The 72,089-nt window shown below is 41.9% G+C and overlaps 1 long non-coding RNA gene across 2 annotated transcripts; it reads left to right on the top strand.

Annotated features, from left to right (window-relative positions):
• The first annotated feature begins 32,771 nt into the window (after window positions 1-32,771).
• LOC144282819 (uncharacterized) lies at window positions 32,772-43,663 on the top strand. 2 transcript variants are annotated; one of them, XR_013351234.1, is made up of 3 exons: window positions 32,784-33,354; window positions 40,971-41,141; window positions 41,290-43,663. It is a non-coding gene; the product is annotated as an uncharacterized LOC144282819 (long non-coding RNA). The 2 variants fall into 2 exon arrangements; XR_013351233.1 differs by having other exon boundaries at window positions 32,772-33,354; window positions 40,971-43,663.
• The last annotated feature ends 28,426 nt before the right edge of the window (window positions 43,664-72,089 follow it).

Raw genomic sequence — 72,089 nt, 5'->3', positions numbered from 1 at the left:
AAATGGAGGCAGAGAATAGAATGAAACATCTACAAGCCAAGGAATGCCATGAATTGTTAAAGGTCACCAGAAGCTGGGAGATTGGCAAGGAACAGGCCTTTCCTCAGAGCCTCCAGAAGGAATTGAGGCTGCTAGCACCTTGATTTTGGATTTTAGTCTCTGGAACTGTGAAAGAATAAATTTCTGTCATTTTAAGCCATACAGTTTATGGCATTTTGTTATAGCAGCCCTAAGAAGCTAGTATACCCCAACCGAAGAGACAGATATAAGCTATAGGAAGCAGATGAGCTATAATCTATCTTACATCTCATATTTTACATAAGATCATGCAGCTTTTATCAATATTTATTTTTAAAACTTCATTTAAAAAAACTTCATTCAGTGAAGTACCTCTCTCAAATCAATAGCTGACATTATACTTAATGAGAGAAGCCTACAAGCAATCCAATTAAAAATCAGAAAGAATACAAGGATGTCCATTATCATCATCATTATTTAACATTGTTCTGGATAGTGGATATTCTAGCTAATCCAATAAGATAAAAAGGGAAAGCAAAAAAAAAAAAAAAGAAAGAAAAAGAGAGAGAGAGAGAGAGAAATCGGGTATGAATATTGAGCAAGATGAGATAAATTGATCATTACGGCAGACATTGACTACTTGAAAAACCACAAGTAATGTATGATACTATATTAAGAAAGCTCAGGAATAAAAGATAACTTACTTATAGACTTCGATAAATTTTAAAACACCTGTATGGATAGATTTTATGCCGTACTTCTGCATTAAAAACTAAATATTAAAAATTTTGAATTATCACATTAATACATAAATTTACTAAAATTCCCATTAAAGTTTCAATGAGATTTTTTTTGGTGGTGGGGGGAATATAATTTAAAAATCCTAAGATTCACTCCAAAGAACAAAGACATGAGAAGAACCAAGACATTTTTGCAGAAAGGAAAAAAGAATTCTCACCAGATATTGAAAGGCAATATAAAATTAGAGCAATTGACTGTATCCAGTAAATGACATGGTTCTGGTGCAGAAATATACAAAAGGGTAGGACAGAATAGAAAGCCCAGAAATAGACCAAATATTTATATAATCATGATTTATATAATCATTTACAGTATGATCGTGATGATATTTCATGTCATTATAAAAATATTACTCAATGAATTATACTGGGAATGAAAAGATAACTCACCCAAAATTAAATACATCCCAACTGAATTAATGTTTTCAGAAGAACTTCAGTTTTCCAACAAGGGCAGACCAAGCAATTGAGATCAATCATACTGCTGAAAACAATTTAAAAAACTGAACAGATTTTCAAATACATTTGCTTAGAGGCATCTGAGAGCTGAAAAGCCCATGAAGAATGGCATGGTCAAGGTCTAAAAGAAGAAGGAAACTCAGGGACATGCGTTCAGCATCTGGGGATGCTTTACTCCCAGAGGTGTTAGCTAATTCCAAAGTAGGTGGCTGAGAGGCTGTAGACAACAGCGCTTTTGAGAGCCTGAGGAGTGAAGGGTACAAAATAGAGTATGAGGTTAATTGAAAAAGGAAGCCTCCAGTAAACTCCCATGCATTGGTTCAGCATCCTGAAAGGTACATCTCATCTGGATAAAGTGTGGAAATAGATGAGCCTTTATACTGAACACAGCTTTCAATCATCTCCAACTTGGGAATGAAATTAGCTTGATCCGGGATTGTTAGAACCCAAAGCTTTCTTCCAGAAGTAAGTGTTAGGTCCTCTCTGAAGGAAGATAGCATCCTCATTACCTGAAATTTTTCTACAGTTTTACATATACAATATCTGAAACTCAATAAAAATAATCAAGTGCAAAATGAGACCAAATGATACTATTAAAATCCATGAAAATTGTTCCAAGATTCTTGCATTATTTTAGAAAAGAGTAAAAATATCAAACAATACTAAAAGACAAATGACCACATAGGCAAATATTTGCAAATCACATCACAAGGAGTTAATATCATTCCTATGTAAGACATCAAAGAAAAACATTACAATAGAAAAAATAGTCATAAGATATGCACTGGTACTTGACAAAAGAAGATGCATAAATGGTCCCTGAATATATTAAAATATCTAATCTCACTAATAATCAGAGATATAATAAGAGAAATGCCCAATCTCACTAATAATCAGCTAATTTTCAAATATGAGCTATTATTTTCATTTATCATATTTAAAAAGAGAACAAAAACAATCATAATAATTAGTGGTGATGAATGTCCAGGAGCTAAGTAGGGAGGAATAGAAATAAAAACAATGTTTTTTTCTGGAAGGCAATATAACAATATGTATCAAAAGATTTGAATGCATGCTGCTTAATTCAGGAAATCCATTTTTTGGAGTTTGGCTATAAAAATCACATATATTTGCAAAGATTCGTTTTGAAGTATGTTTAAATAGGACTATTTATAATGATAAAAAATTTATAAACATCCAAAATGAGAAAATTGACTATAATAGTTTAGTACCCACACTAAACGGAGTAACACAATTCAACCCTTGAAAAGATAGCAAAGGCGAATATTTAACAAAAATGAAAAGTTATGCATGACACATTGCTAAGAAAATAAAGCATGTTGCAAAACATAACTTCACTTTTGTGTGTATAGGATAGACAACAATTTGTTTTTGTTGTTTGTAGAGGTAGTTTTTATTTTGTTCAATTGTACATATCTGTGTTTTTAAAAATAAAGCTCCAACTTTGAAGATTACATTAAAAATGTAGCTTAGGCCAATTCTACTTTCATATATAAGATGTTTTAAATGCTTGTTGAAGTTGAATATGAAAAAAAAAAGTTGAATATGAATAATTTGACCAGTAGACTTACAGAGTGAGAAGGGAAAAGCTTTACAGTGGTACAAGGTCCCACGTGATTCTTTGTCCTCATCTTCTGCTACCTACCCACCCCTACCTCCATCACTCAGGCCATATTGGCCAATTGTTCTATAAAGGACCTTATACCTGCCATCTAGCCTCTGTCTGGAAGTCCCTTCCTCCAGATATCTACACAGCTCCCTCTTCTTTTCTCCAAGACCTTTGCTGATATATTAACTTAATGATTATTTTCCTGACCATTGTCCTGACAATATTTAAAATTGCAACCTACCATTTCCTCATTCTGTACCTCTTTGCTACTATATTTTTCTCTAGATTTCTATCACCATGTAACATGCTATATATTTTGTTTTGTTATTGTTGTTTGTCTGATTTATTTTACATTTTCCCAAGATCCCAGATGATTCTAACGTGACCCAAGTTTGCAAGTAGCAGGTTGGGGCACAGGCTTCAGGGTTATCCAGTCATGGGTTCCAGTTCTGCCCTGCAGCTGAGAGGTACCATAACCTTGGGTAGCTCCTTGGTGTCTCTAAACCTTGCTTGCAAAATGCAAATCATAGAAGTCCCTCTTATTTCCTAGTTTCCTGTGAAGATGAAGTGAGACCTGCAAGCACTGGGCTTTGCTCATGGTGCCTGGCACACGCCAAGTCCAAAGTAACCAACAAGCTTTTCACTAGCTGAGATGTAGCTTTTTTCCTCTACAATGGTTGTGGAGCCTGGTCGCAGTTACTGCCTCACTTTTTTTTTTTTTTTTTTTTTTGGTGGAATTTGTTGAGGTTTTAGCAAAGCCCCTGCTTGTCCCTTGAGAGCCTAGGTTTTCTTTGGTGTCAATACTCTTAACTGTTACTTAGGCTGCACCAGTTCCTAAGAGCAGAGTGAAGACTATTGAAGTGGCAGTTGCCAAGGGTTCCTGGCTGAAGGTGCTATCAGCAGGAGAAAGGGAATGCTGGGAAGCTCCTTTTGAGGAATTGCATATATATGTGTTGATTGTACTTGAAATTTTCATTTGAAATATTTTCTTTCTTTTAAACTTTCTTTCTCAGAGGCACATGGGTAGCACAGTTGGTTGAGTATCTGACTTGGTTTTGGCTCAGGTTGTGATTTTAGAGTCCTGATCTCAGGGTGTTGAGATCAAGTCCTGTGTTAGGCTCTGTGCCCCTTGCTGAGTGTGGAGTCTGCTTGGATTCTCTCCCCCCTTCCCCCATCTGCCCCTCCGCACCCCATGCATGTGCACACTCTCTCTCTCAAATGAATGAATTAATTAATTAATTAATCTTAAAAAAATAAAACTTTCTGGGAGAGAAAGATCATTCCAGGAGATGGCCTAAGATTCTAGCACTGGAAGGCTCATTTCCTTGTGGAAACTTCAGATTTGCTTTATTTTAAAAGTAAACTCTTAGCCCAATATGGGGCTCAAACTCAGGACCCCAGCATCAAGAGTCACATGCTCCACAGACTGAGCCATTGGGCACACCAGTAACCTTCAGGTTTGTACCAGGAACATTTCTCAGATTTTTTTTTATGCTGCTTGCAATTTTGCTATTTAGGCAAAATTTTGCTATTACTCAGAGAGCCCTATATTAAAGTGACTTTTCAGTGGAAATGATTTCTCTCTAACTTACCTTCCTGAAAGATATGATAACAATGAAGGAGCAAGATACTTTTTAAAGAGCTTATTGGGGCAGCCCGGGTGGTTCAGCAGTTTAGCGCTGCCTTTGGCCCAGGGCATGATCCTGGAGTCCTGGGATCAAGTCCCACGTCAGGCTCCCTGCATGGGGCCTGCTTCTCCCTCTGCCTGTATCTCTAGTTCTCTGTGTGTGTGTGTGTGTGTGTGTGTGTGTGTGTCTCATGAATAAATAAATAAAATATTTTTAAAAATAAAAAAAATAAAGAGCTTATTGTTATTCATTTAAAGCAGAAAAGTATTTGGAGCTCTAGTGGCATGTGGAATCTGAAGCTATAAATCTGGCCTTCAAGCAGTTTCAGTTCTATTAGAGAAATCAGATTTGCATATAACTAACTGCAGTAAAGTTTGCTGACAGTAAAAACAAAACAGACAGAAAGAGCTAGGTGTGGTTATTAGCTAGAGCTAATAACTTCCAGCTAGGTGTGGAACAGGCAGGCTAAATGGCTTTACAGAGATTTTGCCAGCCCCAGACGAGGAGGAAGGGCATTCAAGAGTAAGGATCAGCAAGAGCAAAGTTGCAGGGATAGGGCAACAGGTTGCACATTTGCAGGATGGTGAGAATAGTAGTCTGGTGTGGCTCCCCCCGGGGCCACAGGGAGGAGTGGTGGAAGAAGGTGCTAAGAGAGGCTGGTGCGTGGCATGTATGAAAAGTCAGAAGAGTCACACTTAGAAATCTGAATGTTATCCTACAAACAATGGGGAGTCATTGTTTTGAGCAAACACAGGTCATGACGGGATCTGTGTTTAAGAAAGATCTTTGGGAGACAGAGCCTCAATCCTTGACCTGACACTGAAGTGCTATCATTCTGTGGGGTTCACCTACATCACCCCTAAAGTGATGTAGGTGATCATTTGGGAGAGGAGCTATGGAAATCCCAGGCAAGTAGGGGAGCCACAGAGAGACCATCCAGGCAGCAAAGATCCCAGAGCATGTCCAGTCAGCTTTGGCAGTGTGTAGGGGTTTGCTTTGACAGCAGTTTATCTGCCTGCTGTGGAAGAACATTTGTTCCCCTCACCCACATTCAACTGTTGAAATCCTAACTCCAAGGTGATAGGATTCGGAGATGGGGCTTTTGCGAGGTGAATGGGACTAGTGCTTTTATGAAAGAGACCCTGGAGAGATCCTTTGTCCCTTTGCCCACGTGAGGACATAGAGAGAAGATGGCCATTTAGGAACTAAAAGTCAGGCCCTCATCAGATACTGCATATGCCCGGGTGCCTTGATCTTGGACTTCTTAGCCTCCAGAACTATGACAAACAAATATTTGTTGTTATAAGCCACCCAGTCTGTGGTGTTTTGTTATAGCAGCCTGAATGTACTAAGACACCACCTGACTACTTTTCTCTCAGACTCATTGAAAACTGAGTTAGCATTCTGAGTACATACCCACTGGTACCAGTGCAGGTGACCATGGAAAGCTCAAAGCTGGGGGGAAGTTTGCAAGGGTGGGAAGAACATAAGAAAGAATCAAACTGAGACCAAAGGTTCTCTGATGCCTCCTGACGGTGTGACTCATCTTCATGTAATTGCTGAGAGCTCGCCACTCCTCATGGCCCCACCTTCTGGCCTGCTGTCTTAGGAAGCCCACCTGAAACAAGGATATGAATGAGAGTAGCTTGTTTGAGAAGTAATTCTAGGAAGCACCAGTAGGAGTGTGGGGAAGTGAGGCAGGGAAGAGAAGGAAGTCTATAGCGTGCATTAAAGAGCAGGTAGCTGCTGTGGGCAACTGAGGTCAATCACAGTGGGACCTCTGAGTGACACTGTAGAACAAGGGTGAGGAAACTGAGATATTCACCTACCAACTCTCATCTGCCATCAGCTGCAGGCTGCTTCCAGGGTGTAAACTCTCCAGCAGGCCTACCAATGGACTCAGCATGGTCCAGTGACAAGAGTCTCAAGTGCTTACAGTGGGAAAGGCATCAACACACACAGATATTTAAAACATCTGCAGAGCAGCAGGCATAATGCTTGGCACTGGGATAGAGGAAAGCAGGGTAGACTCTTAGCTGCCATCTTCGATTCTTCCCTAATACCTCCTGGGTAGTCAAGCCTCCTTTCTCACTCTGGCTCCTACCATGGAAGTCGGTTTGGTTTGGTTTGGTTTGGTTTGGTTTGGTTTGGTTGGTTTTCCCCAACTTCCTTTTGGATATAATTTGGTGGGATCATTCTCATCTCTCCAGGCTAGACCAGTCAGATACTCCCTCTCCCTTATGGAAATTGATCGTTAGGCTGAATGGCAGACATTTGAAAATGGTTGCTTTGTCCAGGAACTCCCCCTTCATGACCCCCTGCAGAGCAGCTGGGTATTGCCTGTTTCTAACTCTGTGACTTTGGGGGTTCTCCATAGCCTTCCTATAACCTTCTTTTTGCTTAATCATGCCAGTGTCAGTTTCCACTTGGTGTAAACAAAGGACTCCGATGCAGCCTTCTACTGCAATTTTAATCATTTTTAAAAGTGTTTATTGGGCAGCCCTGGTGGCACAGCGGTTTGGCGCCGCCTGCAGCCTGGAGTGTGATCCTGGAGACCTGGGATCAAGTCCCACATTCCCACATCGGGCTCCCTTGCTTCTCCCTCTGCCTGTGCCTCTGCCTATCTTCTCTCTCACTCTCTGTGTCTCTCATCAATAAATAAATAGAATCTTAAAGAAAAGAAAAGAAACCTTAAAAAAAAAGTGTTTATTGAGCATATGTACTAGGCACCCATTAATCATGGGAGATACCATGTTTTAAAAAATGTCTGCCGTCGTGAGGCTTTCGGCAAAATATGGGGGAAATTTTGAATAAATTATTCCCCAATGGGCCATAGAGTGATGCGTGTGACAAAAGCAGATTTTAGGATATTAAGCAAGTGGGTATCCAAGATGTTAATTTGGATTGGGCCCAAGGAGACAGCACAGAGGATGTCTCACGCAGGCAGAGACATGAAGATGAGTGAAGAATACTCCAGGCACAAGGGATAGAAAGACCTGAGCCAGGTTACCTTGGCCTGACCTTGGCCTTTTCTCATTTATCTGGTTGAACTTGATCCTTCCAGCTTCTTCCTGCTCTACTATCACCTAAGGCAATGGTCCTGGCTACAGGAACTTAGCTCTTTTTCTCCACAAGCTTCCCATCCTTTATCTAAAGCTCAAGGGAACAAGTCAAATCAGTCACCTGCAATGAATCTTAGCAATGTGGGAGGTGCGGTGGATGCTGAGATGTACCACCCAGATACCCCTCATGACGGAAGAACTCATTCCTCCCGCTGTGAGTCTTATTTGAGAGCAGACCATTCTGGAGAGCCATCCCATGTTCAGAACTCTAAGACGTCCTTTGAGGCTGCATTGCCACCCAACTTCTCCCTCTATTCAGTCCTACTTCTTCCCCTTCCCTTCTACAGACTCTGGTCCCAAGAGTATTCCTTACAACTCTCCTGCACACCAACCATCATCTCAGAGTCTGCTTCCCAAGGAACTACCTTGCAACATATGGAAGGAACCAGAATTAAGGATGAGAAGACTGAGCCTGTCACTTCCAGACTATGTTATCTTGAACCTGCCTCAGTACTTTCCATTGGGGTCAGTACCCACTCATTGAGAGTGCTTGGTGATTCAGACAATGGATGGAGGTTTCTCTTTAAATATTTTCAAAACACACAAAGTTGTCAGTTATGATTATTTTGAGGTGGAAAGGGGAAAAACAAAACATAACTCCAATGAATAAATGAAAGATGGTACAAAAGTTAGAGACCTTGGAGAAGAGATAGCAGGCAAGAGGATACCACGGTTTTCTAGAAGAGACGCAATGAAAATGAGAAGGAGACCAAGCACTCCTGAAAATGAGAACTTGGAAAGAACGGAGACACGGAAACCGAAGGGCAAACAAGAATCCAGTAAATAAGCCATCAGTCATGTGCAGAGCTTCAGAAACATCAAGTGGGTTAAGCAATGATGTCAAGTGTCATATTTAAGAGCATTGTCCACATTCACTCTTCCAGAAATGTTTAATTTGCCTTCAGTAGTCAACTTGGAAAGTGGGGAGTATGGGCAGGAACATATCTGTCTCCTTCATCATTGTAGACTCTAAGCTGAAGAAGCTGCTGGTGCTCACTGGGCATCTGCCAACTACTTATCATTGTTGAATAATTCTTAAGTGTTTGAAAATAAAGTGAATAGTTTCTTGTCACTATTGAAATAGAATGTTGGAAAAATCAGTGTGCCACCAACCTGTGCCACACACATAGAATTCAGATGTACCCACTCCTACTTTGTCTAGCTAGCCCCATTGCTGACCATAAACAGATCTATTTCTTGATATATGGGAAGCTGTTTGTCCTATGCACCAGAGGAAATCCCTTAGCTTCTCCCTTATTTAATGTCGATTTTGTGCAGCCCGGGTGGCTCAGAGGTTTAGTGCCACCTTCAGCCCAGGGTGTGATCCTGGAGACCCGGGATCCAGTCCCACCTCAGGCTACCTGCATGGAGCCTGCTTCTCCCTCTGCCTGTGTCTCTGCCTCTCTCTCTGTGTCTCTCATGAATAAATAAATAAAATCTTTTTAAAAAAATAACATCGATTTTGAACATTGACAATTCTCTAAGGAGTATGTAAATGAAGCACTAATAAGACAGCATGCTTCTAAATTTAGTCAGGAGAGGGTAAACACATGTTATAGAATATAGATGAGAAACCTAATGGCACATTTTGAAGGGTCTGCTAACAGTCAAAATAAAACAGTTCTTCTTTGAAGTGAGACCACATCAAAGCAAGCTCTTTTCACCTTTAATCATTTGCCTAAGTAGAAAGTATAAATACACATGCCCAATTGAATGGGCAATCAGGACATAATCTCGCTTCCCACTTTGGCCTAATTGTGGTAGTCTATTGTTTCTCTAGAAATGACTGTGACATTTGGTGGATCACCACACAAGGATCTGTCTCTCTCCCCACTGAAGGGGATTTTTAATCAGAGATTTAAAAATCTCTGATTCCCTAGCATGTTGCAGGGTACCTGGTGCATGGGAGACATTAAAAGCATATCATAGGAAAGGAGAAGAGAAAAGGGAGAGGGGAAGGAGAATGATGGGGAGTCCAGTAAGACTCACAAGGATCATTCAGACTTGTTGGAACACTTAGCTCCTGCTGGCTTCCAGGTAGCTTTCTGACTCTTTGAATACTGGGAGGTAGTGAGAAATACATAAAACTGGGGATCAGGAGACGTGGGTTTGTGTCCTGGCTCTACCGTGTAATGCTTGTACATCATTAGAAGAGTAACTTAACCTCCAAACCTCAGTATTGCCTTCTGTGAATTGAGGTTTATTATTTCTGCCTTAAAGAAGTCTTGAGTGATTAAGTGAAATAATATATGTGAAACCATGCAGCAAACTACTGAGTGCCGTGTAATTTTTGCTTATAATTATTATTACCTTGGAATCAGAGAAAACTTCAACTGAATATTTTGAGGAAGGGGAAAATATGTGGGTGATCTTTCATTCATTTTTCATTCATTTTTTTTCCTCCTTATTTTTAGGATTTTACTATTGTATTTGTATTGGATGATTATGTTTTATTTTGTTTTTTAACTATCTCGCAGCAAAAATGATTCTAAAGTTTTACTAGTGGTCTCTAGTCAAATCAGAATCACTTGAAAACTTTATAAAATATAGATTCCCAAGTCTCAACCCCAAGGGATGCCATTCACTTGTAGAGTGGAGATAGAGGTGCTGTATTTTGAAACGCTACCCATGTAAGTCTGATGAGCAGCCAGGCCAGGAAACCTACACAGGCCTTTCTTTTTCCTTTTAAAACTTTCTGAAGACCTTCAAGGTCAGGCCTGAGAGTTTATAAATATGTCCCTTTTTACTGGTTGATTGCCTGGAAAATGCTATAAGGGATCATGGCATTAGACTTTGTTATTTGAAACTAGTAATGTTACAGTAGAAATTCTAGCATGACCAGGACATTCCCGTAACAAATTAACAGACAGGCATTTGGACCTAAAATCAAAGCTCTGGAGTAGAGTGGGAGATACGGAGCTTAGTAAGGCTTTTAGGAAAAACACTTCAGTTGCTTGCATAGAATTTCCTCCAGCTTCAAGAGGGAGTGGCATTGAGACATACCTCCTTCTCTCAGAATGATGTTTGGATCTGAAAATTAATGTGAAAATGAATGGTGTTCAGCAGATATGCATTATCATCTGCTGGTCCAGACTAGTATTTCTTTCCAGGGTTATCATCCATCACAAATGTTGGGGAAAAAGACAGTCTGTTGAAATTCTCATACTTGTCTGTTAGAAATGTAAATTGGTACAACCTCTTTGGAAACCTATTTAATAGTCTTTAGTAAAGCTGAACATTTGCATATTCTATTTCACTCCTACACACGTGTTTAACAGAAATACAAACATATGTTTACCAAAAGACATGTACTGGAATATTTATAGTCTCACAGGTCATAATAGCTCAAAACTGTGAACTACCCAAATGACCATATACAGTAGAACGGATAAATTGTAATATGTTCACACAACAAAGATAATGAATTATCTGCAATTATTTACAAAGTTAGATGAATTTCACCCACATAAATTTGAATAAAAGAAGTGAGACTTCAACTGGAAGCTGAAATTAAGCCCAAGATGTCTATCTAAAGTGTAGCTGATGATGCTCACTAAGGGAAAACTGGCATTCATTTTCTTTTCTTTTCCAAGATGCCAGGAAGAGCCCACACACTGTGACCCCTGAACACTCTTCCCAACTGACTATATTGCTTGTCTTTAGGGAAACCTGACAAAACAATATCTGAAAAAAGATATGCCCATAAGGTATATTTTGTTTATTTTATTTTTAAGTTTTTTCAAAGATTTTTAAGTTTTCTACACCGAGTGTGGGGCTTGAACTTACAACCCTGTGATCAAGAGTCACACACTTTACCAACTGAGCCCCCATAGGTTTGTTTTACAAACGCTTTCTGAGTTGATAATTCAACAATGCCTTCCAAAATTAAGGAAAATGCTGGTTCCAAATCCAGAGTAATTTTCTTTTTACCTCAAAACCTATCTTGAACAGAGCTCAGAAAAAAGTACTCCTTAGTTGGCCAGCTGAATGAGATATTCAAAAACTACTGCAGAAAAAAAAAATGGTGCATTTTAAAGAATTTGAAAAAACTTTTACTGTATTGCTATGTATATGTTTTTAAATTTTTTCTTCATTTTAAGTCAATTGATATGGAATAGTGCAAAGCAGAAATCAATATATTAAATAAAATCACCCTAAGTCACCTCCCCAGTGATTATTAGCATTAAGTGAGTATAATTCCAATTAGTCTCTAGGCATAGACAGAAATTATTTGGTAAACATGGGCGCAAACTTAAAAAACAAATTACGAAGGAAAATTGCTTGGGAAATCTCCATTTATCTCTGTGCCAAACCTTTTTCAGGTCATTCCTTTGATGAGATGAGTGCTCTGATAACAAAATAGTTGGAATTCTAAGGCAAATAGTGCCTTTCTGATGAAGCATTGGCCTACTTGGGTGGCAGGCAGGTTGGAAGTTCCCTGTGGGGACAGAACCAGGATGTGGACTGTCACAGAGCAAAGAAGGAAAGAGAAAGCATGATCCAGAGTGGCTGCTGCCAGAGTAATAAACTGCTGAGGGGGAGAGAGGAAAGAGGGGGAAGGAGGAGGGATACCCATGAGGAGATGAACAAACAGGAAGAGAAAAGGTGATCAGGATAATGAAGACTTGGAAGTTTTGTAAAATGATCCTGAATCTGACCAAAGGAAAGAAATAAAACAACATAGTTTGTCACTGGTCTAACTACTCTTAATTAAAATAATTCTACGTTCTTCTGTAACTTTTAAGAGGAGATGTCTTGGACTGCTGATTGTGCAAATTCTTAAACTCTAGCTGCTTTCAAGTGAGCTGAGCACAAAAATAAAATTCTTTGTTGCGCATCTCCTTCTCCAAGGGTTTAACAAAATTTTCACAAGATCAGGATTAATTTAATTGAGGTTGGAAGTGGAGATGCGGTAGAGGGAGGACATGGTGGTGGAGGGGGATGAGGATAGTAAGGTGCAAAGTTGGGCTTTTCAGCAATCTGAGATGCCGCCTTTCTGGCCTCGGGTGATTGAGTTATCACTAGCTGGTCTAAGGGACTCAAGGACACTTCAGAATGAGAAGGAGGAAAGATAGCTTTTCCCTGCCCTGAAGCTTTCTCAAGTGTAAGAGCTTATAGATCACAGCCACCAGGGCAGAAAGCGCTTAGAACTTGGCAAATCTCTCCTTGGACCTTGCTTCCATATCAAAATCTCAGTTGAAGCCTGCTTTTGATACCCATCCTCCCTGGTTACTGAAACAGTAAACCTGGGCCACTCATAGCCCACTGTTACTGAACAATATGTGCCCTTCCTTCACCCATGAACTTCACATGTACTAGCCTGTGTAGTGCTCTTCACTCCATGAAGTAGGTACCGTTATTATCTCCATTCTACAGATGACAATGGAGGCAGAGAGAAGCAAAGCAACTCGCCCAAGGTAGCAAGGCTAGTGTGTGATTCCAAAGTGGGTACTCTGAGCAAAGGGCCTGGTGCCAAAAACCTGACTCATGAAAGCTGGAAGCAAATAAAGTTAGGATAGAGACCACATTTCCTTAAAACAAAGCCAGTGCCCTTGCTGTAAGCTCTCCAATGATTTCAAATGGCTTTAGAGTCACAAAATCCCACAGTGTGCCACCCTCTTCCAATTCATTATGCTGGTTGTCGGCCTCCTGCCTTGCACCACACCAGGTGCTCAGCTTTCATGCAGGAAGGAAGAGGTAGACGTGTGTGAGTGAGTGTGTGAGTGTGTACATACCTGTGTGTCTATGTGAATTTTGGCTGTGTGTGTGTATGAATGTGTATGTGAATGGATGTTTGTGAGTGGGAAGGTATGACTTTATGTAAGTGGAGGGGTTTGACTGCATCTGTGAGTGTGTGTGTGTGATGTGTGTGTATATGTGAGTATATGCAAGTGGAAGTGTGAATGAGTATGAAAGTGAACTTTTGAGGGTAGATGTGTGTGGATGGGTGTAAATGTGTCTGGATGAATTTGTACGTGTGTGCACATCAGTGTGTGCATACGTACATATGCATATATATGTGTGTTCATGCAAATGTGTGTGAATGTCCAAGTGTGTGCATGTGTGAGTCTGTGAATAAATACATGTGCGTGTGCACATATTTGAGCAACACACAAGTGTACTTGTGTGTGTGCACGGTGTGTGTGTGTGTGTGTGTGAATGAGTGAATATGTATGTTTTTCCCAGCTTCCTTTACTGGTGGCAAGATCAAGTGACACATGAGCTCTGCTCTCTGACAAGAAAGCTTGAGGAAGTTGTCCAAGGACAGCTCTGGCCACAGAAAAGAGAGGATGTCAGCCCTGTGCCACTGCAAGAAGTTGCCAGGTGGACTCTGGCCGGACCATAGCAAGCCCACTGGTGCCACTGCAGGCCTAGCTCCCTGGACCACTCCATGTGCATGCTGCCTGTGACCTGGGGTCTTATGGGTTTATTTTTCTCCTAGATGAGCAGTCGAGTGCTAGAGAGGGAATAGCTTAGGCTTTGGTGTCATACAGACTTAGGATCAAATTCCTGCTGTGCGTCTATGGACAAGCTACTTAACCATTCTGTCTTCAGCTTCACCACCTGATAAAAGAGAGCAATAATACCCAGCACAAGGTTTATGGTGAGGATCAAAGGGGCCAATGTATCTAAAAACAACAAGAAAACTAGGCTTAGTACTTTGCACAAAATATATGCTTAATAAATGATATTACTGTTCCAACAGACAATGAGAACAACGATTCTGTTTCTTTCTCTCAAGTTGCCACTTTGGGAGGCTGGCAGAAGCTTTCTGGCCCATCTTAGTTATATATTAGGGCATGTTGGAGGCCATTAACAAGCAGGGTCAGAGAGAGTTAATATACCAGAACAGGGACAACGCTGCTCACGGTCACAGGGGAAATGGGCCCTTCACTTTCCAAGAGGAAAGTATGAGTCTCTATTTTGCCACAAACCCAATTTGACAGCTGAAAATTCACACTAGAGTGAATTATGCCTCTTTAAAAATGCAACACTCCACTTGTAAGTGCGAGTTGATTGCCCAGTGTTTCAAGGACCAGAAGATGAAATAAAGAAAAGAACCCTCAACGGGGAGCCACTGTGTCACGGAGGAGAACAGATCAGAACAATGTGGCTGGCCGAGGCCACCTGCCTCAGAGGCGGGAAGTGAGTCAATAAAGGCACTAAACAAACAGTTAGGCTTTAGTGTTCTAAATCAGTTTGTACAGTGGTTAAAGCTTGTGGGCCGAGGAGCACTGAAGGCCTGCACACATCCTCTATTAAGTCTGAGCCAACCTCCTCTGCCAGTGCTTTGTTTACTCAGCGTCTCTCATTGCAAAATGGCAGCCCCTTTAGGGTCAGGAGCACAGCTGGGTGGAGCAGGGGACAGAGGATCTCGGTGATGGTGATGGTGATGGGCGGGGTTGGTGTCTGCATCCACAGGTGTGCTGGCTCCTCTGCCCGTGGGAGAAAGTGTTGGCTGCTGATTCCTCACAGAGAGGGGCTTGGGGTCCTGTCACCTGAATAAAACAGAAGCCTCAGGTGAAGAGAGTGGAATGGAAAGACACAGGCAGAAAACACTGTCAGAGAGAGTCTCGGAAAACAGCTTTTAAGCTTATTGCTCTGAGGTGGGAAGAGGACCCGTGGGGAAAGAAGGCGGCTTGCAGCAGTTCTGGTCACCCTGGAGAGCAGGGCCTCAGCCCCCTGCCAGCCTGCTCCTCTGCCTTCCCTCTAGGTGCTTAAAAATGCCTCTAAATGTTAAAAGGGAGTTCTTTAGAATTTGGACAGATTCGAATTAAGAAACTTTGGGAATATGTGTTATGGTCTCACAGGTGATAAATGACATGATGTTATACCAGTGAATACCAGGAGTCATGACATTCACAAGAGGCAGCTTTGCCATCATGAGAAACTGGAAATGTTTTTGAAGGGGAGAAGCGAGGGTAGGATGGTTCCCATAATTAGCCCTAACTTCACAACATCTCACATTTCGGAGGCAGTGAAGGAAAGGAGACCAGGCAGGTTCCAGAGGACACAGAGATTCCATGCAGGTGCAGGGCGCTGTTCCATGTGATGTACTTGTCTCTCACCTCAGAACACTGAGGAGGGTTTTCTGGGCTGAGACACAAGTGGATCATGAGAAGTAAAAGGGTATTGACACCCCTCTACCCAAAGTTTTCCAGGCTTGGCCTCCTCTAACTCTCCCTATGTTGCAAAATTTCTAACTTCTTCCATCAAAATTCTCATCCTTTCAGTATAGTATAGTGGTTCTCAACTGGAGGGGATTTTACCCCCAAAGGGACATTTGTCAATGTCTGGAGATATTTTTAGTGATTCCACCTGAGAGTTGGAGTGCCGCCGGCATCTCTGTGGGTAGAGGCTGGAGATGTTGCTCAACATCCTGACAGGAACAAGAGAGCTCCCCACATCAGAGAATTATTCAGCCCAAATGTCATCAATCCTGTGGCTGAAAGAAACCCTGCTTCTATGTCCTGACACCACAGCTTTTTATAATAATTTTATTATTGAAAAGCATCTATTAGTACTACTTGTACTAATTATTGTTTAAAAGCATCTATTTGTACTAATATGGTTTATTTTTTTAAGATTTTATTTATTTATTCATGAGAGACATAGAGAAAGAGGCAGAGACACTGGCAGAGGGAGAAGCAGGCTCCATGCAGGGAGCCCAAGGTGGGACTTGATCCCAGGACCCTGGGATCTTGACCTGAACCAAAGGCAGATGCTCAACCACTGAGCCACCCAGGCATCCCTGTACTAATATGGTTTAAATGGCCAATAGTCTACATATAACCTGCCAGGGTCAGTTGGCATTTAAAAGAGGTTCTCACTTGTTGGCAGGAATTTAAATCCTCACAAAAAGGAAGTGAAGACCTTTAGGAAACTACAGGGAGAAATACTTTGCATGTGTGTGTTGGGGAGGCCCTCCTGGTGATCCCTATGGTCTCATCGTGGAAGCACCCACCCACCGGCTCCATGGGCAGAAAGACCAGGCCATGCACTCATTCTGGCAGGGGCTGAAATGAAAACCCAGGAATGCCATCTCCCTTACCTGCCACTGATGAGAGGCACAAAGCATGGACTGACATACTATACTATACCTGGCCCAGGTCACCATGTGATGGGAATGATTCTATGTTAAAATATTGAAGGGATGGCATAGGTTGTGTGAAGAATGAATATACCAGTCCATGATGCCTACTTCTACACTGTTCTCTGCAAGCTGTGTGTGAGAATGCTCGAAACGAACCTTGTCGGTGGCTCTCGATCTTGGCTGAGTGTTAAAATTCACTGAGGAGGCATAACAAATTCTGATGCCCAGGTTGATGCCAAGGCATTGAATAAAAACCCCTGGAGGTAAAACGCAGGCATTAGTATTTTTTTAAGTTAAATTTTTATTGAAGTATAACATACATCTAGAAAGTGCATTTCTCTCTAGCAATTCAACTTGCATAACCAGCAACCAGGTAAAGAAATCCAATATTGCCAACACCCAGTAAGTCCCCTTTTTACCTCCTCTATAACCTCCCAGTCACTATCCTTACCCCAAGGATAATGATATCCTGACTTCTGATAGCACAGCGTAAGTGTCATTTAACAGATCTGCTATTGCTTTTAGGTACATCATATTTTATGTAACTGTTCTCCATTCATTTAATTAGACTTTGAAGATGCTTTTAAAAAAATGCATGAGATGCTTTGCCCATATGTCTTTGTTCACATGTCTCCTTAGAGTAGATTGATTCCTAAAAGTGTAATTTCCAAGTCCAATGGTATGAAATTTTTAAAGGCTCTTGATTCTTATGGGCATTGGTATTTTTAGAGATCTCCAGGGAACAAGATGTGCAGCCACAGTGGAGAATCATTGCGTTGGTTTATGGAGTGCTTCAGATTTGTTCTCTAAGGAATATACCTTGAGGCAACCTTGTTGGGTCCCCTCTCTCTTTGGGAACTTTGTATGCTATCATTCAATAAACTTTACTATTGCTCAAAAAAAGGGGGGGAGGAATATACCTTGAGCCACCACTGATACCTGGTTGGACTTGATTCCAATCAAAATTCTTCACAGATGAAAAAAAAATTCTTCACAGATGGAACAGATACCGATGTGGCAGTGGGGATATCTTAGTGCAAGGAACGTTAACCAATTGTACATCACTTTAACAACATTGCTTGTTCTCACCAAACAAGAAGCCCCAGGTACATAGATAAATAAAGAATTTGGTTAGGAAGAGAATGAAGTAAAGAGTATGTATAAAGCATCGCCTTTCAAATCCTTTTTAGAACAACATGTGTATCTAGCCAGGGAGATGGGGACATGGAGTGGGAGAAGGAGAGAATCTAAGTAAATAAATCATAATATCTTAGGCCGGGTACTTGATGAAGTATTTATAATTTATTATTTCATTTGATTTGACACACTACACACAGAGACACACATACAAAATATGGAATATGTATTGCTCTATTTTACATGAGGTCCAAGTCAGAGATTTAAATGATGTGTCCAGGATCATACAGTTAGCTAGCAAGGGCCAGGGCTCTAACATGGTCTCAATCCTGGTGCCTTGAGCACTTACCCTGCCCAGGGTCAATTTTGAGATACTTGCATCAAATGATCTCAGAGATTTATTTTAGATTTTTTCCTTGATTGGAGTGCCGTTTTCAACAGTTTTATATTCATGATCTACTGGAAAGCAGGACAAAAGAATAGATCTGAAACCAATGACATTGGCTGTAGCTTCAGGAACCATTCAGGGATTAAGGACACTTTAGCCAAAGCTTTGAGCTTTCGCTCACCCAAGCAGACTGTGGGCTTTGGGATCCAAAGCCCCATCATTGTGTGACTCTCCCTGGATTCCAAGCCCTCCCAAGTCCCAGGGCCACCTTCTTCTCCTTGGATGGGGCTGGCATAAAATTCAATTGCCATTAACTTGAGTCATGATAAAATAGTGTGCAGCTGGCCATGGCCCTTTTGAACTCAGAGCCTTTCCAAGAACATTTCTCTCCTCTTGATGCTTACCATCCATAGATGCTACCCATTTCTATTTCTTGTTCCACAGCACCAAGATAGTCTTTTTTGTGTCCAGCCAGGAAATGGAGGAATCTTGTAGGTTAATTAAGAGGAGCTTACTCAACATGATTCAGAAGGAGATGCATTTTCCTCATATGTTAATAATATTCTTACTAACATCAAAATGTCTTATGAGAAGAGCAAATTAACATTGCCATGAGAACTTCAGAATTTTCTGACATTTTAGAGTTGACATTTTTAGCTTCAAGCTTTCCTCGACAAGGTATTTAGCATTTAATAAGTTCTGGGGTTTGGAGCTTTCTTCTCCAGAGAACAATATTAGCTGTAGTCCACAAAGATGGCAGATGCCTAAATGTTGAGTAAACCTAGAATGTTTACCCCAAATATCCAGAATACATTTAATTAACTGCTACCTATTTCTCACACTTCCCATAGCTGTGCATACTCTTCTGCATACATATTCACACAGAAATAAAAAAGAATCTCCAGACATTTCTGAAGTGGGAATTTTATGTAACTGTTTTGTTTTTTGTTTTTTTTTTTTTAGTATTCACAATTTTCTTTCTTTTTTTTTTAAGATTTTATTTATTCATGAGAGACACAGAGAGAGAGGCAGAGACACAGGCAGATGGAGAAGCAGGCTCCCTGCGGGGAGCCCGATGCAGGACTCGATCCTGGGACCATGGGATCACACTCTGAGCCAAAGGCAAATGACCAACCACTGAGCCACCCAGGAGTCCCAGTATTCACAATTTTCAATGTGACTACGATTAATGTGACCAGAAATGTCAATTTAGGATTTTAAAAAATGACAGCTTAATGAGTCTAGAAACTGGATATTAGTCTTGAAAGAAGAAAAAAGAAATCATTTCATTTTTGCAGAGAGAAAAATACACTTCTGGGTATTACTTTGTCCATGTCATTTTGCTAAGTGATTCAATCCATCATCCTCTCTGTTTGGTTCAGATACTGTCAGCTGGAATGGAAGCAGCACACTGAAACTTCAAACCAGCAGAGGTTATAACGGTGAGGACAGACTATCCGATACACATTCGGCTCTGGATTTCTCAACATTTACCTTTAAAGAGCAGATATTCCATCCATTCAAATTCATCAAGGGTGGCGGCGCTTTATTATTCACAATGGTTTCCATTTATACATTCTGCTAGGATATATAAACACATGCGAAGTCCAGTGGAAAATTGAGGACACACCTTCCCAACATGATAAGGACATATAAAAAATACTATGCAAGCCTTTCTTTCTATATCACTTCTGATTAAGGTTTTCTTTTTCAAGTAAAATTAGTTCGTCTAATTTCCTTTTTTTTTTTTCATTCAAAACTAGTAATTAATATCAAAGGGGACCATATGGTTTTCATTTTAAAAAGTGGGGGCTGAGGGTGGTGTGCAACCTATTTCTACTCTGGAATACCTGCTGACATCTTTTTTAGTTCTCAACATAGGCCAGATCCGCATCTAAAAGAACAAGTGTTTTCCTTCTCCCAAACAGCTGGGTGGAGGAAGAAAGGCTACTTAACCAATCTATCTCACCCTGGGCCTAGAAGGTCTGCCACGCTGCTGGTTCGTGCTTTTCTGAACAGTTCACCAGACCAGTCCTTCTGTTGGATTTTCTCCTGCAACATGACCAACTAAACCGTGGCTGAAGGCCTGTCATCCCTCATCTCCTAACCCGCCCTGGTCTCAGCTCTCAGGGCTTCAGCCAAGGTGTGCTGGTAAACATTGTAACAACAAGCTCTCTAAACAGGAAAGCTTTGGATTTGTTAATTCTATTGGTGTAAATAAACCTACCATGGCTGATTTTAAGCTACCAACTCGAGATCACTGAACACTGAATTAGGAGGAGATGTGCATAATCTGCCTAGTAAGCTGCTCCAGCCTGCCTCTGGCTTGCTAGAGCCAGCTCCCTGATGATTGTGCCACAGTTCCTCACCTTCTTTTCCTGGTGAGCAGGAAGGGGGAGGGACCAGTCCCACTGTCAACTTGGCCAACCAGGATAGTCCTTTAGACAGAAGGGCAACTCTCCTGGGCTGGGGTGCCTTATTTAACGACTTTATTGATTCTTCTGTCCCACTCGTTCCCCAGAGAAAGCAAGCAGCCAGCATCATAGAAAATGCAACCCATGAGGTAGATATGATGTTTGTCTCCATTTTACAGAAGCAACTGAGGCACTGAGAAGGTGAGCAGATTGCCCAGTTAGCAAGGGAAAAGGACTGGATACAAATGCCCATCCTACTGGGCCTTTATCTGCTTTGACTCCAGAGACTTGAAGGTTTAACCTTCCATCTTTAGTTTTAACATTTCCTGAATTCTTTCCCCTAACCCTATGGCTATATTCACTCCTTCTATCCTGGCAGCCATCACATTGCCTTGCAGTTGTTGTTTGTTGATATAATTTCCTCTCCTCTCCTCTCCAGATAGGTTCTGAGCTCCTTGAAAACAGATACAGAATCATACTCCTCTTTGTTGCCTGAACACTGGGAACAAAACCAGGCACCCACTAAGGGAGAGTTGTCCTAATCAGGAGAGTTTTGATTATAAGTAACAGAAACTCAGTCCAACTAGTTTAAGCAAAAGGGGCAATTTAGAGTTTATATAACAAGGAAAGCTATAGCTAAAGAAGACTGTCTTTCCACTCTCATTTTTGCTTCTTGGTACTCTTAGAAGCTCTTCTTCTCTTCTAAAGGCAGATGGACTCATTCCACACAGAGGAACCATGGCTGCTATACACACTCTCTCATATCTTCCCAACCTGGTCAATGGAGAAAGCAGGGCCCCTCCATCACCACCACCAAAGACATTCAATCTTAAAAAGTCTCCTTGGCATAGTGAAGGTGTCTCCTTAGCATGGCCTGTATCCCATCTCTAGTCCTAATGTAAGTAGAGTGGGACATCATGATTGGCAGCCATGGATAGAACTGCACAATTGAAGTAGGGAAGGAGGATCAATTTCCCCAAAAGAGGTGAGGAGGGAAACATGAATTTACTAGAAGCTTACATGAGTGCTAGGCAAACAAAACAATATATTTCTACCATAGGGCTCCAGTTCGGTTTTGTTGGACTGAAATGGCATTGGAACCCTGCAAATCCTACCAGGAGAACTTAACCCTATATTCTTTTCTCTCTTAAGAGATAGCTTGGTCTTACCTGACACTTATTCTCAGGAGTCCAGTGGGAAATATCTAGATATAATTTCATGTGTTTTGTGAAACAATGTGCCATGAGGAATAAGAAGAAATATATCAGGAAATGGGAGACACACCAAAGAAGATTTTTGGGGGGCCATTTTGCAAGTTTCCCTCAGGAGCAGGCTAGGTCCTGGTTAATCCTGTTGCTGAGATTTTACTTGAATAAATGATTCTTTTAAATCTGCTACTTGGGGATCCCTGGGTGGCACAGCGGTTTGGCGCCTGCCTTTGGCCCAGGGCGCAATCCTGGAGACCCGGGATCGAATCCCACATCGGGCTCCCGGTGCATGGAGCCTGCTTCTCCCTCTGCCTGTGTCTCTGCCTCTCTCTCTCTCACTGTGTGCCTATCATGAATAAATAAAAATAAAAATAAAAAATAAATAAATAAATCTGCTACTTGAAGTGCTTGTAGTGCTTAATTAATCGATGTGCAATTTAATAAGCCATTGCAAACAAGGAAAACACTGGCTCAACATTTATGATTGAAAAGGTAAGTAAAGTTAGCTTAACCCCTGATCATTACATCCTGGGTCCAGGGTGCCAGGAACAGATGGGAAAAGCCAAGGTAGAAAAAAGCATCTGTGCTACAAAGAGTAAATCATTTTTCCAGGAGGAGGACATTCATATTCTGGTATCCCCAGCTAGTGGAGCTGCTCCGTTTGAAGATGTGAAAGCAGATTCCTTTACCTCTTTCCTTTTTTCTTACCACTGTCCCCTGAGTACCAGGGGAATACAATATAGAGACATAGTTCTTGCCTTGAAAAAAAAGCCCTGTAATTATTTGGAGGGACACAACCCCAAACATATATAGATGAAATGACATGACAGTATTTGTAAATCAAAGATGTCCTTGGGTGGGAAATGTTTTTCCTTCCAGTATGGGAGGACTGCTGTCTGGGTGTCAAGAGACTGGGGCTCTGGCCCTAGCTGGGGGCTTTGGAAAGTTCTGTATTTCCCTGCACTTCTGTTTTCTTTTCTATATAGTAGATAATGTAAACATATTGAAAAACAAATATTATGATTCAGTAAATGTGGCCAAAGATTTATTCTTGCGCTTGGCTTTGTATATATTTATGAGGTACCATTTAAACCTAGGACATCCATTAAAACCTGGTATTAAAATCAACTGACTTTAGGCTTAAGTATTGAAATACAATTTTTAAATAATAAGAAGAACTTGCTACTAAGAATGGACTTTTAGTCATACAGTTTTCGGTAATTTGGTATTCATAGATCATTTAAATCATTGTTAAAATATTATTTTTTTCCTTTTCTCTTGTCCTTTAAAAATATCCTTTTTTGGGGGGGCACCTTGGTGGGTTAGTTGGTTAAACGTCTCCCTTTGGCTCAGGTCATGATCCCAAGGTCCTGGGATCAAGCCCACATTGGTTCCCTGCTCCACGGGGAAGCTGCATCTCCCTCTTCCTCTGCCTGCCATTCCACCTGCTTGTGTTCTCTCTGTCTCTCTGTCTCTCTCTCTCTCTCTGTCTGTCAAATAAACAAATAAAATCTTTTTTTTTAAATCCTTTCTTCTGTGTATTTTATACCATACATAATATAATGGTATAATTGTATATGGTTAGTTTTAAAATAATATACAAATACAAAGGCATGGGCACAAATGTTTATTTAGTATTACTGATAAGAGACATGATTTAAAAAGTTCAGCACCTACTGTTCCCATCCAGGTCCATGCAATCCCCTGGTAGGCCTTTTCCAGTCAGGCTCCCGGGTGTTTGTAGAGTCACTTTGGTCCACTCTCCTAGGACCTCTCCAAGGTCCTTGAAATATGCTTTCATGATGAGGTCTCACATAGAATATGGTTTTCAAATAAGATCTTCACAAAGGCAGAGCAAAAGCAGCAACTTTCAAAACTCCCAAGCCATAGTTTGCACGTTGGAAAACTGTATGCCTTGGCACTTATAACACCCAGTTTTCAAAATGCTTCTAAGTCACCTGAGTAATTTAACAATTATTTAATATTGTCACATTATTCTTCATTTCGAGAAGTGCAACCCATCCTCAGTGCTCTCTATGGGGACCTTGCATGCATCCTGAAATACAGGCTGCCAGACTTTCTTGCCCTACTCGAGTAGAATAGAGTAAGGTAATTTCCAAGTATATCCTCATCTGCAAAGCATGTGTCGTGATACCTTCTCTATGTCAACTGCTCCGTACAGTGTTTGGCATATGGTAATCCCTCTATAAATAGCAATTATTGTTCTCACTGAGTGATCCAGGAATCCAAAGGGTAGGAAAAAAAAGATTTTGGATTTTAAAAGTATAAAAAGAATCTAGCTGAGGAAGTCAAAAGATCAGTCCAAAAATAGAAGGGAGGAAAAAAAGACTTTTTGATGAGCTTGGGTCAGGGCCAGGGACAATATTTTGTACCAGGAGTGCAGGAATCTTTAACAGATATAATAATATACTTTTCCCCAAGTTGAATGCCATCTAATTAGGAAATAACCTAAATGTATGAGATTAAAACCCAAATTATAAAATAATTTAATAGCATTTAACCGAAGAAGAAATAGCCCCAAGCACCATGTGATTAATTACCGGACAAACCATCAGAAACCAAAGGTGGGGAGCTCCAAGGCACTGGCAGATCTCCAGAGCTGGGTCCCATTTTTGGTGGTTGGTCTGTTGTGGCCATTTAGAATTAGAGCCGTGTCTCATGTGACCCTCAGACCAAGAGCACAACTGGCCCCATATCAGAATAAGACCTTTTGCTGTTCTATTCACTTCCACAAATGTGTACTTACTCTATGCCAAGACCTGGGGTGGGTACCAGGTATTCAAGGATGAATAAGACTTGGTCCTGTCCTAAGAAGTTTATGGTCTAGTCAAGAAGACAAACAAAGAGATGCCTGGGTAGCCTTTGGCTCAGGTCGTAATCCCGGGATCCTAGGATCGAGTCCCACATCAGGCTCCTTGAAGGGAGCCTGCTTCTCCCTCTGCCTGTGTGTCTGCCTCTCTCTCTCTCTCTCTCTCTGTGTGTGTGTGTGTGTGTCTCTCAGGAATAAATAAATACAATCTTAAAAAAAAAAAAAGGAAGAAGACAACAAGAATCATTATTTCATTACAACACAGTAGGTGGAGTGGAAAATCAGCCTTAGCAATGTTACAAATACTCAAGATACTCTCCTTTTCATTTATCTCATTTTATTCTGGAAACAACACTGAGAGGTAACTAAACTGACCATTCTCAATGTTATTAAGATCTTCAAGTTTTACATAAACTTTCCTAATTTCAAAGTGCCCTCACATAATTAACTTCAGTTAATTATTTATCTGGGGTCTACTGCATGCAGGACTTCATACTGGGGTCTGGGTCTATATGAGGAAATGCAACTTGGTCCCAGAACTTTAAAAACATGATACTGGGGAAGAAAATCAGGCTATTTGAATAAACATATATAAGTTACAAATGTCAAATGGTAAATGAGCTATAGTTAACAAGTGAAAAATATATTATTGGAAATGACATAACGGGGTGGGAAATTGCTTGGCAGGGAGACCAGAAAGCTGAAATGCGGTTTCAGGCACTACCCTTTTCACATTATTCACCTCTACAGAGACTGACAAAGAGAAACACACTTGGTAAACAAAGCAAGACAACAAATACTTTATTACTGAGTTGACCTCAAACTCCAGTGCACAGCTCCTGTGAGGTGACAGGGTTCATGGAGAAATTCCTTTACCGAAGTTTAGTTTTTCAGCATGGCCTAGAATAGAGTTAAGAGGGCCTGATCTTGACTCAACCACAGGTCTTCCCACAAACCAAAAGAAAGCACTACATGAAAATCAAGAATAAGATGGTGTGCTTACTCTCCCATTGTTGCTTAACAGAGTTCCAGAAGCACCCTCCAATGGAGTTAGAAAAAGAAACAAGAAATACAGATATTGGAAAGTAAAGTGACCACGACTTACTAATGAATGTGGTTATATTTTTAGAGGGGTAAAGATGCTTACTCCAAAATTTGGGAACTAAAGAGAGTTTTAAGAGGTAGTGATTTCATTAAAGTATACAAATTAATAGTTTGAATATGAATAAACAATCACCAGCTGGGAAATATAATAGAAAGAACATCTTGTTTTACCATCACAAGCAAAAAATGCATATATTAAGAAATTGTAGAAGAAATGTGGAAAACAATAAACAGAAAATTTTTAAATGAGCAATATAAGAGAAAATTTCAGAAAACAATAATATAAAATCAAACTTCTCTAAATTAGTCCAGAAATGTCAGTTCAATAAAATAGTATCTTGGAAGACAAGGAATATTATAAAATGATACTGTAATTCAAAGAAATGAATACAAATAAAGTCTTGGGGGGTGGGAGTGGAGAGAATAATTGGCCCTAACAGATATTAAAGCCTAAGACTGAATAAAGTCCTATTTCTGGCAGCCCGGGTGGCTCAGCAGTTTAGCGCAGCTTTCAGTCCAAGGCGTGATCCTGGAGACCATGTCGGGCTCCCTGCATGGAGCCTGCTCCTCCCTCTGCTTGTGTCTCTGCCTCTCTCTCTCTATCTGTGTTTCTCATGAATAAATAAATAATTTTTTTAAAGTCCTATTTTCTTCTGGGGAGGAAATGGACAAGTAATTCAATGAAATGGAAGAGAATTCACAAAGAAAGTCAAACACATATACTTATTTAGTATCTTTTGAAGGTAGCATTCCAAACCAGTTGGACAAGTTAGATTATTCAATAAATTATGAGAAAACTGATTGAAAAAAATATAAAGCTCAATCCCTGCCATGTTCACTTATCAAAATAAATCCCAAATAGAGTAGAGATTTCAATATTTTTAAAAACCCATAAAAGTAAATATATATATATAATCTCAGAATGGTGTAGCAAAACACAAGATCTAGAGCCATAAGGCAAGTATTGATAAATTGTACAACAAAATAGTTAAACTATGTACATTAAATATAATCAAATGACAGATGATAAGCTGGAAACTATATGTTCCATATTTCTTGAATGTATAAACTTCTTTAATTTATAAAGGGTCTTAAAATTTTCTTACAAAAGCTAAAACAATCTAGTAGAAAAATAAACTAAAAATAAGAGCAGATAGATGCAGATGGTTCCTACAATTTTTAAATGTAAAACAAAACAATAAGATAAAAATGTTATACTCATCTAATTTGCAAAAATCAACACATTTGGTAATGTTCATTGTTGATGAGAATCAAGTTGTCTGACAGGCAGTTGTTGAAGCCATAAATTGGCACCACTTCTTTGGAGAAAAATGTGATCAAAATTTCAAATGCAGGTGTCTTTTGATCTGGTAACACAATTGCCAGGAAATTTAACCCAAAATATATTTGCAAAAGTTTAGCAAAGTATATTCTTAGTAATTCTTGCACTGTTTAAGATAGCAAAATCTGTCAACAACATAAGATGTCTATTAACAGGTGACTGCTTACATAAATTATGATGCATTTATATGATGAAATTCTGTGTAGCCATTTCTTTTAAATGATACAGATCTGCGAGCATAATGTAATTCTTTTTATATTAAAAGCTACAATTATCATCATTTTACAGATGAAGAAACGGAGGCACCAGATATTTTTCAGTTTACCCCACATCACACAGGTACCATGTGGCGGAGACAAGTATTTAAAACCAGGCATGTTAAGGTTCAGGCTAGTTAGTGGTTGTGAAGATGGTGTGATCATACAATGAAATTCTACACAGCAATGAAAATGGACAGACCACGACTAATAGACCATAACATACTTGTCTTTCAAACATAACATTCAGCAAAAGAAGCCAGACACAAGGGAACCATGCCGCGTTACCCATTTACAAAAAGAGCAAAACCAGGCAAAACAAATCTATGATTAAATCAGAAAAGTGGTTACTTTTGGAGAGGAGGGAGAAAGCACAAAGAGGGCTTTTGGGTCCCAGCATAGTTTCATTTCTTGACAGGAGTGGTGGTGAACGAGTGCTCACCTTGTGAGAATATTGTGTGGTATACTTAAAATGTGTGCATTTTCCCGTATATGTGTGCACTTTACATTAGAGAGTTTAAACAATAAAAAGATATGTGGCTCACCCATTCACTGATTTCTTCATTAATTAATTCAGGAAGCCTTTGTTGAGGGTTGGCTACAGTATAATTTAACTGTTAGGGGTTTGCAGTGTACTTTCTTATGGAAAAAACAAAGGTTCTTGTTTCTCTTTTGACCCCATGATGCTGTCTGTGTAGAGTGTTAAACAAAAGGCAAGCATTCCGGAAACATTTATTCATGACACTTGGCTTAGTCTTTCCTCCATCATAACTTGATGGTGAGTAGAGTCAAACCACTTTGCCTCTCTGGACATGTGATAATCTCTGAAGTAAATTATTTTGTCTTTGGCTTTGAAATTCTAATTAATTCGATCAGCTTGAATGTGTTTTGCCTATGCTACTTCTTGTGCCCAGGATCGGAGGCCACAAAAACAAGCAATCACACAGAAACATGGCCTGGCCCTCCGGAAGCTCCCACCTTGCCTGATAGCAAGGGGCCATTATGTTACAGAGACAGGGCTTCGAGGAGATGTTTGTCTGGATGGTAAGAGAGCACATGTGAGGAACAGCTAACAGTGACTCCCAAAGGCAGGCGGCTCAAAGCTGGTGGGCCACCTGGTCCCAGGTAGGCAAGGTATGAAGTGCTGCTGTGTGGGGTAGAGCGTCAGGCTGAGCCAGCAAGGTTTCTCCAAGGCCTGGAAGTAGGAGGAAGCTTCCACCAGACAGAGAAGCAGAAGAAAGACAATCCAAGATATAAGGACCCGAATGAACAAAATAGAGCTTTTTTAATGCTTATTTTTCAGGTTATGGGAAATCTAATCATTTGTGCCATTGAATGGTGGGGACAGTGTATGGAAGGAGTAGGAGTCCAGAGTGTGGGAGGGCCAGGGCAAGCAAGGCCTTGATTGCCATGATACAAAACCACAAGTCAATATTTACCCATCAGGAAAGAGCTCCACCTCCTCCTCCTCCTCCTCTGGTTACAACTTCCGGGAGTTCCGTGCTGGCTGAGCAAGGCCAGGGGGAAGCAGGCTCCAAGTGGAGAGTGGAGAGTACCTGGCTGCTGGTGGCCCGGTAATCTTGCTCCAAAGGGTAAAAACCCCAAACCCCAGAGGAATACAGGCCCCCTGGGAATGCGGATAATTAACAATGCAGATGTGAAGTCTGCTGCACACAGGAAAGCCCAATAAGCAAAACTAGGGACCTCCGAGGTCCCCACTAGATATTTTTGTTTCATGGAGTTAGAAAGAGAGCAGCCAGCAGTTCCCCCTCTGGCAAGGATCTGTTGATTCTGTTTATCCAACTCTCCCAAAGGCTACCAATCCTTTGACAGGGCTGAAGGGTTGCTTTGCATTTGGTTGGGCTCTGTAGATATGGTTGTTTGCATATAGGTAAATTTCCACATAGAGACATGAATGAAGATCGACAGGTCTTCACATTTTTGAATGTTAGTAAGATTGAAACCTGGACTCTATCCAGCACCCATTGGTGAAACCAACTAAAGGTTTCAAGATTTATGTCAGAGAATCCAGATCTGCAGTTATTTTAAGGTAGGGAGTACTCTTAGAAATGGAACTGAGGGGCAGCCCCAGTGGCCCAGCGGTTTGGGGCCGCCTTCGGCCTGGGGTGTGATCCTGGAGACCCGGGATCGAGTCCCACGTCGGGCTCCCTGCATGGAGCCTGCTTCTCCCTCTGCCTGTGTCTCTGCAGAGTCTCTCTCTGTGTCATGAATAAATAAATAAAATCTTAAAAAGAAAAGAAATGGAACTAAGAAAAAATTTCAGAGGAACCTAGACAAGCCAAGGTGCTCCCAAGCACTCTGCGTGGCAGCCCCACTGGGAAGGCTCCCCTGCTTCCCTCTGAGAAAGGAGGTTCTGATTACCAGGCCCACTGTCCTGGCCCATTCTGCTCTTTGGAGGTGCTCTGGGTTATCACTGATGAGGAGGCACTGCTGGCCTTCAAGGGAAACAATGTTTCAATGTCTGTGACAGTCCTGCCCATTGAAGAGTGGTCCCATCTCACACGTGACTTTTAAATGTTCACTTTAACATTTACAAATTACAACTTGGAGTGGTACAGAAACGTTTAAATTATGAGACAAGTGATGAGAGAGGAAATGTAGATCATTGCTAGAATATTGAAAATCCACAGGAAAATAGATGCCAATTTCCAAAAGTCCCATTCAGATACAATCTTTTTGGAATACTTTTGGGGATTAATGGTGCTTGTCTTTAAATTGAGCCATTGCTTTGTGTGTGTGTGTGTGTGTGTGTGTGTGAGATGGACTTTCAGTAGGTGGAGGCAGTTTAGAACACAGAGCCTGGTGAGGCTGCAATTAGATGCTCTTGGTGTGATGTCAACATCCAAGGAAGAATACTGGGGCTATAGTCGGGTTTGTAGGTTGAAGGTAAGAACGCTAAGGGATGCTGGGGCTCTCCTAGTGGAACTCACTGGGGCCTGCTTTGGGGATCCTGTGTGGCATGAGCATGGGGACCACAGTGTCTCCTATGGGCAGATCTTGAGATGCTGAGATCTTTCCAATCAGGAGTTAGCATGCATGGACATGGCCCAGATTTGTGGAGAGCTTGGGAATAAGAAGAAAGAGGGAGGTTGGAGGGGCAAGATGAGTAGGCCCCTCAAATGGATTAATATAAGAACCTGGGTAAACCCAAGCTAGAGACTCCAGAGTCATCCTCCACTGCTCTCCCTGCACCTGCAGTGGTCATCAAGGCATGGAGTGCGTACTGGGTTGAATGGTGGCCCCCAAAAGATATGGTACCTGCAAATGTGACCTTCTTTGGAAAAAGGGTTTTGCAGATGTTGTTAAGTTAAAGATCTGGAGATGAAATCATCCTGGATTATCCTGATGGACCCTGTATCCAGTGACATGTGTCCTTAGAAGAGAAGACACAGAAAGGCAGAAGGCCATGTGACAGTGATGGCAGAAGTTGGAGCGATGCAGACACAAGCTAAGGAATGTCTGGAGCCACCAGAAGCTGGAAGATTCTCCTCTAGAATCTTCAGAGGGAGCATGGTCCTGCCGACACTTTGATTTCAGATTTCTCACCTCCAAACTGTAAAGGAATAAATTTCTATTGACTTAAGCCACCCAGTTTATGGTACTTTGTAAGAGCAGCCACAAGAAATGAATACAGAGTAGGTCTGGGAACCAGGCACACCCAGGCAGCTACTTTGCAATCCAGTGTGGGGACCCTGAGCTATCATCAAACCCACCAGGTGCTAAAATACTTTTCTGGGGGCTGCAAAGAGGGGTGATATGGGGGATGAGAATGTTACATAAAGAAGGGGATAGGGTCCAGCCTGTCAGGGATTACCTGGGTTGGGAGGACTCATCCATGGTCAGTGCTGTCCATGAGGCTGGGCTCAGTCCTGAAATACTGAGCTGAGGCTCTGCTGGAAGCCATAAGAGAGGGCCACTGCAGTGCTGGGCCCCAGTGATGACCTTGCTGGTGGAATGGCCGTGTCTGGGCACAAGGTAGAAGCAACACTGAGAGTGGCTAAGGATGCAGGGGGTGGAGTAGCCCTATGGCTGGGGATTCCGAATTACAGAGGTGGGGTATGCCTGCTGGCCACACTTCGCAGCAAGCACAGAGTATGGTGTCCTGTGGGCTATAGCCAGAACCCTGAGCCCAGGTGTTAGACCCAGTCCAACGCCTGTCCAGGAAAGGGGCAATCCTAGCTGTGTCTGTGGTCCTAGGGATCCCAACAGTGGTGGAGGTCATGACCATACATTTACGCTTTGGCTTACCTGGAATAAAAAATGATAGCTGGAGTTGATGTATGCCCAACCTGGGCTTAGCACTTTGCTTGCTCACCAAAACCCACTAATCCACATTTTATAGATGAGGAAACCAAGGCTTAAGAAGCTTGAGCAGCCTGCTAGTGCTCCTTTAACATGTCTGGGCTCGGGGCTGTGCCCAGGTCTGTCTGCCTCCAGAGCCCAGGCGCTCACACTGCCTCTCGCTGGGTGAGGAGCTCATCTGCCAGCCGCTGAAACTACTCTTTGCAGCAAACCATTTTTTTCTCCCACTTGGATAGAAATCTCTTCATCCCGATCTCATTGCCCACTTATGTGCCTTATGAAACGGAGCACTGCAGATACAAGTCTTGTTCAGATGGGTGGCTCGGGGCCCTTATACTGGGCTGAGCCCTGTGTCAGTGACACCCCTGGGGCTGTCCCAGCCCTGCAGTCCCAGGTCTTGAGTCTCATTTTTGCTCTTTGCCTCTGTTACCAGACCTACTGCTCTTGACCTCTGAACCCGAGGCGGTCTTGCACCTGCCCTCAATGATGCTTCCCTTTTCCAACTCTGCTACGTATGGGAAAACGAAATAGCCAGATGAGAATTCTGTCCGAACTAAGAGTAATCAGCTCCTAGTAAGGAGCTCAGTGTCCCTCTCGGGAATACATCACAGGAATTTGCAACCATTTTGTTGGCGTAAATGCCCCCCGTCCCTGACCTTGCTTCACTTTTAGAAAGGGATCTTAACAACTGAAATTATTATTGGATTGGGGGATCTCTAAACAAATGAGATGTTAGTATAATCTCCGTCATCACTCCCTTTCCATTAGGTGACTCTGAGCCCTGTGACTAGCACCTGCTTTCAGATGTCAAGAGTTCACCATCAAGTCCAGTGGCTCTCTGGAAAGGGTTTAAGAATGTTGGTTCCATTCCTCACCGAGGTCTGAGGGCAAGCAACGGGACATCCAAGCACCGCTGCAAAGAAGCTGCCTGAAATATTTGTACTGCCTTCTTCATGGGAAGAGATAGGATTCAAGAGATCAATTCAGAACCCACTATTTTAGTGGGTACAGCATACAGTTCATGACGCGAAAATAGAGCCACCGGTTACCTCATCTCTAAAGAACATTAAATGTTCCTTGTGACACAATATTGCCACCTGCTGACCAAAGCGAAACAGTGAAATCACGCACATAAGGAGGAGGCGCAGACATGTATCAGCTTCCACCCTGGACCTGGACCTGGACGGGAAGGCCCATCACAGCGATCTGTGGCCCAGCCCTAAATAACAACGGCATTTCCCAGGCTTACCCGGCAAGCGTCGACTTCAGATCACGTTTCCTTTCTTGAATTCTTCGGAAATACGCTTCCTTTTAAAATAAGAAGCCACAGTTTATTTATTTTTAAATTTGCTTTAGCCTTTACAGCTCATAAATAAGAACTGTAGGAAGAAAATGATAATGGATTCTATATCTGATGGTAAAGGGAACTAGAGGAAGCCCGGCCCTGCTGAAGAGAGACCTGGTTTCCCAGTCCTCCCCTCCCATGGATGAGCTGTGGAAACCTGAGCTTCAGTTTCCTCATCTGTAAAATGGAACTGAATACCCACCGCAGCGTACCGTCCTGCAGGATAAAGAGCGCATAACATGGTTCATGGCACAGGTACTTTAGTACACGTTGATTTCGCCTTCTTTTATTGAAGAACAATCATTCTGTTAACTATGCACCATCTACCATATTTCCTCTAGAACGATCTTAAGACAAATATGACTTCTGAAAATTTTTTTATTTAAATTCAATTTAATTAACATATATTGTGGGCAGCCCAGGTGGCTCAGTGGTTTAGCACCGCCTTCAGCCCAGAGCCTGATCCTGGACACCTGACATCGAGTCCCACATTGGGCTCCCTGCATGGAGCCTGCTTCTCCCTCTGCCTGTGTCTCTGCCTCTCTCTCTCTCTCTCTCTCTCTCTCTGTCTCTCACGAATAAATACATAAAATCTTAAAAAAAATATATATATATATATAGTATTATCAGCTTCAGAGGTAGAATTCAGCAATTAATCAATTGCATAGAACACCCAGTGGTTATCACATCAAGTGCCCTCCTTAATGCCCATCACCCACTTACCCCATCCCCCAATCACCTCCCTTTCAGCCACCCTCAATTTGTTCCTTATAGTTAAGAGTCTCTTACGGTTTGCCTCCCTCTCTGTTTTCTTCTTATTTTATTTTTCCTCTCTTCTCCTATGTTCATCTATTTTATTTCTTAAATTCCACATATGAGTGAGATCATACGGTATTTATCTTTCTCTGACTGACTTATTTCACTTAGCATAATACCCTTTGATTCCATCCATGTTGTTGCAAATGGTAGATTTCATTCTTTTTGATGGCTGAGTAATTTTCCATTGCACATATATATACCACATCTTTTTTATCCATTCATCTGTCAATGGACATCTGGGCTCTATCCATAGTTTGGTTATTGTGGACATTGCTGCTGTAAACATCGGGGTGCAAGTGCCCCTTCGAATTATTACGCTTGTATCTTTTGGATAAATACCTGGTAGTGCAATTGCTGGCTTATAGGGAAGAGAAATATGATTTTACTTTATTTTATTTTTGAAAGAGAGAGCAAGAGTGAGCAGGAGAGGAGGGGCAGAGGGAGAGACAGAGAATCTGGAACAGTCTCCACGCTTAGCATGGAGCCCAAGGCAGGGCTGGATCTCACAACCCTGAGAACATGACCTGAGCCAAAATCAAGAGTCGGATGCCTCCCAGGCACTGCAAGAAATATGATTTTAGAGCATAAATCCAATACAAGACTCTAAAAGTAAAAGGAGAACTCAGATGGTAGAATAGATTTTAGTCTTTTTTTTTTTTATCTTCATGGTTCTTGGACAATGATTTTTATTGAGTAACTTATCAAAAAAAAATTAGTGAAGTAGGGTTATGCTCTTAAAAACATACATTTTATTTTTAAAGTGAACCCAAGACTTTGATCTGCAGAAGAGACAGCTGAAGAGGTCTGAGTGCATGATCTCCATGAGTTGTGAAAGCAAGCAAGCCTCAAAGAGGAGACCAGCATGTGGGTCTTCAAAAGACAAATGTTCCATTCAGAGAGCAGAGATAGCTTCCTAGTTTCTTTATCTCATATTCTGAACATGAATTACCTCCTTCTAAAAGTATTACAATTAATTAATTAATTAATTAATTTTTATTTTAAAAAATTCTTTATTGAAATTCAATGTAGTCAACATATACTGTGTTATTAGTTTCAGGGGTAGAATTTAGTGATTCATCAGTTGCATATGACACCCAGTGCTCATTATATCACCTGCCCTCTTTAATGCCCATCACCCAGTTACCCCTTCCCCCCCACCCATCTCCTAAAATTATTTATTTTAACTTAATAGATCAATACAGTCCTTATTCATGGTGTACCAGTTAAGGTGGATTCTGGAGTTAGATTCAAATTCCAGTCTTGAGTAAGCTACTTGAACTCCCTGTACCTTCCTTGTCAGGTTATGACCAAGGTTAAATGAGCCAATGCATGCAATCGCATGTGGCTAGAACAGTGCTGGGCACCAAGTGAGTGCTCAGAAATGTTGTTTATATATTTTGTAACAGCGAGATGCCAGTCTGAGATTAGTTGGATGAAACAAGTTCCCAAATGAAAATTAGCCAATACATGTAAAGCATTTACCCTAGTGCCTAGCCTAAACAAAGTGCTCAACATGTGTTAGCTATTGTCGTATTAATAATAGTATTAAAATAAATAATAAATGGAAATAAAGGATCACTTCCCAGGCTTGTGCTAGATGCACAAAAGTCTAGAGGGGAGAAGTGAAAATACAGTATTAGAAGGTCCATGTACTATATGTGAAGTGGTATATTCTCACTGGAAGGGAGATTAATAAATTACAATATATACTGCAATGCCTAACACAACCACTAATAAAACAAAGGATTATGGTTAATAAGTCATTAAAGGACATAAATGGAATCATTAAAAATATTTAAGTAATCCATGGATGCCTGGGTGGCTCAGCAGTTGAGTGTCTGCCTTTGGCTCAGGGCACAATCTTGGGTCCCAGGATTGAGTCCCGGATTGGACTCCTTGCAAGGAGTCTGCTTCTCTCTATGTCTATGTCTTGGCCTCTCTCTATGTCTCTCATGAATAAATAAATAATAGCTTTAAAAAATATATTTAAGTAATCCAAAAGAAGGCAGTAAAGAAGAAAAAAGAGAAGACTCATAAAACTAGACAAGACGTAACATGGTAGATGTAAACAAATGATATCAATAATCGTGTTACATGTAAGTGTTCTAAATAAGTGCAGAGACTGTCAGCTTGCATTAGAAGGGAAGACCCAGCTATACAGTATTTTTCATAAGTACACTTGAAATATAAAGATACAAATGGGTTAAAAGTAAAAGGACGGGGAAAGCTAGACCATGCTAACTTTAACCAAAAGAAAGTTGGAATAGCTATTTTAATATTAGATGGAATATATTTCAGAGCAAAAAATAATACCAAGCATTTGAAAAAAGGTGATTTCTTTTTTTTTTTTTAAGATTTTATTTATTCATGAGAGGCAGAGAGAGAGAGAGAGAGAGAGAGAGGCAGAGACACAGGCAGAGGGAGAAGCAGGCTCCATGCAGGGAACCCGACATGGGATTCGATCCCGGGTCTCCAGGATCACGCCCTGGGCCAAAGGCAGGCGCCAAACCGCTGCGCCACCCAGGGATCCCAAAAAAGGTGATTTCTTAAAGACAAAGGGGTCTCCTCATCCAGAGGACATAAAACCCTAAATATTTATATATCTAATAACAGAGATTCAAAATACACAAAGCAAAAACTGATTGAACTTCCAGGCATAATAATCAACAATTATGGCCAGAGATTCCCCTCAATAACTGATAGGAGAAGTAGTCAGCAAATCAGTGATGATGTAGAACGTTTGCTATTAGATAGGCTCCATATCCAACATGGGGCTTGAACTCATGACCCTAAGATCAAGAGTTACGTGCTTTACCAACTGAGGCAGCCAGGCACTCCATGATATAGAACATTTGAACAACACTAGCAACCTGCTTGCCCTGACACAGAACACCCAACAACAGTAGGACATGCATTCTTCTCAAGTGCACATAGAGCATTTGCAAGACTAGACCATATTCTGGGCAACAATATAAGACTCAGTAAATACTAAAGGGATTCTAGTTATATAAATGACTTTTTCTGACAATGATGAAATCCCAGGGATGTGGAAATGAAATAATACACTTTGACGAACTCATGAGTCAAGGAAGAAATCAAAAGGCAAAGTACAACTTAATGAAAATGAAAACACATGGGAATGCCTGGGTGCCTCAGCAGTTTAGCGCCTGCCTTCAGCCCAGGGCGTGATCCTGGAGACCCGGGATCGAGTCCCACATCAGGCTCCCTGCATGGAGCCTGCTTCTTCCTCTGCCTATGTCTCTGCCTCTCTCTCTCCTCTGTGTCTTTCATGAATAAATAAATAAAATCTTTAAAAAAATGAAAACACAAAATTTGTGGGATTCTGCTAAAGAAATACTTAAAAGGAATTTCATACAACCAAATATTTATATTAAGAAAGAAGAAAGATCTTGAAGAAAGGACTTCAGTTTTCATTTTAAGAAACCAGAAGTACAAAAACAAGTGAAATCCAAAGTAAAGAGAAGGGGGAAATAATAATAAATATAAGAATAAAAATCAATGAAAGAAAAAAATGAGAGAAAAATTTATGAAACCAAAAACTTTGAGAAGATCAATAAAATTAATAAATCTCTAGCCAAACTAGTTAGAGAGAAAAGAGAAAAAACACAAATTACCAATATCAGGAATGAGAGAACCAACATTGCTACAGATCCTGCAGCTATTTACAAAATAATAGTGGGATAATATGAACAGCTTATTGTTAATAAACTTGACAACTTACATGAAATGGACAAATTCACTGAAAAATACAAACTAACAAGGCTCATTCAGGAAAACATAAGAGAACCTGGATGGCTCTAAATCTACTAAAGAAATTAAATTTGTAGTTAAAAACCTTCCCACAAAGAAACTTCCTGGCCCACATGCTTCACTAGTGAACTCTATCAAACACTTAAAGAAGAAATAAAACCAAATCAACACCAAATCTTCCAGGAAATCCAAGACTTCCAATTCATTTTATGATGCTGATATTACCCTGACTCCAAAATCAGACAAAGATTTTATAAGAAAATTACAGACCAAAGTCCATTATAAATATACATATAAAAATAAAACTTTATTAATTCAAATCCAACAATACATAAATCATGACCAAATGTGATTTATCCCAGATATGCAAGATGGGTTTAATATTCAAATATCAATTAATGTAATTCACTTTATTAAAAAATTAACAAAAAGAAGCCATAGAATCATCTCAATAGACCCCAAAAAATCATTTAACAAAAATCCAATATTCATTTCTGAAGTCTGGGCCACAGATTATACCTGCAAAGTTTCCTTCCTCTCTGCTCCTGAAGAACTACCCACACTCCCACCCCACCCACTACCATCGTCACTCCTTCTGGCCTCTCAGAGTCCCAGCCCCCTCTCACTATCTGCCCCACGTGCCCAATAGGGCTAAGAAAACTCTGTTACTGTGAAGAGGGAAAGAAGAAAGACTGAGGAACAGCTGGCCATCTGCCAGCCACACCATGTTCTCTTTAGTGTTTTGGTGTCTGTTAGTGGAGATGTACCATTTCTTAGTCAATTCTGCATCCCCAGAATCTAGTCCAGTGCCTGGCACATAGTATGTGTTCAGCAAATGCTTATCAAATGAAATGAGTCACAGAGCACAAACTTTTCAGTGTAAACTCAGTAAGGATAAATAAAATAAAATGTGTTTTATACAAGTAGTGCATTAAGGATACTCGTTACCTGTGTTCTAATCTCAAAGCCCAAATGACTTCTCATTTCTTCAAGTATGGAAATCTTTATATCAAAGCAATAGACAAGAGGTGGAAAATAAAAAGACCAATCAGTCTAAAGATGAGCTTAATCTCATCTTTCTGAGTTCTGTTTCACTCTCTTCATTTACTCAAGAAGATGCCCATAAACCTTGGAAGCCTTAGGAGGAAGCTTGTCTTTCCTTTGCCACAAGAGTAACAGACATAGTGTCTGCCTGTTGCAGGAAAGGGTGGCACCAAACAAGAAAAGAAGATGGATGGAGATGAGGTTTTGGACTTACAGTGTTCAGGAACATAGTATCAAAGAAAATCCTGTTGATAGAATAACAAAGCAAGGTTTAGAAAAGCTTCTTCCAGACTCTACCCAGCTCCTTCACTCTGGCTCTGGATTTGTTCTCTCCTTTGCTGCTCACAAAGCTCACAGTCTAGCGAGAAGAGAGAATGATTACAGTCCAGAGTTCTGGGCAACATCCTGGGGTGTGGCCAAGACATCCAGGGCACAGTAGAGTTAGCAGGTGGAGTGGCTGGGAGCTTCCACAGAGCTGGTCAAGCTTCAGAAGAGATTGGAGGGTGAATGAGAATTTATCCAGTCACAGGATGAAGTGAGGGGATGGTTCTAGACTTAAAAACAGTGGTAGAGCAGGGGGAAGGAGGGCCCAAGGCAAACATACCGGAGGAACTCCTGGTGGTTTGGTGAGGCCCATGAGGAAGATGGCACATGGGGCAGAAGCTAGGCTCACCATGTCAGGAAGTTTGGATTTCATCTATTGGTGATAGACATTGACAAGTTTTTTCTTTTTAAGTTTTTATTTATTTATTTGAGAGAGATTGAGCGAGAGAGAGAGCACACAAGTTGGTGGGGAGACGTAGAGGGAAAAGCAGACTCCCCGCTGAGCAGGGAGCCCAATTCAGAGCTTGATCTCAAGACCTTGGGATCATGACCCAAACAAAAGGCAGATGCTTAACCGACTGAGCCACCCAGGTGTCCCAACACTGAAAAGTTTTAAGAAAAAGAATAACATCATTGGGTTCTGTCATGGAAACATTCTGGCAGTCCTATGGAGGATAGAAGAAGAAAGACGGGACAAGTAGATTAGTGTACTCATACAAGAGAGATAAAGGAAGGACTAGCTGGGACAGTAAAAGGGAGGATTAGAATCAGGAGTACAGATTTGAGGGGTGAGGGGGAATCTAACATGCTTTGGACAATAATGAGCTCTAAGGGAATGAGAGAGGAAGAGTAGGCAGTGTTAGTCTTCAAATTTTTGACAAGGAGAGATTTGAAGCTTGATGTTATCATCACACTTTAGAGGAGCAGGGTTGGGTTGCACAGAGACATCAGAAGTGGTGAGTCTGATTTTGTCACATTGAGTTTAAAATATCTGAGGGATGTCCAGGTGCAGGTATCCAGTATGCAGTTGGCTCTGCTGTCCAGCTTGGGAGATATCCAAGCTGGTGAGAGACAGCTGGAGTCTGATATCTTCCCAATGTTCCCAGAAAGTAGGCCCTGAGATGAGAATTCAAGCGCAAGTGGTTTGATCATGGAAGCGCTCCCAGAAAAGACCAGTAAGGAGTGGGAAGTGGGACAGGGAAAGGTAGGAAATCAAGTGTATTGGTCTCCCCGGCTGCCATTACAAAGTACTGCCATCTGGGTGGCTTGTACAATGGAGATGCATTATCTCATATTTCTGGAGGCTAGAAGTCCAAGGTCTTGGCTGGGTTGGTTCCTTCTGGGGCTGTGAGGAAGAATCATGCCTTTCTCCCGGCTTCTGGTGGTTTGCTGCAATCTTTGGTCTTCCTTGGCTTGTAGATGCTTCCTCCCAATCTCTGCCTTTATATTCACCTGACATTCCGCACGTGTGTATGCCTTTGTGCCCAAATTTCCCCTCTATATAAGGATGCAAGTCATACTGGATTAGGGCCCACATTACTCCAGTAAAACCTCATCTTAAGTATATCTGTAACTATCATATTTCCAAATAAGGTCACATTCTATGGTACTGGAGGCCAAGACTTCAACATGTAGATTGGGCAGTAGGAGGGAGGCAAATTCAACCCATGACACCAAGCAAGGGTAAGATCTCAGGCAGAAGGTTCTGCAAGGCTCAGCCTCAACCTCATCCCCCAGGGAAACCATGGACGTAAAGAACATGTCAGAGTTGTCCCAACCTGAGGTGGGTGTTCTTGCTCCTACACAGTCAGTGGCTAATGGCCTTAAGACTATGGAGAAGGGGATGGGAACTCCTGAGCACTTGCAGTGCTCTGTCTTTGTGTAGTTAAACAGATCAAAATAATATTTTTTAGGGGACCCAAGAGGAACAAGAAGCATGACATTGTCTACTACAATAGTCATCTGAAGAAAATCTCATCAGTTCACCAAAGGAATGGCTGAAAGCCCAAGACTCACCTTCCAGAAGCAGAAAGAACAAGAGTGACACGGAGTAGGGGAAATGGGATGAAAGAGCTACACTTCAGGTGATGATATTCTTACAGTGATTCTGGATCCTAATCCAAAAATCAAGACAGCTGGCCAAATAGATATGGTTGGGGACAAAGGGACATTTTAGAAATCAGGACTGAAAAATCTGAAAATATCTATGGTTGTCACATCTGGCCTTTGCAGGTACTGGGAATCTGCTGATGGAGCCTGAGAACCAAAATGAAGAACACGAAGGCTCCTATTCCAATCTGCTGATGTCATTTCATGATGGTCAACAATGTAAGAACACACGTTTTTTGAGGTTTGGATCCCAACTGCTGGGAATTTGAATAATAAGCAGCATTAATTACTCTGGTGGCGACTAAAATTTGAGTCATATTTAAAATAACGATAAAATAAAATCCAAAAGATCTTATTTGAAAAACATCATCTAAGTAAGAAATCTATTTGATGTGTGAGCACACTCATCATATCCCCAGGCCTGACCAACACATTTCTAATCAAGTCACAATATCTAACAAAATGTTTTCTCTGCACTTTTCAAGAAAACTCTTCAAAGATAGAACCATCCAGAAGATCAAAATATTGAATGATTTGCTAAATAAGTGATTATCCAAAGGACACCATCCTCGCCCTAACCACTAAATCTGAGATTAGGGGAGGTTCCAGGGAGCACCAGGGAGCTGCTGCCTCAAGAAGGGGTATTGGATGCTGGGTTGGTAGAAACAATGGATTTCCATAAACAGGATTTGTGAGTGCTGGTTCATTGTAACCAAGTAGAAACCTCTCCTTAGAGACAGATTGAAAGGGCATATGGATCTATCAGAACAACTCAAAGGACATCTCTAATAGCAGAAGGACTTATGAGGGGCTACCTTCATGGCTCTTGTACCTAATAAGAAATACAAAAAACCCTGAAATATTGCTGGCTGTTACTATTTAAAGATTTACTTGTTAAGTTGCTAAGGAAGTTACAGAAACAGATGGACCATACTACTTAGGAGATGAAATCTTAAGAGTTCCTGGGGGTTATGGGGCTCCATTTCCATCCCTCCCTCATTCCATCTGGACTTTAATGTGGGCTGTGGCAAAAATATCACCACTTTTCTGCAGAACTGCAGAGTTTAAAATATGGCCATTTCATGAAACTACACTGATGATATACCTCAGTTAATGTCTTAGATGTCAAACAAGATGTGCTTGTTTAAGGATCTTGCCTTTTAAATCCATTCATGGTGGATGGCAAGTAAACCTTTAATAAATGAATAGAAGAAAGTATGAATTAGTAAACAAGCACTTGACATTTTTGAGCATCTGTATACACAAAACTCTGGGTTAGACATTTACATGTGTAATTTAACTTAATCTTCATAATAATCTTGAATTGATGATCAGAGAGATCTCTTCAAAGAAACTATGGCTCTTTAGTGTCTGGTGTACGAAAATGGTCCAGTTTCATTCTTCTACATGTGGCTGTCAAATTTTCCCTGCACCATTTATTGAAGAAACTGTCTTTTTTTTCCATTGGATAGTCTTTCCTGCTTTGCTGAAGATTAGTTGACTGTAGAGTTGAGGGTCTATTTCTGAGTTGTCTATTCTGTTTCATTGATCTATGTGTCTGTTTTTGTGCAAGGACCATACTGTCTTGATATAGTGATCTGAAAGGGCACCAGCACCCCAATGTTCATAGCAACATGTCCACAATAGCCAAACTGTGGAAAGAGCTGAGGTTTCCATAAACAGATTAATGGATAAAGAAGATGCAGTATACACACACACACACACACACACACACACACACACACAATGGAATGTTACCCAGCCATCAGAAAGGACAAATACTTACATTTACATTGATGTGGATGGAACTGGAGGGTATGCTTAGTGAAATAAGCCAATAAGAGAAAGTCACTTATTATATGGTTTCACTCATATGTGGAATATAAGAAATAGTGCAGAGTATCATATGGTAAGAGAGGAAAAACTGAATGGGAAGTCATCAGAGAAGAGAAAAAACATGAGAGATTTTTTAAAAGATTTTATTTATTTATTCATGAGAGACACAGAGAGAGAGAAAGAGAGAGAGAGAGAGAGAGGGGCAGAGACACAGGCAGGGGAGAAGCAGGGTCCATGCAGAGAGCTGATGTGGAACTCAATCCTGGGACTCCAGGATCACACCCTGGGCCAAAGGCAGGTGCCAAACCGCTGAGCTACCCAGGGATCCCTGAGAGACTCTTAACCATAGGAAACAAACTGAGGGTTGCTGGAGGGGAGGTGGATGGGGGGTGGGGTAACTGGATGATGGGCATTAAGGAGGACATGTGATGTGATGAGCACTGGATGTTATACCCAACTGATGAATTATTGAATCCTACATCAGGAACTAAGTAGATACTCTATGTCAGCTAATTGAATTTAAATTAAAAAAAAAAAAAAAAGATACTATGGTTCTACTTTGGGAGATAAGGCATAAAAGAGAAAAATTAAATGATAAAACAACAGTGTACAACAACACAAAATACTCATTTATTCACTCAATAAATGATATATTATGTTATGTGACTGCCATGTGCCATACACTGTCCTGGGTGCTGGAAAAATAATGGTGAGGAGCTTATGTTCTATTACAGGAGAGAACTGATAAAGAGGCAAACGGAAAGTACATGAGGACAAGTTAGATGGTAAAAAGTGCTCTGGAGAACCAAAAGCCACCTAGAGTATGATGCTAAATGAAATGCCATGAAGAGGAAAAGGAAGAAGTGGCCTGAGGCTGGGCCATCACTAGGGATTCCCAAAGGAAGAGGACTTGAGTTTGTTCCTGAAGGATGAGTAAGACTTAAATGAAAAGAGATGATTTGTTCACCGCTGAGACAAAAGTCTCAGCACTTACTGTCTGCCAGGAACTCTAGTAACAGGTGTACTATCTACATACCAAGCAAAGTTCTAAATGCTTTATACTTTACTTCATTTCACTCCCAATTTATAGATGATGAAATTGAATTATAACAAATGAAGTAACTCAAAGTCACAAGGTTAGTAGCAGAGCTGGGATTTGGGCCCAGGCAGTGTGACTGCAGAGTAATAAATAATCTTAACCAGGGGCTGGCAAGCTGTGGCCCATCGGTCAAATTTGTTTCACTGTCTGTTTTTGAAATACATAGAATATAGCCAAGCCTATTTGTATTGTCCATGGCTGCTTTTGTGCCTCAAGGGCAGAGAGACTGTGTGTCCCATAACATCTGAAATACTATCTGTCTTTTGTAGAAAAGTTTGTTGACCTCTGACCTTAGCCATCTCACCATAGTTCTCCCATGGGCTGGGTGGACACTAAGGAGACAATGATAAATTAAATGAACCTTTCTGTGAAGGGACTCACAGTCTAGATAAATAAGAATCATTGTAAGAAGGATAATATAAAAATAATAATTAACAAAACAATGCATCAATAATTAGAATATACAGAGAGTTAATAAATAAAATCTTAAAAAAAAAAAAAGGAAGAAGTACAGAGTTTAGCAGCATTACTCACCAAACATTGGGATCATAAAGACACAAGCAGGCATTCTGGATAAGGGGAAGAATTCAGGGAGGCATAAAAGACAAGCACCAAATTATGGCAGTGTAAGCTTCAATCTCCACAAAAGTTGATTAGGCCAATATTTCCCTGGTCAATTATAATTAGATATATAGAAGATACATTTTACTGAAGGGCCTGATCATTAGAAGAAATCTACTCTGACAAAGTTTTGAGCAGTAAATCTCACCAGGAAGTACTCTACTTCATCCTCAAACAAAGGGAACGGAGTCTAAGCAGAGTCTCATGAGGAAAAATGCCAATAGCTCTGAAATCATTGTTGTTGACAAAAATTTTGCATTAGAATGGCAACTCATATCAATACGTGCTCAATAAATGCATTTGGAATTGAAGTATATTTCTAACGCATAAATACTGAATGTTCTAATCACTCGTTTCCTGTACCATCTCAAGTGGCTCAGATTGTTCCTGTACTTCAAAATGAGAAGAAGCTAATTACTACACAAGTGCCAAGTACTGTGCTAGTTGATTCAGATCCCCAGCATATTACCAGATTTAATACAAATTTTAAAAATACTAGGATTTTCGCTTCCATCCAGGGGCTAGATCCACCCTCCCACCCCAACCAACTGGATAAATGGACAAAATATATGAAACGATGTCTTACAGACATTAAATGATAGGGATTTCAGGGCAGTGATCATTGAAGAAGGGAAACAAAGGAGATGAGTCCTATGAGTATCCTAGTTTAGGACCTGGATGAAGTTTACAGCCTGCAGTGCAGTGAAGATGGCCCATACAGAGTCTAGCATCTCACTGAGCTGAGAAGACTGAATTCCGAATACAGGGAGGCAAGAATGGCTAAAATTTGAAGAGATAGTGCTGGAGGAGACACGGATACAGAGAGAGATACAGAGAGATGCAAAGAGAGAACACTTCAAAGTTCTTCAGAGGGATCCCTTTGTGTCTTTGTGTTGTACTGATCTCCACATGCATGTAAAGAACCACTGATCAGGGGGAAATACAGGAATAGGATAGATAGAACAATTTCAAGAATTCCAACAAATCCAAGGTGTCTAGAGTAGTTCATGTATACTAGCCCAATTAGGAAAACCTCCAACTACATGGAGCACTGGGTAGTCATTACAGGGTATTCCTTCATAGTAGGGTCAAATAAGTTTTAGATTAAAAACTATTCTAAACCCTCTTCCTAACTAAGCCAAAATCAAGGCTTGAAAGGATCAAACTGTTCCCAGGTGACTTAAATGTATCATAGAACTAAATCCAACAATATTTAAAGAATATTTAAAAATATCCAGTATCCAACAATGTAAAATTCTCAATATGCAGCATCTAATAAAAAATTACCAGACATGGAAAGAAGGAAAATACAACTCATAACCAGGAAAAAAAAAAAGAATAACTATTAAATCTTAAAAAAAAAAAGATTTTATTTAGTTATTCATGAGAGACACGCAGGGAGAGAGAGAGAGAGAGGCAGAGATATAGGCAGAAGGAGAAGCAGGCTCCAAGAGGCCAGGTAATTCAGTGGGGAAAGAATAATCTTTTCCACAAATGGGGCTGAAATAGTTGGTTATCTGCATGTTAAAAAAAAAATAATAATCTTGACCCATAAGACCTAAGGGTAAGAAAAGCTATAAAGTTTTTAGAAGAGAATAGGATAAATTTTAATGATTTGGGTTGGGGAAAAATTTCTTACATGGGACACTAGAAACATGAACTATAGAAGAGAACATTAATAAATTGGACTTCATCAAAATTAACAATTTTGATTCTTCAAAATGCATTGTTTAAAAATGAGAAGACAAGCTACAGAATGGGAGAAAGCATTTGCAAATCACATATATGATAAAAGACAGTATTCAGAATCTATAAAGCAGTTTTACCACTCAATATTCAGAAAACAAACTACTCAAAAAAAATGGGCAAAATATTTGAACAGACATTATGCCAAAGAAAATATATAAATGGCCACTAAGCAGATAAAAAGTGTTACCAGAAAAAATGACAATCAAAACTACAATAAATTACTACTACAAACACATTAGAATGGTTAAAATTCTAAGAGACACATAATACCAAATGTTGGTGAAGATGTGGAGCAATTTGCACTCTCATACATTGCTGGTGAAGATGTAAAATGATATCACCATTTTATGAAAGAGACTGACCATTTTTTATGAAGTTAAACATATACCTGCCCAGTTCTTTTACACCCAGGTGTTTACCCAAGAGAAATGAAAACGTATGTCTGCCCAAAGACTTACATACACATGTTCATAATAGCTTTATTCATAATAGCCAAAAACTCGAGTTAAATGTCCATCAACTGATGAATAGACAAATATATTACAGAGTATCCATAAAATAGAAAGCTACTTAGCAATAAAAAGGAACAAACTATTTTATTTTATTTTATGTTATGTTATGTTATGTTATGTTATGTTATGTTATTTTATTTTATTTATTTTATTTTAGGCTAGTCAAGTGAGGCAATGGAAGGGGAGAAGGAACAAAGAAACCTGTAACTTGTTGTGACAATTAGTTATAAACACCACTGTACTCCGACCAGCTAGAAATGAACTCTTGATAATAGCAACAACATGGATGAATTTCAAAAGAGTCATGCAAAGTGAGGGGGGAAAAAAAGAGTAGACATAAAGATTATAATACTGTATGGTTCCATGTGTAAGAAATTCTAGAAACAGCAAAATTGTGATAATAGAAAACATATCACTAGTTATGTGATACGGCTGGGAGAAAGGAAGGAATTGACTGCTAAGGGGCATGAGGAAACTTTTAAAAATTAATTAATTATTGTTTTTTTAAATAATCTCTACTAGCAACGTGGGGCTGAAACTCACGATCAAGAGTCACATGCTCTTCCGACTGAGCTAGCCAGGTCCCCCGGAGGACACTTTTTAAGGTGATTTGTTCAATATCTTTATTGCAGTGGTGGTTACACCATTATACATATAAAACAGAACTCATCAAATTGAGCACTTAAGGGGCACCTGGGTGGCTCAGCGGTTGAGCATCTGCCTTCGGCTCAGGTAGTGATCCCAGGGTCCTGGGATCGAGTCCCACATCAGGCTCCCTGCAGGGAGCCTGCTTATGTCTCTGCCTCTCTCTGTCTCTCATGAATAAATAAATAAAATCTTTTAAAAATTGAACACTTAAAATTGGAAGTTTTTATTGTGTGTAAGTTATACTTCAATAAAGCCGACCTTGCCCCAAATTAAGTGTGTGTCATCCCCAGTTGACAGATATAGAAACTGGGGCTTATAGAATGTAAGGAACATGCCCACAATATGTTTTTAAGTTATGAACGCAGGAAATAAGTGCCCACTTCGCCCCACCACATGCCTCTTCTCCATCCCCATGACCCATTAGCCTTGTAGACCTGATTTGTGTATTCCTATGGCTGGTCTACATTCCCACCATTGCCTTGGCCTGGTTGCACCTGCTTCACCTCCCTCTCAGTCATCGCATCAAACAAAACCCTACCCATTTTTCCAGCCTCAGGTCAAGGACAACCTGGTTATACCCATGAGAAGCAACTGTTCTCGGGGTGATTAGTGCTTATTTGCATCATCCCTCACTCCCAGGGTGGGGGCAGAACTGGGTCATGCACAGGCTTGCATGCCCCCCAAGGACAAGGATTGGTTCTGACATAGACTAGGGACTCCTGAAATATTTGCTGAATGATTGCAAAGTTTACTTATTTCTCCATTGCCTCCAATTCCTGAGAATCTCAGATTCCAGAAATCTCAGATGAATATCTGTTATACATTGAAAAGACTCACAGAAAAGGTATTTCACTGCTTCTCTCCCTGGCTTGCTCTAGGATATAAATCACTCACTGTTGGGAAATTCTTCCTGATGTTTAATTTAGCTTCTCCAGCCACACGGTAGGCTGATTTTTTTGGTTGTCATTGTTATCACCTCTGTACTGAACAGCTGGTGCCCATATTTGGCATAACAATTTTTGGTAGACCTCAGAATCTTGTTACTACAGGATTTGCTATCACATAGGGTAGCATGATGCCTGTGAACAGGACCTCATAAAGTGGGAGCCGCCACGGTGTGACTAGCTCACACACATTTTAGTCCTATTTTTATCTAATCAAGGCTTGCTTTTCATTTGAAGGTTCTATTAAATCAACTTTCTTCTTCTTGGTTAAATAATCTCAGTTCTCCCAGGAACTATTTCTGGCCTTATCCAATGTTTTCAAGTTGAAATAGAGAACAATATTCTTGCAAAGATCTAAGAGAAGCTTCAAAGTATATTAAATCCTGTGTGCATGGTGTCTGCATGGTGTGTATATGTCATGGTGTGTGCAGTGTGTGTGTGGGGGGGTGTGCATGCCTGAGAGAGATCCAGAGATTTTAGAGCTTTCATTCTGAAGATCAGGTTACAGTATAAAAATAATAAACTAGTCTGAAGTTTACTGAACATACGGTAAGCATTTGGAAACCCTCTTAAGAACTTGGAATGGCTCTTCTAACAGCTGGGCCCTCTGTCATTTCAGCTACAGGAAATTGATCAAAGACTATCAATTAGCCCTTTATGTGGTCACCTCCGTCTGGCCTCAGAGCAGCAGATGTTGAATGGGGTGAGAGAGCAGTATCTCCCACAGAGTGTGAGCTTGGCATTTTTCACTTTTGAGTTTTTTGAAGATTCTTAGGTTTCACTTTCCTGGCGCAGACCCAAAGATTCTTCACTGGATCAATCCCGAAAGAGTGGTGAATTTTGGTTTTGCATTTGTGAATTAGGTAAAATCTTAATCATTGTCTACACACACACACTCACCCATGATGATGCTCACTCCAACTAGTGAATACACTGAGGATGAGGCTTGCCTTGTGCTCTTTTCCAAGAGCTGCTTTCAAGCCACCCTCCAGGATGTGAGAAAAACAAGCCCAGTTTTGTCCTATCCAGCAGATGGCGTCGTGCACCGCACTCTGCTGGGCCATCTAATGGTGCTTTTGAGGGACTCTACAACCTCCCAACAGGAGAGTTGTCCCTCAAAGCCTGGTGTTGGGGCCAGGCTGTACTCTGATCCACTCTCCTCTCCTCTGCAGTCTTACAGGCATTATTCATCCACCACAAGCCCTGGATGGATCATAAAATGTATAAAAACTGCTTCCTACTAATGCATTCATTCAGCAACCTTTAGTGAGTGATGCCTGTATGCCATGAGCAGCTCCTAGAGCTGCGGTATACAATGGTGAGCAAAACAGATGATTACGCAACATCCATTCCCATACAGAACTTGCTAATTAAGGAGTAAGATGATAAAAACATACAAATAACCCCATTACCTCATCTTGGCCATCAGTAGGTACTCAAGAGAAAATGAGCAGGCTCCTTCAGTGGGCTGGTCTGAGACAGACTTTCTGGGGAGGGGGCAGGTGACAGGTGAGCAGAGGCCTGAATGATTCTGAAAAGGGTACCTTGGAATCACCTGGGGAGCTTTCCCAATCCTGGTGCCCAGGCCCACCCCAAGGCAAGCTGACTTGGTCGGTCAGGGGCAGGGTCTGGGCACTTGGGGGTGTTAATTCTCCCAGGTGTTCCTAATGTGCAGCCAGGCTTGAGAGCCATTAACTCTACATATCTCAGCAGGAAACCATGCCCCTCGGTAGGGAGTTTTCCTGTAGCTGAATGACAAGTGTTCCAGGATATTCAGAATGCCAGAAAGGTGTCAGCAACTCTTCTTGCGGCTGTCTGGCTGCCATACGGCTGGCTGCATCCTGGAGGCCCTGGGTCGGCATTGTCTCAAGGCGGCTACCGGAGGTCCAGTCAAGGTAGGCAGCAGAGCTCACTCAGCAGGCCAGAAAACACTCCACAGCCCTCTGGGTGGGTAAGTCGTCTCCTCAGAAAAGCAAGGGCAACTTTGTCACTTCCCTCTCCTACCTCCCACTTGAGTTTATTTGAGTGCCCTACAGGGGGGAGAGGACTGTCCCACCATCTCTCCATCTTAGGGTAGGGAGTGCCCTGCGCTCTCTGTCCTCTAGGTGACTATCCTAAGCTACTTCTCCCACATCTGCACCTCTCTGACCTTGTCCCTGAACTCCCTGACTCTCCCCCTTCTGCTCTGAATTCATTAAGAATCTTGAGGTAAGGGCAGCCCGGGTGGCTCAGCGGTTTAGCGCCGCCTTTGGCCCAGGGTGTGATCCTGGAGACCGGGGATCGAGTCCCACGTCCGGCTCCCTGCATGGAGCCTGCTTCTCCCTCTGCCTGTGTCTCTGCCGCGTTCTCTCTCTCTCTCTCTCTCTCTCTCTCTTTGTGTCTCACATCAATAAATGAATAAAATCAGGACGCCTGGGTGGCTCAGCGGTTGAGTATCTGCCTTTGGCTCAGGGCATGATCCCAGAGTCCCAGGATCAAGTCCCACATTGGGCTTCCTGCAGGGAGCCCACTTCTTCCTCTGCCTGTGTCTCTGCCTATCTCTCTCTGTGTCTCTCATTAATGAATAAATAAAATCTTTAAAAAAAATAAATGAATAAAATCTCTTAAAAAATCTTGAGGTAAATACAGAGAACATACCGGCAGTTGCCAGAGGGAAGGGGGGGGCAGTGGGCAAAATGGGTGAAGAGAGGGGAGATATAGGCTTCCACTTATGGAATGAATAAGTCCACTTATTCAAGGGGACCTGGGGGGCTCAGTGGTTGAGCATCTGCCTTCGGCTCAGGATGTGATCCCAGGGTCCTGGGATCAAGTCCTGCATCTGGCTCCCCATAGGGAGCCTGCTTCTCCCTCTGCCTATGTCTCTGCCTCTCTGTCTCTCTCATGAATAAATAAATAGAATCTTTTCAAAACAGAAAAGAATAAAAGGCTCAGCATAGGGAATATAGTCAATGACACCGTAATGGCGTTGTATGGTGACGGTTGTGGTGAGCGGAGCATAACTTACAAAGTTGTTGAATCACTATGGTATACACCTGAAACTAATGTAACATTGGGTGTGAACTATACTCAAAAAAAAGAAATAGGGAAAAAAAAGAAATTGGAGGAAAAAAGAGAATCTTTAAGGGAAAGGGGCTCTTAGAACTAGATTCTAGAACTGTTGAGTGGGCCCAGGTGTGCTCTTGGGGCCTGATGGATTCCAGCCTTCAGCTGCTGACCCTGATTCTATCTTGTTTGGGACACATGAATCCCTTCTTCCCTGGTGCTGACAGTGAGCTGCCCTGGTGAACACTTCCTTGTTTCTCTTTCAGATAAGCTAGAGATTGTCTTTCCCTCATCTGAAATGCTGGCCAGGAGTGGCTCGCCACATCCACCTTCCTGAGACTCGTGCTTCAAGGTGGATCTTTGCCCTCAGACACTGAAGTGCTCAAGGAGGCCAGTGAGGGCACCGAGGCTGAGAACAGACATACTAAGAGAAGAGAACCTTCTGTAATGAGATCTCCATGGTATTTGTCCTGGGACCTGAGGCCACAGTTCTCTTTCTCTTTGTTTTTTAATCATTGAAAATTCAAAACAAACACAGAAATAGAAAGAATAGTAAAGTGAAACCCCATGGACTCCATCATTCAGCTTTAACAGGTTGTCACCCTTATGCCATCTGTCATCATAACTCTAGGAGGCAGAGATAGAGAAAGTACAGCAGGTTTCAGGACAATATGCCATTGTACCCATAAACATGTCAGAGGCACATCTTTTTTTTTTTTTTTTTTTTGAGATTTTATTTATTTGAGAGAGAGAAAGAGAGCGCACAAGCAGAGGGAGGGACAGAAAAAGAGGGAGAAGCAGGCTCCCCGCTGAGCAGGGACCCCCAATGCGGGACTCTATCCCTGGACCCCGAGATCATATGCTGAGCTAAAGGCAGATTGCTTAACCAACTGAGCCACCCTGGCGTCCCTCAGAGGCATGTCTTTAACTGACAGTATTTTTAACACCCCCACCATGCCTTTATCACCTAATAGCATAGTTGTTTAGGTTCACATCTCCCCATTGTCTTTGAAGATCACTTCTCTCAAACTGAGATCAAATTGTTGCTTAATACAGGCAAATATTGTATTCATTTTTCATTTATCCACTTTAATTCTCCAACCCCTCTTGTTGGGTGAGCAGCAGGAAGGTAGGTGGGAATATTTCCTTTTGACATTGACCTGAGATGTGTAATGGAAGGCATGTGGGACTTGGTTCAGTCTGAATCCTATCCGCTGCTTCACGACTCAGTGTGGGATCTGGATGAGGCCCCCTTCCCTGTCTCTTGGAGGTGAAGACAAGCTTACTTGTTCTGAGCCTTAAAATTCACAGAGAGTGGTTTGTTAAGTACTTGTCAAAAGCAAATAAGCATTATTACATAAATCCCCAACAGTATTTCCCTGTAGGGGAAAAAAAAGGTATTAGTTAAGCTCTATTCTCTGGTGTGAAAAGTCAACTGATTCACTCAGATAATTCTTAAGAAATGCATCCAATGTTTAATGGCCTACTTCTTAAAAGGGGCACCTTCCCCCTCTCAGTTAAATCACTCTTTGGAGTTTAGAAGTTTTAACAAAAACAAAATTGACTGTTTTTCCCTCCCTCAGTCATTAGAAGATAGTCTTCGGTTCTTGGTTAGTTTTAATTCTTTTCCCTGGAAGCTGTTCTCTTAGAAAGGAAGGGAGAATCAAAGAGTGTGTTAACAGGGATTTAGTTGAAGGCAAGATGCTAAATTGTACCTTATTTTGGGGCAGAGATCGAATTTGCTATACTTTATTATTTGTGAGGCTGACCCCTTTGTTGATATAAACCCCATAAGATCTTCTTGTAATTTCTTAGCTATGCTTTAGAGAAGGATATTAGTCTCCTTCTACTGTAACAAACTCTAAATTTGGTGGCTTAAAACAACACAAACTTATCAGCTTCCAGTTCTAGATCAGAAATCTAAAATGAGTTTTACAGCACTGAAGTCAAGACTTTGGCAGGGCTGGCTCTTTCTGGAAGCTCCAGCAGAAAATTTGTTCCTTGCCTCTTCCAACTTCTAGTGGCCGCCCACATTCCCTGGCTCTCAGCCCCTTCCTCACATGGCTCGGATCCCCCGCCTCCCTACTGTAAGGACCCTTGTGATTATGTTGGCTATCCCCAGATGATCAGGATAATCTCTCCATCTCAAAAATCTTTCATTTAAACGCATCTGCAAAGTCTCTTTTGTCATATATGGTAACATTTACATGTTCAAAGGATTAAGATTTGGGCATCCTTTAGGGGAAGGAAAGAGCTGTTGGAAATCGGGCCTCACAAACCACCCCAGAACTGTATCCTCTTTTGATCTCCCTGGGGGTGGCCAGTTGATAATCACATAAACCGTAACCTGGGAAATCCAAAGTTGACCATTTGCTAAAGGGTAGAAATTTGTGGGCCTTGAAACAGATAACATACATTTTCTCCTCTGTGAATCAAAATTCCTCAAAACTGCAAGCATCTGTTCATAAACAACTATTCAGATATCATCATCAAATAGTATCAATTTAGGGCTTCTGTTGTTAACATGGGGTTGTACAAACATGAGATAAACTTGCCATCCCTCTCAATCTGGGCAGGCTCTAGTACTGCTTTGACCATGTCTAGGCCTTAGGAGTCAGACAACCTTCTCTTCCTGTCTCTCAGAACACTGGTTCTGAGGGCCTAATCTTCCTCACAAAAAAGTCCCACTGTTTTTGCTGGGGACACCACACGGAGAGGTCTGGAGGGTACTGGGAGAAGAAGAAAGGCATAGCTTAGCACAGCCTTCCAGCTGTCCCTACCAGGGTACTGGGTGTGTGTGCAGGTTGTCTTAAGACCTTCCAGGCCAGCCCACTCCAGCTGAATACCACTGAATGACCCAGTCTACAGTTCAGGCAGGAGAAGAATCATCCCTGTCAAGTCCTTTCTGAATTCCTGATCCACAAAATTGTGAGATATAAGAAAGTGGTTGCAGCATTAACACTCTAAGTTTTGAGGTCCTCTGTTGTGCAACAATTAGATAACCAGCAGAATTCGGTGTCCACCACGTTACACATGCTAGTTACTCTCTAGAGGGTCTAAGGGTAGAAATGTGAGGGCCATCCTTCCACAAATCCCAATCCATAGCATCATCAGAGAGGGTTGATTTGGACCTTCCCTGTCTACATAGTGAGAAGCTGATGGATTAACTCATCTCTGAAGTGGGGATCATGGAAATGAGGAGTCACAGAGTTGTTTGGGGTGACAAATGGAATAAGGAGAGTTTTGTGATCTGAGAAACCCTATCTCGATGTCGTAGTTAGTAGTGGTAATTATAGAGACAGTGGTATGGGAGAAATTCAATGGAGAATAGTCATTCTCTGCTCATTTAATATTGTCTCCAAGGGTGGGTGTTGATAACAGGTTTAGAGCAATTTGATTTTGCATCATAAGTCATTTTCAGTGTTGAAGAGGAAGAAAAGGACAAGGGAGAATGAAAACAAATTATTTTATTTCCTCCCAGAGAGTTTGGGATCTAGGTGTTACTTGCTAACGCATTATGTAATTGTAGATTATGTAATTTGTGGACACATGTATTCTCTTCCTGTCCTGAGCTGACCCTTCCTTCTCTTGCCTTCTCTGATCTACATGGAATTTTATGTGTGCCCTTCCACTACAATAGAATGAATATGTATTTTGTAGACTTCCCTTGAGCCTGTGACTGTCTATTTAAAATCAATTGCCCTTCAGAAAGTTTGATCAAGCCTCGCACAAAGAATGATCAAAGAGCTGGAGCAGAGTAAGCCTGCCTCTCTAGGGAAGGCAGTTCACGAAACCAAGGCATGAACTTGAGCCCAGAAAGCAGCTAGCACATGCGATGTGCTGCCTTTGTAGAGCTGCCTTTGAAGACATTTTGAGTTTAGTCTGCCCATACTGAGGTCTGCAAAAGATTAGAAGCTGGAATTTAAGGTCTGTCAGGAGCCAGCCCGCATTGCCTCGGGGACCAGAGGCCTTTGGTCAAAGATCTGGGAGCCTTGTCTCAAGCAACTGATACAGAGCATGCGAATGCATATATTTCTCTCTTGTAGCATAAGATTCCTGGGCTAAATGTCCATTTTGAAATTTAAAAACTGGTTTAGAATTCTCCAGAGGCTCTTAGTCATAAGAAAGGCTTTGCTCATAGTTGACTGGCTTACCCTAGTAGAAAATGTTGACTAGGGTGCGCAGTCTGTTGAGCATCTGCCTGTGGCTCAGGTCATGATCCCAGGGTCCTGGGATCGAGCCCCACATCAGGCTCTCAGGGGCAAGTTGGCTTGCCAACTTGATGATCTCTCTTGCTCTATCTCTCAAAATAAATAAAATCAAAAAAAAAAAAAAAAAAAAAAGAAAGAAAGAAAGGAAGGAAGGAAGGAAGGAAGGAAAAGAAAGTTCTTGACTAGCCTTCCCTGATGGAAAACAAACAAAACCTGTGGCTTTGAAAACAATGCAAGTCAGACTGGTCATTGCTCTGCTTCCCAGCAGTGGGTCTTGTGGTCTTTACCTTTCACTACGGGAGCTGCTCTAAATACGGTAACAGGGCTCTGCCAAGGTCAGGGTGCCTTCTTGCAAAGACAGGACCTCTAACTTGAAAGAAACCGGCTGCGCCCTAGGCCGAGTATTGAAGTCAGAGACCCAAGGGCATCCCATGGCCTGGACAGAAGGGGAAATCACCAATACTGTGCTCCCCGGTGGTGAAGCTGTTTGTTTAGGCTGAGAGAGGGATGAAATGCTTCTTTCTCCTCATACAATGAAATTTCCCACTGATTACACCTCTGTCCTGGCCAAGCGGCAGCACACAGAACTCGCCAATGAAGTGCCTCCAGAGGAAGACACAGGTCTTACTGAACCAGCAAGTGAGGGCAGGGGGCAGTAGGGAGGAGACTCACCCTGGGGGCCCAGCAGAAGCTGGGGATGAAGAACAGCACAGAGGTCAAAAGGAAGGAATTTGGGACAGGCACGCTTGGCTTTGATTTGTGGGTGCCTTCTGACCTCTTTAGTTTCCTCATCGGGAAAATGGGGATATTGTCTATTTCAGGGGGTGGTTCGAAGAGATTCCACATGAGAATACCTATCACAGGTCATGTTCACAGCACATGTGTGTGCTGTGGGAGGGGAGGGGAGGGCAGGGGCTGCTGGAACACAAGAAACCGGTGAGGCTGATGGGGTCAACAGGACTCATTCCCAGCTCCGGGCCGTGTGCGGAAGGGGATTCTACATAAGGTGTGGGCCTCAGTCAGGACAGCTCTGGGACCCAAGGAGTGGGCGGTGAGAGTGCTCCTAAGTCTGTGCAGCATCACTGACCTTTTCAGCCCTGCGACGAGCCAGGCCGGGCTGGGGACTCCAGGCCACAACTGCCTGACACCTGCGCCAGGGCGGTGCAGACCCTCAGTTCTTAGCAAATGCTGGTATCAGCCCAACAAGTCTGATTTCCTGGTTGTGCTACTTGCCCAATCTTCATGTCCCCATCTGGCAAGTTCACCCACAAGACCCATCCATTTTTATGAAAGTTGGACTTTAAATGAATATTCAGTAAGTGATTAAGTGACAGGGTCTTTACTTCCCATTTCTTTTTTGCAGCTGTTACACCAAAATAAACTTGCTTTTTTACTTTGAGCCAAAAATTTCTCTTGATAGACAGATGATATACAAATGGTGACCTTTTTGGATTTGCAGAATTCTTTGAATACATTATTTATTAGCTCACAGGTGATGCAGATAGCTGCAAGACTGATGAATGTCAAGAAGGCCAAAGAAGAAAATGCTAAAGGAAATTCTGTTCATGAGTGTGGTGATGGGAGCTTCACAGGATTTCTAAATATGTCATGGAAACTGTATGTCAGCATCTGACTGCAATGGTCCTGCAGGTTAGGGTGGGTAAATAGCCTGGATTCACTTTTATTGTTTTTATGAAGTCTAGCTTAGTAGGGGGCAAAAATAAATAATAGAGCATCTTTGCAATAAGACTTTCCCAAATGTTTTGCATCTGCTTGCTCATGAGATAATCATGACAATCTTGTGATGGAGCAGGAGTTGGTATGGGGCCAACAGTGATGCCAGTGGAAACAAAGTCACAGAGCTAGAGCTACCCATTTAGGGCCCGGGCAGATGTCACAAGCTGATAGTGACAGAGGAGGGCTGGAGCCCAGCTCTCCTGTCTGCCTATCTCTTACTGGTGAATGTTTTAAAAATAAATATTTTTTTCTTTTAATACATACTCACGGGGGAAAAAAACAGGAAATTGAGAACATTATAAAACCAAGATCACTTAATTCTACCACTCCAACACAATTATCATTGACATCTTTGATCCAGAAAATAAAGGAATTCTCTAAGCTCATACTGTGGTAGATACCTGCTTTTAGCAATCTTGCATTAACTGAACTGTCACACGGATCCTTCCTTGGCATTTGGAGAGGCCCACACAGTTATGAGTAGAGCGGCACCAAAAGAGAGCCATTTGTGCCCACTCCCTTCTTCTGGGCCATTATTAAGTCACTTCTTAGGCTAACTAATCATGCCTCCAAAAGGCAGATCCCCATTCGTTGCAATTCGGTCTCAAGGGATTAGTAACCCATTAGCACCCATTAATGGAGATGTGTTTCTCAGAGTAAGTGGCTCAGAACGAGGCTCTGATGGAAAGGAATACAGGATGGCTAACTATTAAAACTAGTGTTAGGAGTCTTTTCAAAGCTATAACTGGGGTGGGTGGTCTCTTTAGTGGATGTGGGAAGGATGACCAAGGCTTGTTCTCCTGCTGCTATCATCATCATATAATGGGGCAGACTGTGTTTTCCAAAGATAGAGATACCTACCTCATCCAACATGTGCTGCTCACAATGTGACTGACGCCCACCCACAGGGAGATAGGGTCTGCTTTCCTTCTCCTTGAGTCTAGACATGAGCCTGTGACTGCATTGACCATTGGAGAATGGTGGGAGTGATGCTACATGACTTACGAGGCTAGATTGTCAGGAGGGTAGAGCTTTCACTTGGTGCTTGTATTTTTCTTTCTTCTTCCCTTCTTCACCATCTTCTCAATGTTCACTTTTAGAATCCAGTCACCACGCAGTGAGGAAGCCTAGATTGGTTCAAGCAGAGAGACCATACGAAGAGAAACTGAGGCCCTCAGCCAAGAGCCAGCATCCACCACCAGACATGTGAGTGAATGAGCCTTTAGAGGATCCCAGCTCTCAGCCTTCAAGGCCTCCAGCTGAGGCCCAGGCACTGGGGAGCGAACATAAGCAAGCCATCCCCATTCTGCCCTGACTGAATTCCTGACCCACAGAACCCATAGGATATCTGTTTTATGCCACCAAGTTGAGGGGGTAATTTTTATATAGCCATAGTACTGGAACATATGCACCCAACAACATCTAAATGAAGCAAGACATCTATCCAAGAAAATCAAGTGTTCACTTTGTGGAAATGTAGCAGTAGCCCCTGACTCTCATGCTATAAACACTGCAATCTAAGGGCCAAGACAAATGCCCTGCCCAAGTGCACCTTCCTTAGACTTGACTAATTCTCCACTTCATCCGCTCCCCAGGTCAGAGGTGCTTTAGCCTAGGTTATCTGAGGACCATATAGTTATTCTAGAATCCACCATTTATCTCTCTTCTCCTAGTGTCTCATCAATGCGGAGAATTAAGGTTTGTGAGAGTAAGACACATAGGCCCGTATGAGGGTCAGTGTATCAGAGATTAAGGTATACAGTCTTCAGACACTTGCTCCCGAGTGTGTGGTGGCTGTCATGTCATATCTTTAACCTAGCAAAAAATACTGCATGTTGAAGATTTTTAAAAATCCAAATCACGCAGAGAGTGAGAAGTAAACATTTTCTAATCCCCTCTTCCCATGCCAGCAGTAAGCACAATTAGCACTGGGTAGGATGGTGTCAGCACAAACCCTGGAACCATACCCCCTCGCTTCGAATCCCAGCTTTGCTTGAGGACTAGCTATGTGACTTTAACCTCAGTTCCTCCATGTGTATGATGGGGATAACCAATCTCCTAAGTTGTGAGTTGTCATGAGAATTCCATGAGTTAATATACATAAGACACATAAACCAGAGTCTGACACACGAAGTCTTACTCAGGATGAGCCATTACTACCATCACTGCTGCTGCTAGTATTACTATCATTCTGAGTAGTATTTGCTGTAACCTTAATGGGTTCAGCAAATGGAAGGTGTTGGGAGGAACCAAGAATTAGGGAGAAGGGCTCCTAGACCATAGGCTGGCACCTGTGGGCATAGTAGCCACTGTGGAATGTCATGAACACATCCCTCCACATCCTCCACACCACAGCCCCTTTGAGGATGACTAAGCCCCTGACGCCTCTGTCAGGTGTTTTTCTACTCATTCTGGCTTATGGTAGAGTAAGAGGCTAAAATGTTGTGACCAGAAAGAATGGAAGCCCAAATTGGCCCATTCCTGACAATCTGGCAATCCTGACAGGTTGTGAGAAGTGTAGCCACCTGACCCTTTTGAGCAAGTGCCCCCTGCAGCTTTCATTTCCAGAGCTCTGTGAAGTCCCTCCTGCTCCTACTCACATGGTCATTGGAGATGAAGGTTGCATAGGCAGGCACTGGTTAAAATTACTGAATGAATGTGCCTGAGACCTGTTCCCAAGCACCCAGCAGGAGGAAAGAGAGCAGAGCCTTCAGTTTGGTCTTCTCGATGCAAGAGGCCTCAAGGGGCACAGTGTGGGCCCACTGACAAATAAGCAATCTGATCTCCTGAGTGGAGGGAACATGGTTTGTGACCCTGAGAATTTCTTTTTGTATCAGTTTGGATGCTTTTGGTAGCAAACAACAGAAATACCTGATTAAAAGTAGCTTCAATAAGAAGAAAAACGGATTCACCTAACCAGAAGCAGAGGGAGGGAGGCCCAGGGTTGTTAGCCCTGGGACTGACAATGCCATCAAGGCTCAGGAGATTTTTCACCAAGAAGAGCTTTTACAGAGTGCACCCCCCTCCCCATTTTATCTTACATCTCATTGGCCAGAGCTCTGTCACATGGTGATGCCTAACCCAATCGTTGGCAAGAGGAATGGAATTACCATGATTGTCCTATACTGGTCAGTGCTCATCTGCAGACTAGTCCAAATGGGCAGGCTGGAAAAACAGGGAAGAAAGGTATGCTGTAGTTAAATAATGGGCTACCTCACTTACTGATTCCAAAAAGCTCTCTTCATTGGCACATGCTATTTAATAAGATAGTATTCAATATTATCAAGGGATGAGGTTGGAGAAAACAAAAACAAGATATCTAAGATGAAGACTGAAATACTATGGAGTAGAACAATGCACATCATGACATCCTCTGGGCTTTCTAAGAGTAGACCATAAATGTGGGTTTAGTAGTCAATGCCAGAAGTTGCCAATGGTGGCTTGTGGGCCAAATGTAGCCCATTAATAAGTTCTGTTTGGGCTTTTCTGATACTGTTTATTTTTCAGTTGGTTGGTTGCCAACCTTAAAAAAATGAGATATTTCATATTGTTTGAAAGTATTTCTAGCTTCCCTTTTTAAAAAGAATCAGAGAATATAGCAATATGGGGCCTGCCTTCCCAGCTGGCAGCATCAGCTAGAGCTAACTGGTGTAGCTGTCCCCTCTGAAGCATTCACGAGCTCTCAGTTTACAGGAAGCCCATCCAGCCCAAGCTCCTCATGTCACCTGTATTGCCCCATGAGCCTTCAAGTGCATGACCCCAGAGTTATTTTACAGAGTCCCTAGGATAGAAGCCAGTTCCTCAGGAGAACGTGGGTGTCCCAATACTAAGCCTCAGACAGTTACCACTGCGGTAGAATGAACTACCCACCCCCATCTCATTGCACACCCCTGGAAGACTCTCACAGGATTGTTTCTTACTAAGGCTTTCTACACAAACCAGGGCACAAAGATGGATGGAGGAGGCATATGGGCAGATGGAGAGAGGGGCATGAAAGTCTTCCACCACTTAGGGATAAGTTCCCAAGAGAAAGTTTCCAAAGGTGCTTCCCATTTGAAGAGGGCTGGATTTTGGACAGAAGAAGAATCTGTCTCAACAGTTGAGATTAAAGGGAAGAGGAACAGGTTTGGAATGAAGACTGGATTTGAAGAACAATTTTCACTGTGGCACAATTTTACAATTTTTCTCTATGTTGAACCTCTGATGTTTCCCTCCATTGTTAGGTCTTAGATTTAAAGAGATGTTTTCTGCCTTCTGATTCAGCCTGTCATGGCAGCCATGTCTTCTGGTCCAGAAATGTCCACTGACTCCAGTGAGGGATGTAGAAAGGCAGGCAAGTTTTTCAGTCACGTTATTGTAAATGTGAAACTCTTTCTCCAGAAACAGGTAAAGAGGTCCCTAAGCAGATGTGCACACAGATGGGGCTTATCTGATTTCCTCTCCATCTACGCCCACATACTGCCGGCTCTCTGGAAAGGTTAGATAATGACAGTGACTCAGGAAGCCAAGAATGTGAATTATGTGACATGCAGCCGGGATCTGGCCCATATATGGTTATTATTCCACCGACCACAGCAAGCTTGGAAATGAGAGGCCATCTTGTTTTTTAAAAAATGAAAGGTTTAAAAAAAAAAAAAAAAGAAAGAAAGGTTTTGCAACCCATCTGTGTTTGTGAAATAATAGCCATCAAGTTTGTTGGGGAGAGAGACAGAGAGAGATAGACACACAAACAGCAGACAGAGAAACAGAGCAGGAGAGAAAAGGACTAGACCCAACCAGCAAACTTGCTTCTGACTCCCTGCAGCATGTGTACCAGCACACACTGCATTCCCATTTCCCTACCAGTCTGCACTACCTGGTCTCCATCAGAATGGCAAAGGCCAGGGGTAGAACAAGAGCCAGAAACCAAGTTACTAAGATGTTAGCTAAAGCAACTGGAACTCCATCATCACACTATATGTTTCATTGAGCTCCTTAACTGCAGAGAAGCAAGCATAGGGGCTATCCTCATGGAGTGACAAGTGGGGACAGCCGCTGTCCACCTGACCTTGATGGGAGGTCTAGAGGTTCTAGAGGTCTTGCTGGGGTCTAGAGGTTCAAGGACAGGAAAGAGAGAGCAGAGGCACTCAGAGAAGATATGAGGTAGACATGGCCACACTCATTTTAACAAGATTGTGCCAGAATCGAGCTTCTTGAGAAAGAGAAAAAGCCCACATTGTGTGGAGATAGCAGACTACCAAAGGGCCGAGGCTCTAGAGGGAGATAGCCTGGCTTTGAAAACTTAGCTTTGCCTTCTGTGATCTTGTACCCATTTAGCTAACCTTTGCTTCAGCTTCCCTATCTGTGAAATGGGTGTGATATTATTCCCTTAGAGAAATAACAAAGGATTACTATGAAGACAAAATGAAATTATGTAGGAAAATCTGGACCCAATGCTAGACATAAAGTGCTCAGATAATGTTGGTTTATTCCTAACCCAGACTCCTCACAAAAATATGACTGAAATTACCATGTATAATACAAAATGTATCCCTGATTACAGTCAGAAAAAGCAAGAAGCCAAATGAAGGAATATCTCTGACATATCTTAATAAAGTACATAACACTATTCAAATTTCAGAGTTCACTAACGTAATTTCAAAGAGGCCTGGTATTTTTCAGCAGGGGGAATAATCAAGTCAGAAAATATTCACTACATTTCCACCATGTGCCTATCACTACAGGGGAAAAAAAGTAGAATATAGAATAATAATTATATAATTAGTACCTTTTGCATCCAAGTACTGCCTACAAAGTATCTTTATTCCATGCAATCCTTCAAACTAGATATTATCCCTACTTTAAAAATGTAGAAACTGAGACATAGAGGTTAAGCAACTTGGCTAAGGTTGGACTAGCTGGGATTGGAACCTGGATCTGTCTGATGACAGTGGTGAAGTTGAGAATAATTACTGAATGCCTTCTAAGTGCCAGGCAAGGTGCTGACCTCTCCCTCCATTGCTTCATCTGCTCTTCACACCACTGCTGTGGGGCAGGTACTAGGTACCATCATCATGCCCATTTTACAGATGGGGCAAGATTAAATAACCAAGTCTCACAATCACATAGAGCAAGAGTCAGGTGTCCACTCCAGGTCCTGGTGAACCAAAGCCCAAGCACTTAGCTGTCACCATACTGCATCCTTTGTCTCAACATCAGCAAGAAAAGCAACTGGTCCCCACACAAAACTCTGCATAATTACAAGGGCCCCCAGTTTGTGTAAACAGCCTGAACTTAAGAAGAGATTTTGAGGGTTTTTTTTTTTTTTTTCAGCACTACACATGGTTATTAGCAAACATCCTCTCCTAGGAAGATGTGTTCAATGTTCCTGCAAAGAGATCACTCTTAACCTCTCATGGCAACCTAAGAAACTCAAGGTCATGGGAAAGTGTCTAGAAGGACCTGGGGTGAAAGAACAAGAGGTACTACAGTAGTTTGGATGTAGCTGGAAGAACTTTACCAAGAGAACGTTAGAATGATTTTATTCGAACTAATTACACCAAAGAGCATCCTGAGTGGTGTCAGCCTTATAATTAGTGCAGGTAAGTCTATGATTTGTGGGGCCTGCTAGTGGGATTCTTTTACAGATGGCACCAGTGAATCATGATCCTTCAACTCCACAGCTTTCTTCCAGAGACCCAGGTGCAAGGGGAATTGTCAAAAGCCAGGTTTTCACCCTACTCCTCCCCCACCCCTACACCTTATCCACCTCCGACAAATCAAAACACTTTTTAATCCTCTGAAGAGAAAGATAGGATTGTCCCCTAACACATGTGGTCTGATACGATAGTCACAAACCATATGTGACTATTTAAGTATAAATTAGTTAAAATTGCATAAAATGTAAAATTCAGCCTATCGGTCACACTAACCTACATTTCACATGCTTCATAGCCACCCAATGGCCAGTGACCCTCAATATGGACAGCACAGATATAGAACATTCCCAGCATCACAGGAGGTTCTGTTGAAGAGCGCTGATTGACAAACTCCAATCTGAGGCCTAGGGCTCCTCCTAAGGTGACTGTTTTAGTTGGGGTTTTCCCAGAAGCAGACTGGGGGCAAGGATTCAACCGTGAGTAAGTTATTTGAGAAGGACAGGGAGAAGGGCAAGCAGCTAATCGCCTGCTTAGATGTGTGGAGAGACTGAGAGACGGTGTAAAATAACACATCTCCAAATTCTCCCTCCCAAAGGAAGAGAGTTGGTATTTGTACATCCCTCCTGCGAACTGCTTTTTTTTTTTTTTTAAGATTTTGTTTATTTATTCATGAGAGACAGAGAGAGAGGCAGAGACATAGACAGAGGGAGAAGCAGGCTCCCTGTGGGGAGCCCAACATGGGACTAGAGCTCAGGACCTTGGGATCATGATCTGAGCCAAAGGCAGATGCTCTACCACTGAGCCACCCAGATGCCCCACTGTGAGCTGCTTCTAAGGCTCTGAGTTTCCTGGCACTTCTGGCCTACCTGTAGGTGGGCAGAGATTTCAGAGGCTGGGCGGGGGTGGGAGGTGTAGCTCATGGGTTCAGGGGCAGAGACTGGCCGTAGAAGCTGACAAGAGCCCCCAGATTCTGAGACATATGGATGCCGCACAACACTGACTGCTATACAAATGTTTAAGGGTCACATTCTTCCCAGAATTTTGCCTAGAATATTATGTCCATGACACTTTCCTAATGTTTGCACTGAAAGTTTCACATCCTGGGAAATTCCTCAGTCCCAGGAAAACTGGGACAGTGGTGTCTTAGTCCATTCAGGCTGCTCTAACAAAAATACCACAGTCTGGATGACTTATAAACAACAGAAATTTCTCACAGTTTGAAAACTGAAAGCCCAAGACAGGGGTGCCAGTATGCTCAGGTGAAGGCCCTCCTCCAGCTCACCTTCTTCTCATTGTGTCCTCACATGGCCCACAGGGCTAGGGAGCTCTCTTCTGGGGTCTCTTTGATAAGAACATGAGTTCCATGCATGAGGGTTCTACTCTCAGGGCCTAAGCACCTCCCAAAGACCCCACCTCCAAATACCATCACATTGCAGATTGGGACTTCAACATATGAATTTGGGGATGACACAGACATTCAGACCATAGTACTTGGTCACCCCAAATTTAGCAGACTTGATTGAATAGTGGCAAGGGGTTAAGAAAGAGGAAGGGATCAAGAATGAATGACCCATTTCATCCTGGGATCAAGCCCTGCATCAAACTCCCTGTTCAGCAAGGAGTCTGCTTCTCCCTCTCTTTGCCCCTCCCCCCATCCTTGTTTGCTTGCTCTCTCTCCCTCTCTCTCACAAATAAGTAAAATTAAAAAAAAAATTAAAAAAAAGAATGAATGAATGACTCATTTCAGGCCTGGGTGATTATGGGGGTAGCCAACACCTGCAAAAAGGAACGAAAAGCTGGTTTTGGGTTTTGAAGATAAGCTGGTTTTATTGGTTTGGGACAGATGGCATTGTAGGCGTCTTTGGGACATAAAGGTAGGGGAAACTGAGAGTGGGGAAGGTCACCCTGGGAAAGCAAGAGCTTGATCTGCTGTGATTAGGAATCCCTCCTGATGAGCAATTTGTTTTCCTTTTATCAAAACCACATGTTTCTCTAAAATACTGATTTAACAATTTGTGACCATTGCCTGTAATGGGCATGAAGGCAACTCTGGCACTCAAAGAGCAGTTTCCTTTCAATGTCTAGAATTTGTTCATCAATGTAGCAATTTGTCACCTAGTAGGCGACAGGGATCCGAGCACAGGGAATGTTCGATGGCAACTCTCAGTAAGTTGCAAATACAAGTCTCCCTGCGTGGGGGAGCGAGCCCCAGGTGCTGCGAGCCCCTTTGTGCTCAGGGCCAGAGAGTGGGATGCAGGCAGACACCTGGGAGGTGGGAGGAAGGCTAAGAGCAGGGAGGACTTGGAGAAAAAGAATGAAACGTAGCTGGCACCAGGCTTGACAGGCGCATCACAGGCCTCACCACTCAAATCCCCCTTCGCTGATCTGCCCAAGACAGATTCCGGGGGTCAGATTAACCCCCCATTTACTTCGATGCGTTTTCTCCATAGTAACTCCTCACATTTGATAACAACTCTGACATTCTTTGTTTGACTTTCTGGGCACCCTTAAAACCCTGCCAGGGTAATACACTCGTTGTTAATACAGTGGATCACTTTCTACTTCACACCCTACTCTAAATACTTTACACTTATTAACTTGCTTGATCCTCACAGTAAACTGGCAGGTGAGGACTTTTCATTACTATCTTCATTTTTACAAAAGAGGAAATCGAAGCACAGAGAGATTAGGCAGCTTGCCAGTCACTTAGCTGGTAAGTGGCAGTACTGGTACGTGACCACATGATGTCACCAAATAGGGAGCTAGAGAGGCGTCAGAGCCAGAGCTGACTCCAGCACCCCTGCAACCCTCTACTCCCCAGCCTGCAGATCCTGGAGAGCAGCCTCCCCCTCACACAGCAGGCCTCTACCTTCTGTGCTTCTAGCTGATGCCCAGTTCCCCTGCCTTTCCCACCTCTTTCGGAGAAATCCCTGGGCTCCTTCTTCATCCACATTTTAATGATTGAACCCTTTATTCCTCTCCTTCAGAAAGCATAATCCTTCTTCGGCAGCTATGTATGGTGATGCATCCCAACTTGCACTGGGAGTCCGGGACCTGAGTTTGACATGTAGCATTGTCTTTTTCTGTGTATTTCTGGCTGTTTCACTTCATTGGGTCTCCCTGGCTTCCCACGTCTAAATGATTAGGTATGAATTTGGTCAGTGATTTTCAGTGTAGACAAAGGGGTGTCAGAACCCTAAGGGGTTCAAGGACTACTTCCAGCTGTATGATTCGGGCTGTTCTTGATCACCTTTCTCAAAATGTATCTGTCCTGGGTTGCCTTTCCCCAGAGCTCTGCCTTCTAGATGACAGAAAGCAAACCTGACAGTTAACCCCCGCAACCCAACCTCTTGTGATTCCAAATGCGACCCTACATCCCACCCCTGGGGTTGAGATCACTGCTTTAGAAGGTCTCCTCCTACTGACAGAAGTATGTTTCATCCCTTTAGAGTGTTGGGAGGAAAAAGGATTGTGAATCCTTCCCAGTTCCAGAGGATCTTTGAGATCCATGGCAGTGCTTACACTCTATGAGACTGTGATTTCGATAAAATGCTAGTGTGAACAGCTAAGTCACCTCCCTGTGATTTATGCTATGAAGCAGAGGAAAAGATAATTAGCTTTTAAAACAATGGAAGGGGTAGGGCTAATATGCCAGGGAGTCACATGATGAGACATAGAAATGTTGTGCATTAATAGAGTCACCGAGAACAGCCTGGGCTGTCTGGGGGGAGGGAGAAGGCATCTCTCCAACCCTATAGAGAGATGTCTTAAGACTCACATGATAACGCACAGCTCCTCTGTCCAACGAACTCTGCTCAGGGAGCTCTCTGCAGAGGGGCTGTCCACTTACTTTATTCCTTCACACTGCTGATGAAATCTGTCCCTCCCATCTTCAGTACGATGGGTTAAGTCACTCAATTACTGAGTGTTCCCTGAGCCTGGAATTGGGGCCAGATGGGGAGCAGGGGAGGAGGGGGCAAAACCTAAATAAGCTCTAGGCCTTGCTCTCTGGAGTTTAGTCCAGACCGCTCCCCTGACACAACTTTTGAGAGGAGGAGAAACCTGGGGGATGAAGAGAAAACAGGCCCCATGTTCATTTATTCATTCACAAGATTTTTCAGGGGCAGAGGTGATGAGCACACACTGAGTCTGACAGCTTCTTGGGCCATGGGTGTGGTCCTCTGCCCCCTAGTCCAGACCCTCCCTGCTTTACCCAGGCCTAGCAGTTCATTCCAGTCCACTGGTCAGGCGATGACCCACTTCAGGGCATTTGGACAGTTGTGCTCAGACCTGAATTGTTCCAGCTCCCCTGGAAACTCAGAATCTGGGCTGCCATCTCCATGAAAAGATAAACACATCCATTTTATGCTTCTGCCTAAATTGTATTTCTCCAAAATTTCTAACACAACAGGGTTTTTCTATTACCATAGTAACCCCTGCATGTGAACAGCAGACTCCAGAGAGAAGAAGATAAAAATGCAGAGAAACCCAGGCTTCAGAATGGTACATGCAGAGAGGGGCTGGCAGGTGGGGCTGGCCAGCCATAGGGTTGACCCTGCAGGAGGACCTGACCCAGGCCGTCAGAGCAGGAGTGATCTGTGATTTCTTTTGCAGTTATAGTTGCCCATAGTTTATAATATCTGGAGGCCCAAGAATACTGACATTGCCCTGGTTTTCATTTAGTTGCCATAGGACTTACTTTCTTTCTTTCTTTTCTTTCTTTCTTTCTTTCTTTCTTTCTTTCTTTCTTTCTTTCTTTCTTTCTTTCTTCTTTCTTTTTCTTTTCAGGAGATCTAGGGAAAGATACTTTTGTTTTCAGATGGTGTCATTCTGTGGCAGAGTTTGAAAGAGACAGGATGCAAACAAGGATGAATACGATACGGGATGGAATCAAAGAGCCGGAAGGGAATAGCTGCTGTGCCCCAAAGCTGAAAGCACTCTGTCCCCCTTTGCCAGGGTGGACAGTCCTTTGGTCTTTGTCCCTTCCAGGTCACAAGGCCATGGGTACAAAGAGCCTCCATTCAGGCTTCCAAAACAACAACAAGAGCAGCGAACCAGCAGAAATCCCGGTCTCCGGGTTAGGCAGGGCAGGCTATTACAAAATCCGCCTGCCCATCAAACGTTCCGAGAACATACCCGACATCACGCAGGTAAAATGCTTACCAAGATTTTGAGCTAACAGGTCCGCTACTTTAAAATATGCAGTGGAGGTGTTGTTCCCAGGGTACCCACATTAGAGGACCAGCAGGCTTATATTTAAATTGTAGTCATGTAACAGTGAATGAAATAGTTGTATCACTTTTTAAAAGTTCCTTAGGTCAAACAACTATCAAATGGCAAAGCAGATGTTTAAACCCAGGACTTGGGCCAGTGCCCATGGTCTTTACCACTATGCTAAGTTGCTTCCATTACACGTTCCCAGGTTTTCTGTGGTGCTTTCTCAGCCCACGTGTGTAGACAAAGCTTCTAAAACAAAGCAATGTGGCCATTTTGTGCCAATAGCTTCCTCCTCCTTTGTAAGCCTTGCTCAGAATGCTGGCAGCAACAAATCAAGAGCTAAATCCTGAAGAAGCAATGCCCAGGCATCACTGGGCCATGCAAAGTTCTGGGCGACTGGCCCAGGGAAGGTGTGTGCTTTGTTTGGGGTAGGTCAGCATTTCTATTCCCACTCCATTAATTTCTAGACAAAATTTATGCAAGTCCTAAAAGCTAGAAGCTCTGCCTTGGGTTGAATCCACACACAGTCTCTTCTTTCTGACTTTTTTAAAGATATAAGTGTCTTAATAAGTTTATATTGTTTTTAATTTTAATTACAGTATTGTTAACATAGGGTTTAATCTTAGTGTCAGGTATACAATATAGTGATTCAACAATTCTATATGTTTCTCAGTGCTCATCATGATAAGTGTACTCATTCATCCCCGTCCTATTTTCCCCATCCCCCATGCATCTCCTGTCTGCCTGGTAATCAACAATTTGTTCTCTACAGTTAAGAGTCTGCTTCTTGGTTTTCATTCTCTCTCTCTTTTTTTCCCTTTGCTTGTTTGTTTTCTTTCTTAAATTCCATTTCTGAGTGAAATTGTATGGTATTTGTCTTTCTCTGATTGATTTCTTTCCCTTAGCATAATACTCTCCAGCTCCATCCATGTCCTTGCAAATGGCAAGATTTCATTCCTTTTTATGGCTGAGTAATATTCCATTGTATTTGTATATACCACATCTTTATCCATTCATCAGTTGATGGACACTTGGGCTGCTTCCATAATTCAGCTATTGTAAATAATGCTGCTATTAAGACAAGGGTGCATATGTCCTTTTGAATTAGTGTTTTTGTATTTTTGGAGTAAATAGCCAGTAGTGTGGTTGCTGGATCATAGGGTAGCTCTATTTTTAACTTTTTGAGGAAACTCCATACTGTTTTCCAGAGTGGCTGCATCAGTTTGCATTCCCACCAAGAGTGCACGAGGGTTCTTTCTTCTCCACATCCTTATCAACGCTTGTTTCTTCTATTTTTGATATTAGCAATTTTGACAGGTGTGAGGTGATATCTCCAAGTGGTTTTGATTTGCATTTCCCTGATGATGAGTGATATTGAGCATCTTTTCATGTGTCTGTTGGCCATCTGGATGTCTTCTTTGGAGGAATGTCTGTTCCTGTCTTCCACCTATTTTCTTAATTGGATTATTTGGTTTGGGGATGTTGAGTTTGATAAAATCTTTATAGATTTTGGATACTAACTCCTTATCAGATATGTCATTTGCCAATTTCTTCTCCCATTCTGTAGGTTGTCTTTTAGTTTTGTTGATTGTTTCCTTTACTGTGCAGAAGCTTTTTATCTTGATGAAGTCCCAACAGTTTGTTTTTGCTTTTATTTCCCTTGCCTCAGGAGATGTATCTAGGAAAATGTTATGGCTGATGTCAGAGAAATGATTGCCTGTGTTCTCTTCTAGGGTTTTGTACTTTTAGGTCTCACATTTAGGTCTTCAATTCATTTTGAATTTATTTTTGTACATGGTATAAAAAAGTGGTCCAGTTACATTCTTTTGCATGTTGCTGCCCAGTTTTCCCAACACTACTTGTTGAAGAGACTCTTTTTCCCATTGTATATTATTTTTGCCTTTGCTGAAGATTAATTGACCATATAATTGTGGGTTTATTTCTGGGTTTTCTGTTCCATTGATCTATGTGTCTATTTTTGTGTCTTTTTTTTTTAACTAAAAATACAATGTATTGCTTCTTGGTTAAAAATAAATTAACATTTATCATAAAATAACAAATTAGACTTAATCTAATGTATTAACAAAAAACATAATATACTGTAGTAAACAGGATTTCCAACTTACTGTATAACTAAATAAGAAGTCAGCTAAATACTTGTTTTAGTAAAGGGCAAACATGAGTCGCTGCCACCTAATCCCATAAATCCATGCTGCTTCACATGTAAGGCAAAACCCAGTATAGGTGTCTCCCCTGCCCTTCCCATTAGAAACGCACTGAAAAGTGACAAGCCCAGCGAAGAAGAGAAGAAGCTATATAGCAAGTTAGAACTGAAGTCAAAATTCTACTTTCATTATCTTTTTAAAATTTAAACTCAATTAGCCAACATAGAATACATTGTTAGTGTCAAATGTAGTATTCATCAATTGCGTATAACATCCAGTGCTCATCAAATCACCCAGTTACCCCAACTCTACCCTCTACTTTCACTATCTTGGGGGAAGTGGAAGGGATGTGCATTATGTTCACCAGGTCTACATGGAAGGCAGTTTGATCATAGAACAGCCAAGGGAAGATTTCACTTGCAGGGCATTTTGTGAGCATGGCCATGTCCTAATTCTTTCTTGGGGTTTGGAAGTGTCTCTGGTCATATACCCATGTTTTGGTTA

Source organism: Canis aureus, chromosome 14, assembly GCF_053574225.1.
Source record: "Canis aureus isolate CA01 chromosome 14, VMU_Caureus_v.1.0, whole genome shotgun sequence".
Taxonomy (NCBI): Eukaryota; Metazoa; Chordata; class Mammalia; order Carnivora; family Canidae; genus Canis; species Canis aureus.
The sequence above is the reverse complement of the archived record's forward strand: the minus strand, read 5'-3'. Positions and strand labels throughout refer to the sequence as shown.